Source organism: Loxodonta africana, chromosome 2 (assembly GCF_030014295.1).
Source record: "Loxodonta africana isolate mLoxAfr1 chromosome 2, mLoxAfr1.hap2, whole genome shotgun sequence".
Lineage (NCBI taxonomy): Eukaryota > Metazoa > Chordata > Mammalia > Proboscidea > Elephantidae > Loxodonta > Loxodonta africana.
The window spans coordinates 111,929,201-112,001,289 of record NC_087343.1 but is presented as its reverse complement, the minus strand read 5'-3'; positions in this window follow the sequence as shown (position 1 = coordinate 112,001,289).

Here is a 72,089-nt window from a genome sequence, read left to right as displayed (position 1 = left end):
GCAATGTCATTCCTCTTCAAGCTGTCACTGTCAAGTAGACCATATGATTGCTGGTGTTTGAATACTGGTAGAATATCTTCCAGCATCACATCAACACACAAGGCCAACAGTACAACAAACTGACAGACACGTTGGGTGGGGAATAGACTACGGTAAATAATCTATGTTCCTTTTAGACCTTAAATATCAAAGAATAAGATGCCTGTCATACACAATAAAGGCCACACTAAATGGATGGTGAATTTGAAGGTTGTTTTAAATTGCAAAGTCTTAATATTATTATAGTCTTGGGGAGACACCATCGGTCATGTAAAAGACCATACCATTGTCAGTTCAAAAAAGTAGGAACAAACACCTGTGTGGATAAATGTTTAAAATTTTTTTTTTGCTCCATCCCAGCAACAATACAGACCCCAAAAGTGTTCTGAATCCCTTCTTCTGCAATAGAATCTATAAAAATTTATTTTTCTGAGAATTCAGCATGTAACAAAATTTTATTTCATCTTTTTTAGCTACCTTTGCCCTCCCAACTTTCTCATAAAGTGTGTGGATCCAGCATCATGTGGGAATTCCTCGGTGGTGCAATTGTTAAGCACTTGGCTACTAACCAGAAGGTTGAAGATTTGAGTCCTCCCAAAGTTACCTCAGAAGAAAGGCCTGGCAATCTTCCTCCAAAAAAATCGCTATTGAAAGCTCTAGGAAGCACAGTTTTACTCTGATACACATGTGGTCATCATGAGTCAGAATCAACTCAATGGCAACTGGTTAGGTATCATGCATGTGTATCTTTTGTACTCACACCATTATCATGTGCTCCAATCATATTGAAGGTTATTGTAATTATATATATATATATATTTGTGTGTGTGACATTTGGGAAAGTACAGGCCAATAGCAGCAGAGTTGGAGCACAGAGCCTTGAGCAATCAGAGGTTTTCACCTATATCTCCAACACTGTATCTGAATTGAGGGCTTGACTCATCACTTGCTGTATTGGTCCTGAGCTTTTCTTGATTACGCTAATCAATTGCAAAGCTCTGGAAGCAGACACAGCAGGTCTTTGAAGCCAACCCTGTTTCTGTTAAAGAAAAAAAAATAGCTTTATAAATTCAACGAGAACTTAACTTTCCATAAAAAAAAAAAAATATAGATATCACTTATCTACTAGTCAGTTGCTAGTCCTTAAGAAATGCAGGGAAATGGAGATGTCCTTAGCATAAATTCTTCTCTTTCACAAAACAGAGCTAGCATACAGCTAGCAAAAACCAATCAGGCAACTGTGGTTTCTGAAATGAGAGTAGTTAAATTACATTGAAATAGCAACATATTTTTGATGAGATATGTATCTTCATTGGATGGATAAGTAAAAATTAGGCTTATTGTGATCTAGCCTACATAAAATTCTATCCGTAAGACAGAAGGACATACTTGAATTTCATCAGAATCTTTTGTTTATTTGTTTTTTTAAGTTACTATATTTTTATAGGAAAAAAAACTCAAATTTTCTTTTTTTTTTCTTTTAGTGTGTAGATGGTCAGAAGATAACCCAAAGCTGTTATTCTTGTGGAATACCAGTAAATCGGTCCTCACAGATGAAACAAAGAATCTGACCATCAAATATCATGTTAGCACAACTGGACTAAACAAAAAGCAAAGAAGTTCCTGAATAAACTGAATACTTTGAAGGCCAGTGTAGCAGGGGCGGGAGTTTGGGGACCATGGTTTCAGGGGACATCTAAGTCAATCAGCATAATAAAATCTATTATGAAAACTTTCTGCATCCCACTTTGGAGAGTGGCGTCTGGCATTTTAAATGCTAGCAAGTGGCCATCTAAGATGCATCAATTGGTCTCAACCCACCTGGACCAAAGGAGAATGAAGAATACCAAAGACACAGGGTAATTATGAGCCCAGGAGACAGAAAGGGCCACATAAACCAGAGACTACACCAGCCTGAGACCAGAAGAGCTAGATGGTGCCTGGCTACAACCGATGACTGCCCTGACAGGGAACACAGCAAAGGACCCCTGAGGGAGCAGGAGAGCAGTGGGATGCAGACCCCAAATTCTTGTAAAAAGACCAGACTTTATGGTCTGACTGAGACTAGAAAGACCCTGGAGGTCATGGTCCTCAGACCTTCAGTTAGCCGGAGACAGGAACCATTCCTAAAGCTAACCCTTCAGACAGGGATTGGGCTAGACTATGGGATAGTCAATGATACTGGTGAAGAATGAGCTTCCTGGATCAAGTAGGCACATGAGACTATGTTGGCATCTCCTGTCTGAAGAGGAGATGAGAGGTTAGAGAGGGTCAGAAGCTGGCTGAATGGACATGAGAAGAAATAGAGGAGGGAAGGAGTATGCTGTCTCATTAGGGGGAGAGCAATTAGGAGCATATAGCAAGGTGTTTATAAATTTTTGTATGAGAGTCCGACTTAATGTATAATGTAAACTTTCACTTAAAGCACAATGAAAATTAAAAAAAAAAAAAGATGACGCAGTAGTACTGAAGGTTAAGCTGGGGCAGTCTGGCTCCTGAGCCTGTATGTGTAACCACCACCCATTAACGTCGCCGACCAGCCAAAAGCGACTCCAAGCGCTCCAACCACTGCTTCCTGCTTTCCTGTTCTTTCCTTTCTCTTCCTACAATAAACAAGAATTTTTTTTGTTTCTTTTTTTTTAAAAAAAAAGATCATGTTAGATCACTTGAATGAGTAGAGGGTATTCTGCAAGTGTCAAAAACGAGCAAAGACGTGATGGTTTCATTTTGTAAGCCTATGAGGTATAAATAGTTTTTCAGACGACCTTCAGTTATATGGGGATGACATCTGCCCTTGGAAAAGTGAAATACCCTATTTTGACCCAGTTTAAACTAGTATTTCTCATTGTAGTTAGTATTTATTTTCATATTTCATCATTATCAATCACCAGTTTTTTCTGGAGTAAAATGATCCCGTTTGACTGTCTCTCTCTTTTTTTTCTCTTTATGGCACACACTCACACGTGTAGTGCTACTTAAACAAAGATTTACACTGAAATGTGCAGAGTTAACCTTAATGGAAACACTGAAAACATTTAAGAGTTTTCAAGAACACATGTTGGCCTTAATATACTCAGTAAAATGTCAGAAACAGAAAAACCTTACATCTCTCCATTTACTCATTCCTATTCGTTTTTTTTTTCTAACTCATACACAGAGAAAAAAAAAATAAACCACTCTAAACTGAACACATATGCGATATATTTGTTTTCTTATGCTGACGGCCAATCATAACCAAGAGCTTGGTTATATCGCTTAATGTATTACATATCTGGCAATGCTGCGGATTTCACAATGAGCTTTTGGTCTAACAGTTAATTTTATTTTCAGATTCAGTCATATGGCTTTCCTGTAGGAATAGGTTCTATCACAGGAGCAAATTATTCAAATCTAATTTAGCGGACTCAATAATTCTCCTCAGTTTTATCTACGGGATTTTGTATTCCTTTCCCTATACCTAGTGGGTATGTAACAATTCAATTACCAAAGTTCTTCATCCAGAAAGTACAGTTGATTTCTGGTAATGCTTATTCTGTTTGATTTCTTTTTTTCTCCTAGTTGAACACAAACCAGTTGGTAATGAGTGAGTTAAAAATCTTAAAATAAGCTTGGCACTGTGTGTGTGTAAGTTAAAAAAAGAAAATATATATATACTTTAATAAAATACACACTAAAAAAACACACACACACTAGAAAGAGAAAATAAGTTTAGCAGCAACATTTCTTGTCGTGAGGGCATTTTTCATCTATGCATACAAAATAAAACAAGCTCAGTGCAGCCGAACAAAACAGGAGTGAGAAAGATAATATAAACTGAAAGATGAAAAGGCAGAGGGTGGGTGTAAAGAGGCACAATGAAAGCACACAGTCATCTGACAATAGCTCCAAATAATCTCAGAAGGAAAAACCCCGATTAGTAGATCAAGTGGATTAAGAAACAAGTTTTGAAATAAAAGAGCAATAGCATAAACAACTTCAAGGAAGATTAAAAGAGTGAGGTGATAAAAATACGCAAAAGTCTTTGGAGATTATTAGGAATTTCAGGGAATTTGCTAAAGATAATTCAAAAACGGTTGCCGCAGTACATCAACAGGGAACTGCCAGAAATTCAAGCCTGATTCAGGAAAGGATATAGAACAAGGGATATCTTTGCTGATGTCAGATGGATCATGGGTGAAAGCAGAGAATACCAGAAGGATGTTTACTTATGTTTTATTGATTATGCAAAGGCATTCAACTCTGTGGATCATAACAAATTATGGATAACATTGTGAACAATGGGAATCCAGAACACTTAATTGTGCTCATGCGCAACCTGTACATAGACTGAGAGGCAGTGATTGGAACAAGGGTATAACTTCGTGGTTTAAAATCAGGAAAGGTGTGCTTCACGGTTGTATCCTTTCACCACACTTATTCAATCTGTATGCTAAACATATAATACCGGAAACTGGACTATGTGTAGAAGAATGAGGCATCAGGATTGGAGAAAGGCTCATTAACAACCTGCAATATGCAGATGACATAACCTTGCTTGCTGAAAGCAAAGAAGACTTGAAGTACTTACTGATGAAAATCAAAGACTACAGCCTTGAATATAGTTTACACATCAACATAAAGAAAATAAAAATCCTCATGACTGGACCAATAAGCAACATCATGATAAATGCAGAAAAGATTGAAGTTGTCGAGGGTTTCATTTTAATTAGATCCTCATTCAAAGCCCATGGAAGCAACAGTCAAGAAATCAAATAAGATACTGCATTGGGCAAATCTGCTGCAAGAGGCCTCTTTAAAGTATGAAAAAGTAAAGCTGTTATTTTGAGGACTAAGGTGCACCTGACCCAAGCCATGATATTTTCAATTGCCTCATATACATGAAAAAGCTGAACAATGAATAAGGAAAACTGAAGAAGAATTGATGCCTTTGAATTACGATGTGGGCAAAGAATATTGAAGATACCACGCACTGCCTGAAGAACAAACAAATCTTTCTTAGTATAATTACAGCCAGGATAGGACACTTTGTCTCACGTATTTTGGGCATGTTATCAGGAGGAAGCAGTCCCTGGAGAAGGGCATCATGCTTGGTAGTATAGAAGGTCATTGAAAAAGAGGAAGACTCTCAAAGAGGTAGATTGACACAATGGCTGCAGCAATAGGCTCAAACATAGCAACGATTGTGAGGATGGCGCAGGAGGTGGCAGTGTATAATTCTGTTGTACATGGAGTCACTATAAGTCAGAAATAACTCAATGGCACCTAACAGCAACAACAACAACAATGATGAAACTCTCATAAGAGGAAAAACTTTGCATAGTCTTTCATTAAATATAATCACTATCAAAATATGTCTTCATGTATATTATTAGATTCTTTTTATTTTTGTTTTTTCTGATCTGTTTTTGGGTTAACCTTTCCTCCATTTCTCGAAATAATCTTTCTATATTTGATGAAATATGGTAGCACAATAGTTAAGCACTCAGCTGCCAACCAGAATGTTAGCTGTTCGAACTTGACCAGCCACTCTGGGAGAGAAAAGACCTGGAGATCTGCTCCCAAAAAGGTTGTAGCCCAGGAAACCCTGTGAGGAAGTTGTATTCTGCATTATGTGGTCACTTGTCATCAGAATGGACTTGAAGGCACACAACAGCAGCATATGTTTTCAACTTATAGCAATCCCATGTAACAGAGTAGAACTGTCCCAGGTTTTCTGCGCTGCCCTCATGATACAGGGTTAAAGAGTTCAGCTGCTAACTGAAAGGTAGGCACTTGGAATCCACCAGCTGCTCCACAGAAGAAAGATATGGCACTCTGCTTCCATAAAGAGTACAGCCTTGGAAACCCTGTAGGACAGTTCTACTCTGTCCTATATAGTTGCTATGGGTCAGAATCAACTCGACAGCAGTGGGAATGGGAACAAATCACCAGCTCTTACTCCTGTGCAGCCAGTGGGTGGGTTGGGTTAGGTCAGCAGCTGAGAACTTAACCATTGTACCACCAGGGCTCTTTATATACATACATATAAAATATAAACAAGGGGAATAAAATTTCTAATAAAGAGAAAATAGACTTAATGTTAGAACTCCACAAAACGTTTTGGTAACCTGAAACAGTCTAACAATTGATTTAAAAATGAATTCTCATAAATCTTTCAGAAATATTAGTAATATTGACAAATTGACTAGAGATCAGCAATTATCTCATTAAATTATTCAATACAAGAAGTAAATTCAGACAAATCAAAAAAGATATATATCTGCAGAGGAAACCTGAGCAAAATCATTTGTCAATATTGATTAAATGAATAAGACAATGAGTTTATACTTTAAATGTTACAAATAACCACAGACCCTCTTAAAGGTTTCCTTTATCAATCTGCAAATTATATAATACAAACACACACAATTAACACTTTTGGAAATTTCTATCCTATTTTTTTTTTTTTAACCCTTGTGCTCTATAAAGGGTATTAATAGTAGATTTCTTTACAAAGAACATTATGGACTTAGATTTTTGGAAGTATATCTCCAGGCCTTTCTTACTAGTCTTAGTCTAAAAGCTCTGTAGAAACCAGTCCACCATGGGTCACCCTGTTGGTATTTGAAATACCAGTGGCATAGCTCTCAGCGTCATAACACCACAAAAGCCACCGCAGTATGTCAAACTGACAGACAGGTAGTGGGGTCAAAACATAGGGATAGGCAATCCCCAGAAAAACAAATATTTGGTAAACTAATCATCATCGCCTGTAATCAATGATGTGAAAATTAAAATAATAATGTGATATTACATTTCACACAGGCAATTAGTAAAAATAATTACAAATGATTGTACCTGGTTTTGGCACTAGTGGAGGCAAGTGGTGAGTTGTATGTTATTTAAAGGGGAGGGTACCATGGCGGCATATATCAAATTCAAAAATGAGCATGTTTGTGAATGATTACTGTGTTTTTATGTGTAAAAATGTGGTTCTTTCCTAGAAATATATCTGTTGGAAGTAACCATTGTGTACACAGCCATGTGGAAAACAAGTATATTCAAGCATAATTGGTTAATTGCAAAAATGTGGACAAACCTAAATGTTCAACAATGAAGCAACTGTAAATAAAATTATATTGCATCTTTATGATGGAAAGCCATGAAGTAATTAAAAAGACCAAGATAAATCATGTGAAAAGAACTCCAAAGAAAAAAAATAATCAAGTAGTTGCAAACATAATAGAATGTACACATGAATTTTTTTTTTCCATTGTTACATAGGCAGAAGGAAATAGAATTTGCTGCTGAGACCCTAAAAGTAAGCTTTTTTTGAAAAATTCTATATACTTCTGGGTTTGGGGATAATTTATAAAGATAAAATATTTGTGTATTATTCATGTAATTAAAAAACAATTCCAGTATGAAATGTTTATGGGTCCTCTACTTGTCTCAAGGAGTATGATACTCTGTTGTAAACATCCAATATTGGCTGTTTGAATTTTTATACTTTGTAAAGTTTCAATTAAATTAAATATTCCCCCAAAATATAAAAATTCCCACTAATTTAGAAAGAAGAGCATGTTTACATCCATAAACTTTGCACTTATTGTTTATAGAATCATAAAAATCTATTGAAATCTGAACCTCAGTTTTCCCTATTCCAAATCCTATCTGCGCTGCTTGACTTTTTGTTTTTTATAATCATGTGTGCCCTAACTCAACTTGTGGAGCTAAAATCAAACACAAAGTAATTCTATAAAACTCACTTTGCAAAGAGCATTGCATCTTATTTATTAATAGATTGTTTTAGCTGCCTTCAAGTCCCTTCCAACTCATAATGACCCTGTGTAAAACAGAACAAAACGCTACCCAGTTCTTCGTCATTCTCACAATTGCTCCTAGGTTTTTTTTTTTGAGCCTATTGTTGCAACCACTGTGTCAATTCATCTCCTTGAGGGTCTTCCTCTTTTTTGCTGACTTTACCAAGTATGATGTCCTTCGCCAGGGACTGGTCCCTCCTGATTACATGCCCAAAGTACATGAGACAAAGTGCACCATCCTCCTTCTAAGGAGCATTCTGGCTGTACTTCTTCTAAGGCAAATGTGTTCGTTTTTCCATGGTATACTAAATATTGTTCACCAACACCATAATTGAACCATAATTCAAAGGCATCAATTCTTTTTCAGTCTCCCTTACACATCGTATTCATTTACAACTTTCATATGCATTTGAGACAATTGAAAATACCATGGCTTAGGTCAGGCACACCTTAGTCCTCAAAGCGACATCTTTCTTTTTAACATTTGAAAGAGGTCCTTTGCAGCAGATTTCCCCAGTGCATTACATTGCTTGATTTCTTTTTCTTTCTAATATTCTTATTTTGTTTTCCATTTTAGTCATGTTATACGTATGTTTTCACAGCACGAGTTAATTTCTCATTCAAAAATTTATACACATGTTGTCTTGCAACATTGGTTGCAATCCCCACAATGTGATAGTACACTACCCCTTTCCGCTGTAGGTTCCCTGTCCCTTTCTGACTTCTCGTCCTGCTTCTGGACTGACCATTTGGTCTCATATGCTTGGTTGAACTAAGAAGCACATTCCTCATGCATGTTATTTCTTGTTCATAGGCCTGTCTAATCTTTGTCTGAAAATTGGACTTCAGGAATGGTTTCAGTTCTAGGTTAGCAGAGTGTCTGGGGGTCACAGTTTCAGGGATTCCTCCAGTCTCTGTCAGACCAATAAGTCTAGTCTTTTTAAGGGAATTTTAATTCTGTTCTATATTTTTCTCCTACTCTGTCCAGGACTCTCTGTTGTGATTCCTGTCAGGGCAGTGGTTGTTGGTAGCCGGGCACTATTTATTTCTTCTGGTCTCAGGCTGGTGGAGTTTCTGGTTCATGTGGCTCTTTAGTCTTCTGGGCTAGTATTTCCTCGTGTCTTTGGTTTTCTTCATTCTCCTTTGCTCCAGGTTAGATGGGACCAATAGATGTATCTTAGATGGCTGCTCAAAGGCTTTTAAGACTCTGGGCTCTACTCACAGAATTGGAAGGTTGAACATTTTCTTTATAAACTTTATTATGCTAATTGACCTGCATGTCCCTCGAGACTATGGTCCCCAGGCCTTAGCCCCAGCTATTCGGTCCCTCAAAGTGTTCAGATGTGTCTAGGAAACTTCTATGCTTTTGCTTTGGTGCAGTTGTGCTGATTTGCCTTATAATGTGTGTCCTCCTTCCCTTCACTGATGTTGACACTTGTCTACTATCCAGTTAGTGATTTCCCCTTCCCCTCCTTCCTCACCCTCTTAACCATCAAAGAATGCTTTTGTGTATGTCTTTTCTTAAGTTCTTGTATCAGTGGTCTCATACAATATTTGTCCTTTTGTGACTGACTTATTTCACTCAGCATAATGTCCTCCAGATTCATCCATGTTGTGAAATGTTTTCCTGAATCATCAATGTTCTTTATAGTCATATAGTATTCCATCGTGTACATATACCATAATTTGTTTATCCATTCATCTGTTGATGGGCATTTAGGCTGTTTCCATCTTTTTGTTATTGTGAACAGTGCTGCAATGAACATGGGCGTCTATTCCTGTAAACAGCTCTTATTTCTCTAGGGTATATTCCTAGGACTGATTGCTGGATCATACAGTGTTTCTATTTCTAGATTTTTAAGGAAACCCCAAACTGTTTTCCAAAGTGGTTGCGCCATTTTACGTCCCCACCAGCAATGCATAAGAGTTTCAACCTCCCCACAACCTCTCCAACATTTATTTATTTTTTGTTTGTTTTTTCGATTAGTGCCAGTATTGTCAGGGTGAGATGGTATCTCAATGTAGTTTTGATTTGCATTTCTCTAACGGCTAATGAAGGTGAACATTTCCTCATGTGTCTGTTAGACACCTGAATGTCTTCATTAGCGAAGTGTCTGTTCATACCTTTTGCCTGTTTTTTTAATTAGGTTATTTGTCTTTTTGTTGTTGAGGAGTTGCAGTATCTTATAGATTTTAGAGATTAGACCCTTATCAGATATGTCATAGCCAAAATTTTTTTCCCAGTCTGTAGGTTATCTTTTAACTCTTTTGGTGAAGTCTTTTGATGAGCGTGTTTGATTTTTAGGACCTCCTAGTTATCTAGTTTCTCTTCTGGCATTTGTACATTGCTAGTTATGGTTTGCATTTCATTTACGTCATGTATTAAGGCCCCTAGAGTTATCCCTATTTTTTTTTTTTTTGCCATGTTTGATTTCTTGACTGCTGCTTCCATGAGTGTTGATTGTGAATGCAAGTAAAATGAAATCCTTGACAACTTCAATCTTTTCTCCATTTTTCATGATGTTTATGGATCCATTTGTGAGGATTTTTGTTTTCTTTATATAGAAGTGTAATCCATACTGAAGGCTGTGGTCTTTGATCTTCATCAGTAAGTGCTTCAAGTTCTCTTCTCTTTGAGCAAGCAAGCTTGCGTGATCTGCATATTGCAGGTTGTTAATGAGTGTTCCTCCAATCCTGATGCCATGTAGTTCTTTGTCATATAGTCCAGTTTCTCTGATTATTTGCTCATCATACAGACTGAATAAGTGTGGTAAAATGATACAACCCTGACACACTTTCTCTGATTTTTAAACCACGTAGTATTGCATTGTTCTGTTTGAAAAACTGTTGTTTGGTCTATGAACAGGTTCCGCATAAGCACAATTAATTGTTCTGGAATTCTCCTTCTTTGCAGAGTTATTCATAATTTGTTATGTTCCAGGCAACTGAATGCCTCTGCATAGTCAATATAACACAAGTAAATATCTTTATGGTATTCTCCACTCTCAGCCATGATCCATCTGACATCAACAATGATATCCTTCCCATGTCCTTTTCCGAATCTAGCTTCAAATCTGGCAGCTCCCTATCCATGTACTGCTGCATTCTTTTTTGAATTATCTTCAGCAAAATTTTACTTGTATGTGATATCAATGATAACTGTCCAATAATTTCCACATTCTGTTTGATCACCTTTGTTTGGAATGGGCACAGATACGGATCTGTTCCAGCCAGCTGGCCAGGTAACTGTCTTCCAAATTTTCTCGTGTAGATGAGTGATTGGTTCCAGCGTTGCATCCATTTGTTAAAATATCTAAATTGGTATTTCGTCAATTCCTATAGCCTTGTTTTGCACCAATCCCTTTAGTACAGCTTAGGCTTCTTCCTTCAGTACTGTTATGGACTGAATTGTGTCCCCCCAAAATGTGTGTCAATTTAGCTAGGCCATGATTCCCAGTGTTGTATAGTTGTCTTCCATTATGCAATCTGATATAATTGTGCTATATGTTGTAAATCCTAACCTCTATGATGTTAATGAGGCAGGATTAGTGGCAGTTATGTTAATAAGGCAGGACACAATCTACAGGATTATGTTGTATCTTGAACCAATACATTTTGAGATATAAAAGAGAGAAGGGAGCAGAGAAGAGAAAGACCTCATTACCACTAAGTAACAAGAGCCAGGAGGAGAGCAGGTCCTTTGACCAGAGGAAAATTGATGACAAAGACCTTCCCCCAGTGCCAACAGAGAGAGAAAGCTTTCCCTTGGAGCTGGCATCCTGAATTCAGACTTTTAGCTTCCTTAACCATGGGAGAAGAAATTTTTCTTTGTTAATGCCATCCACTTGTGGTATTTCTGTTATAGCAGCACTAGATTAATTACTGAGACAAATACCATCAGTTCTTGATCACATGCTACCCCCTGAAATGGCTGAACTTTGACCAAATCTTTTTGGTGCCGTGACTTTGTGTATTCCTTCCATCTTCTTTTGATGCTTCCTATGCTTTCAATATTTTGCTCATACCTTTCAGCTCAGTAATGAGGCCACTCCTGAGGGTTATCCTTCAGTCAAAGATTGAACAGTCCCATGGAACAAAACAAAACTAAAGGCGTGCGCCAGCCCTGGGGCAGGGACTGGAAGGTAGGAGGGAACAGGACAGCTGGTAATAGGGAATCCAGGGTTGAGAAGAGAAAGTGTTGACATGTCGTAGGGTTGTTAGCGAATGTCATACAACAATGTGTATACTGTTTGATCAGAAACTGGTTTGTTCTATAAACCTTCATCTAAAGTTCAATTAAAAAAAAAATTTTTTTTGCCCATAGTGTCCTTCAATACTGCAACTGTAGTCCTGAATTTTTTTTTTCAGTTTTCATCTGGAGAAATGCTAAACATGATGGTTTTTTAACTCCAGGTCTTTGCACATTTCATTATAATACTTTGTATTTTCGAGCTGCCACGAGTGTTAAAAAAAAAAAAAAGTCCTTGTTGCCATCAAGTCAATGCCCACTCATAGGGACACTATAGGACAGAGTAGAACTGTTCTGTAGGATTTCCGGGGAGGGGGGCGGTTGGTGAATTTGAACTGCTGATCTTTTCGGTAGCAACCATAGCTATTAACTACTGTGCCACCAGGACTCTGCTCATGTGTATAGTCACCCTTTATGTTGTTGAAAAAAGGTATTTGCCGTGAATAGGTAGTTGGTCCTACAAAATTCTATCAATCTATCTCTGGCATTGTTTCAATCACCAAGACCATATTTTCCAACTACTGATCCTTCTTTGTTTCCAGCTTTGGCATTCCAATCACCAGTAATTATCAATTGGTTAATTGATTGCACATTTAACCAATTTCAGAGGACTGCTGAAGTTGATAAAAATCTTCAATTTGTTCATCTCTGGCATTAGTGGTTGGTGCATAAATTTGAATAATAGTTGTAATAACTGGTTTTTGTAGTCATATGAATATTATCCTGTCACTGATAGCATTGTATTTCAGTATAGATCTTGAAATGTTTCTTGTGAAGATAAATGTAATGCCATTCCTCTTCATTTTGTCATTCCTGGCATAGTAGACCATATGATTGTCTGATTCAAAATAGCCAATACTAGTCTGTTACAGCTCACAAATGCCTAGAATATTGCTCTTTATGCGTTCCATTTCACTTTTGTTGACTTCCAATTTTCTTAGATTCATACTTCGTACAGCCCATGATTCGATTATTAATGGATGTTTGCAGCTATTTCTTCTTATTTTGAGTTGTGCCACATCAGCAAATGCAGGTGCCAAAGGCTTTATTCCATTCAAGTCATTAAGGTCGGCTCTACTTTGAGGAGGCAGCTCTTCCTCACTTGTATTTTGATTGTCTTCCTACCTGAGGGGCTCATCTTCCAGCACTGTGCCAGACAATATTCCGCTGCTATTCATATGGTTTTCACTGGTCAATTTTTTTAGAAGTAGATTGCCAAATCCTTCTTCCTGGTCTGTCTTGGTCTGGAAACTCTGCTGAAACCTTTCCACCAGGGGTGGCCCTGCTGGTATTTGAAATATTGATAGTACAGCTTCCAACAGCGCAGCAACACACAAGCCACCGCAGTAGGACAAAATGACAGAAGAGTGATATGGTGCACTGAATTTTATGTTTTAATAGATTGTTGTTAAGTGCTGTCGAATCAGTTCTGATTCATAGTGATCCTCTGTACAACATAATGAAACACTGCCAGGTCTGTATCTGCCCTGTTTGAGTTCTCACTTCTATAATCATGTGTATTGTAATTCAATTTCTGAAGCTATTATCAAATAAAAAGGGATTCTATAAAACTCGCTTTGCAAACTGTACTGCATTTTATATATTAATAAATTACTAAACACAATTAGATGTAGATATTTCATTAAATTGTGATTATTGGAGAAAGTAATTATCAACCTTGTGTTTTTTTGTTTTGAGGTCTTTTTTTTTTTTTAACATAATTTACTTTAAGTTATACTAGAATCCATAAACCAAACTGAAGATTTGGCTACTTAATCTTTTACTTGTCAAAAATAATAATATCAGCACAAGTTTTCTTTTATAAAATGAAAAAAAAAGTTGTCATTGTTTCAGAAATATTGAATTTTTCCTGTATTGCTATAATCAAAATAGGCTTTGTAAAATTAAAAAAGGAAAAAAATTGAAAATTTTTACTTATAAAAGGTTCAAAGTTGGTTAACAGCTTGTAATTATTATATAGATGTCTAGAGACAAGGTGATTATAATAAGAAGAAACTACATTTTTTGTGTTGTTTTAGAAAAATCTATTAAAATCACCTATAAAATTAAGAAAATATGTCTGGCTTAAAACTGCTTAGGTTAAAGATCATACATTAAATAATTAAAATAGATGATAGGTAGATAGATCGACAGCTAGAAAGATAGATGCATACAATAAAAAATATATACAAGTTCATAAATTATATTAAATTCAACAAAAATAAATTATTTTTTTTCCAACATTTACCCTGCACTTTTTATTTTTTTAAATAAAATAACCTGAATGTTAAGCAACTCCATGGCTTGGAAGTTAATGTGTAAGAATTGTTCAGATAGTTGAATATGAAATATTTACTTCAGAAGATGACTATTAGCATGCAAAGGGGAAAAAAAAGAGGAGAAGAGAAAGGGAAGACATAGTAAGGAAATGATTTGGATTGAAGGTTATAACAGCTGTACAAATAGAGAGAACGGTGCAACCAACAGTTCACATCCTTCTGATGGATCATTGAAGATGCTCTATGTAAATAGTTTTGACTTTCAAGCTCCTATAGAAGAAATAATGCAATTTTTAAAAAACGCAAGCAAGAAGCTATAAAGTATGAAAACTCTTGTAGTCCCTTTTCCTCCAGCAGATATAGGCCACTGATCAGCTAATTCATATTAACAAAAAAAAAAAAACCTCAGTACTAATGACTAAGAAAATGACAAGGAACTGCAACCCTTGATGGAAAACTGAGTAAAGGTTGCCAGGGCAATATACCCTGTTGGATTATGGGTGATGTGCAAATGACAGCACAATAGCCAGGACTGTAGCCTCCATGCTAAATCAAGTCTACAAATGGAGAAATTTCTCTCACCTTAAAATTTTTTAATAAAATAAAGTAACAAAAGTTAATGACCTGCCAGATGTTCACCACAGGGAGTTTGCTTCACGGAAATTGAAGGAGGAACTTAATTTTAAATTTATAGGAACATTTTCACCATTTTTCCTTGTTTGTCCCAGGTTACATTTCAGCATTATTGACCAATGCCAGAAGTGCCACAATGGGACTCTTTCAGTGCTATTCATCTCTGCATTAGAACAAGATGTGGTTAACTTTCCCTTTATTTTTTTCCTCACAAGGGCACCACTAGAAGGAGCAATAAAAAGATCTTGAAACTGACTGACAGCTACTCCAACAACTTTTGATCAGCTCAACATAAAATGAATCATATGAATCAATGAAAGTGTCTTGAAGCATAGTCAGATACTCAAGCCTGTGTTATTCTGCAAAACAAGGCACTTTGTTTTTTCAGCTCTCATATTTAGGGCATATGTGTGGGTTTTTCACTCCTCAAGCATTATTGAAAATGAAACAAAATTGGAACATTGCACTTGGGTGGCTTCTTGGGTGGGTAATCAACTTTTTCAATGTAGTTTTAGGTTAAGGAGTTGGGGGCCTACATATGTTTGCCCTGGGAGAAGATGAAACCAAGGAGAATAAAGAGGAAAGAAAGGAGGAGAGTTAACAATTCAAGGGAAATAAAAGCAATCAACTATGCCTGAAATTATGGTTCCATAATTGTTAATTATTTAAGGGGCATGTTTAAACCAAGCACTCCTCTATATGTGGAATTCTATACAAAGGCTAAACTCAGGCCCTACTTGCTTCATGAGTGGTAGCAACTTTGCAGTATAAATAAAAATCACATAAAAACTTCTTAAATTTCTGGACTCACAGACTCAGTTCTCACAGAACTTGCATTTTGGAAGGTATCTCAGGAGATTTACTTCATAAAGTGCGTGATCCACAACTTGCAAAACATTGGTTTAGACTTTTATGGGGAAAAAAAACTGAAGATCATTTTACTTAACTAATTAGGAGTAACTCTTCCTTGATATCAACAAAAACAAAGCTTGGAATAAAGAAATACATGCATTATAAAAAGAATTTTATAGGTAACTTAAAGAGAAAACAGAAACTTACTAGATATTTGTTAAATATATGACCAAGAGAATAAATTTGAAGACAGTTGTACCCAACACTTGCTTCCTGAAAGCTTAACGTTTATAAACTGGCATAAGCAATCCCTACTTGGAACTGATTAACTTTCTGCATAATTTTCACTTTAAAACCAATTCTTGTGTTACCTTAACCAAAATAAGCAAAAGAAATACATTATTAGGCAGTACATACAGCATTGCTTATGTTTCTCTGTTGGAAGAGATTGCTCTAGTAGACATTCACTCATGTTCAATGGTAATGAAAGCAACAAAATGTTCACCTTCTATTATTGAAGGAAAACATACAAACAGAATGAAAAATACATAATTTACCTAACCGATCTTTCACTTTCTGGGCAGTGTTTCCCAAAGTTCAGTGATTTATATAATATTATCATAATTTTGACCATATCTCTGTGAGGCATATCAATATATCATAGTAGAAAATAATGTAGATATTTACTGTAGTCACTACCTAACTTAGACTAATTCCAGTTATCACATGAAATCTCTGGTTTATTTTCTTAACTGTACTTCCCTAACTTACATTAAATAAAAAAATTATGAGCTATTAAAGCTACCGCCTAAGATTATCTCATGTTCCAGCAGTGGTTTATATGCTGCATTTTGAGAAACACTACTCAGAGTCCAATTCCTACAAGCACACAGTTCCTCAAATAATCTATCACTCACCTCCAAGTCTTTCCATGTTTAGAAAATTCTTAAAATGTTTGAAATACTTCAACCTTAAAGAACATTTAAGCATAGAATTTAAGCTTTTGCTACCTCTTCCCCAAAGGTCTTTGACAAAAACATTATGTAAGTGGTGACTAAATGCCTCTGTTCTCGTCTGCTCCTCACCTCCAAAATTAAAGCTATATTGAAGAGGAAATTCCCAGGCAGAAGACAGCAGACAATACGAGTAACTATGTCATTTAAGAAAAAAAAATACATATGTTTGAATTTATGAAGATAATTCAGACTAAAATGTGGTGGACATCATTCCTAAATTATTGAAGTAATCATTTCTATCCATGCATTTGCCCAGTGGTAAGCCCTTGGCTGCTTCCTGAAAGGCTGGCAGTTCGAACTCACCTGCTGTTCCTTGGGAGAAGGATGTGGCAGTTTACTTCCTTAAAGATTTATAGCCTAGGAAGCCCTATGGGGCAGTTCTGTTCTGCCCTACGGTGTCACTATGAGTCATAATTGGCTCAGTGGCAGTGCTTTTGGTTTGGTTTTATCCATGTTTTTGCCTAAGGAGTATTGTTCTCAGGGTGATGGTCATATTTTCTAGCTTCATTAAAAGTCTACCTGTCCTGAAATTTTATGGTAGGTTTCACCTAAGTTACTTCTACTCTGTGCTTGATTTGGGGCTTAAAACAAATCAGGTAATTCACTAAAGTATCATAAAGTCTATAAGAAGGCAATATATGTTGCTATTTTATTTCACGGAATAAGAAACACAGGCAAAGGAAGAAAGGATTGACTTCTACCTTCAAAATGATTACCGTTATGTACCCTTTCACTGAAAATAACATCTGAATCTATAGGCATTTGAGGAGGGAAGCTCTAATAAGGTAGCATTTTCTTTTCAATGAATTTATATTTAATTTCAAAATAATAAATCAGGTTCATCAAGAAAATTGAGTAGTATTTATATATCAGCATTTTGCCCATGAAATAGTACAGTGAATTAAAAAAGAGATGCTGACTTTTACCATGATCTACTTGAAACTTTTGCATTACTTTTGATAGTTGTTTTTAGGCTCCATCCAGTCAGTTCCAACTAATAGCAACCCTATGCACAACGGAAGGAAAGACTGCCCGATCCTGCGCAATCCTCACAATTGTTGCTTTGCTTGAGCCCGTTGTTGCAGCCACTGTGTCAATCCATCTTGTTGAGGGTCTTCCTCTTTTTCTCTGACCCTCTACTTTACCAAGCATGATTTCCTTCTCCAGGGACTGATCCCTTCTGATAACAGGTCCCAAGTATGTGAGATGTAGTCTCGTCATCCTTGCTTCTAAGGAGTATTCTGGTTGTACGTCTTACAAGACAGATTTATTCATTCTTTCTGAAGTCCGTAGTATAGTCAATACTCTTCACCAACATCACAATTCAAAGGTGTCAATTCTTCAGTTCTCCTTATTCATTGTCTAGCTTCCACATGCATACGGGGTGACTGAAAACACCATGGCTTGAGTCAGGCACACCTTAGCCTTCAAGATAACATCTTTGCTTTTCAACACTTTAAAGAAGTCTTTTGCAGCCAATTTGCCCAATGCAATGTGTCTTTTGGTTTCTTGAGTGCTGCTTCCATGGGTGTTGATTGTGGATCCAAGTAAAATGACATCCTTGGCAACTTCAATCTTTTCTCTGTTTATCATGATGTTGCTTATTGGTCCAGTTGTGAGGGTTTTTGTTTTCTTTATGTTGAGGTGCAGTCCATACTGAAGGCTGTGGTCTTTGATATTCATCATAAGTTCCCCAAGTCTTCTTCCCTTTCAGCAAGCAAGGTTGTGTCATCTTCATATCGCAGGTTGTTAATGAGTCTTCCTCCAACCCTGATGCCTGGTTCTTCTTCATATAGTCTAGTTTCTTGGATTATTTGCTCAGCATACAGATTGAATAAGTATAGTGAAAGGATACAACCCTTATGCACACCTTTACTGACTTTAAACCATGCAGTATCCCCTTGTTCTATTTGAACAACTGCTTCTTAACTCATGTACAGATTGGTCATGAGCACAATTAATTGTTTCCGAATTCCCTTTCTCCGCAATGTTATCCATAATTTGTTATGATCTACACAGTTGAATGCCTTTGCATAATCAATAAAAAAAGGTAAACATCTTTCTGGTAATCTCTGTTTCAGACGGGATCCATCTAACATCGGCAGTGTTATCCCTGGTTCTATGTCCTCTTCTAAATCCAGCTTGAATCTCTGTCTATTCCCTGTTGAGATACTGCCGCAGCTGCTTTTGAATATTTCCAGCGAATTTTGTTCTCACGTAATATTAATGATACTGTTTGATAATTTCTTCATTTGGTTGGATTACCTTTCTTGGGGATAGGCATAAATATGGATCTCTTCCAGTCGGTTGGCCAGGTAGCTGTCTTCCAAATTTCTTGGCATAGATGAGTGAGGACTTCCAGCACTGCATCCATTTGTTGAAACATCTCAATGTGTATTCTGTCAATTCCCAGAGCCTGGTTTTTCGTTAATGCCTTCAGTGCAGCTTAGACTTCTTCTTTCAGTACCATCAATTCCTGATCATATACTACCTCTTGAAATGGTTGAACATCAACCAATTCTTTTTGATATGGTGTCTTGGTATATTCCTTCCATCTTCTTTTGATGCTTCTTGCATCATTTAATATTTTCCCCCTAGAATCCTTCACTATTGCACCTCGAGGCTTAATTTTTTTCTTCAGTTCTTTTAGCTTGAGAAATGTTTAGCATGTTCTTCCCTTTTGGTTTCCCATCTCCAGGTCTTTGCAAATGTCATCATAATACCTTACTTGTCTTCTCAAGCCAACCATCAAATCTTTTGTTCAGCTCTTTTACGTCATCATTTTTTCCTTTTGCTCTAGCTACTGGACATTCAAGAGCAAGTTTCAGAGTCTCTTCTGACATCCGTTTTGATCTTTTCTTTCTCTCTTTTTAATGACCTTTGCCTTCTTCATGTATGATGTCTTTGATGTCATTCCAAAACTCGCCTGGTCTTTGGTCATTACTGTCAAATCTACGTGTCAAATCTACACTTGAGATGGTGAAATACACTCAAGCAACCATTTTTGAAGCACTTATCTTGTGACAGACACTTGCTAAATAGTTTACACACAATATCTCGCTTAGTCATTGCAATAACCCTATGAAGTAAATATTATTATTCCCTCATTTTACCATTTTGTAGATAACAAAGCTAAATTTTAGAGAAATTAGGAAAAACACCAGAGCTTCTTGGCTAGTTAATATTGGAGCTAAACCTCAAAATAGGTCTGCCTTGTTCCAAGGCCTGAAGTTTTGACCATTAAGTTGTGTATACATTGTTTTGTGTGTATATCCTCCAGGAATGGAGGCAGAATCTAAAGCTGCCTGCTCCAAACCTGGCATCCCTTGAAAATTTTGAGCTCTATCTACCTATCACTTAAAATCTTGTGTATGCTGCATTTATTCAATAAAAATTGTTTATTTTAATAATAAAATTTTAGTATCCCTTCCTCCCAAAAACTGGAGTGATATTTCATACTTCCCATGAAGAAATGACATTTATCCTTTGGCTTCATGTGCCTCTGTGACACCTCTACAGTTTGAGAAGCTTAGATAAATGATGTGTTAGGGTTACAAAAACATATACAATATGAGAAAACAAGATTTTAAGTAAAAAAAACGAGAAACTTAAAACAGAGGAAAATAGAAGAACAAAAATATTTGATGAATGAAGTTAGTATCTTAATGCCTTATCAACTGTGGCTTTGGAAACCTTTTTTTGTTTGTTTGTTTATATGTGTATATATAATATTTTTAAATTGCACACATCTTAAATATAGAATAGCTCCAATCATCTTAACAAAACATTCTACTGTACTTATTTTTTCTTCCTCACGTCTGTGGACCACTGAATGAGTCTAGGGGATAGTGCAGATATAAGGCATCTATTTAAACCTCATGCTCCCAATATGGGGCTAGAAGAAAAGAAACACAAGTCCTTAAGGATATGAGTAATCTGTGAATATGCCAAGCAGTTACATGAGCATTTGGCTGAGGCTTGCTAAAAACGCAAAGGAGAACCTATGTACACGATACATTAAATTTTAAGTCAGTAAGGGGTGGTTTGAAAATGTAAAAAGAAATGCACTTTGCATAATATAAAAGTTCTTGAAGAATCTGCCTCAGCAGATTGTACCACTTCAGCAATATTTCTTGAACAACTAAAAGTGATTCAAAAGAAATGTTACTTCCTAGAGAGAGAGTTTGTGTGTTTAGTGCTTTCTTTTCAAAGGGATGGAAAAAATTTATGCAGATTTTTAACTCGGATCGATCTAGTTTTTTTTGCAGGTGGATTTTTGATAGAATTTTTATTTATTGAGGTTTCATTTTTTTAAATATGTTACATGCAATTCTTTTTTTTCTTCAGTTCTCTTGTTCTTGTTAACTATAGATTTTGATACGCAGTACTTTTCAGGATTGTAATATCCGTAATTGGCAGGTGCACAAAACAAATGCCAGGATGACATGGCATTGCTTAGTAGATGTGGAACATGGATTTGGATTCAAGATGTTTAGAAAGCAATCGATTACATGATTCACAGCATCCATGAGATAATAATAAACCAATGAAAATCAGGACATTCTTTCTCTTCCATACTTGATTTCTCACTCAGGCTTAAGCATCTAAAGTCATATCTGACGTCTCCCTACTTCAGGTCCCATATTTAATAATCAAGTCCTGTAGTTCCACTGTCATGGATCTCGCAAATCAATTTCGTACTTTTTATTCTCATTGCTGCCACCATATTTCAGGCATGCATTACCGCAATCTGTTCTGTCACAATACAGACTTCACACTAATCAATTCTGAAATTGCCATCAGGTTAATATTCATAAGATGCAATTCTGGACATGTCACTCATCTGCTCAAAATTTTTCAACAGCTTCTCAATGCCTAGAGAATAAAGTCTATACTCCTTAGCTTAAAATTCAAAATGCCCACTTGTGTTATCTTTATTAGTGGAGCCCTGGCAGAGCAATGGTTAAGAGCTTAGCTGCTAACTGAAAGGTCAGCAGTTTGAATCCACCAGCCAATCCTTGGAAACCCTATGGGGCAGTTCTACCCTGTCCTATAGGGTTGCTATGAGTTGGAATCAACTCAATAACAACAGGTTTGGTTTTTATTATTACTATTGGTGTATGTTCAGTTTCTTCCTGGGTGGTAGAACACACTGTTTACCTCTGTGTGTGTGAGTGTGTGTGTTTGCATGTATACATACACTTAATATATAAATAGTAATTAGCACAACAATTTACACATAGAAGCATGTATTCTTTCTTTAGGTCCCACCATGAATAGCACACACATCATTTTAAATTCCGTCTTACGTTTAAGAATCATAGGATTATGATTTCATTTATAATTCCCATTAACTATACTAGTAATTATTTCAGAAATATTTCTATTACGGTTTTTCAAAATGAAGTATCAGAGACAGATTCTCAGAATTAGCCATCACCATTTATTCAATGTTGCTAATATGAAACAAAGAAGAAAAGAGATCCTATTACTTATCTGCGGAGCATAAACTCCTTGAGGTCAGAGATGTAAACCCATCTCTGGTCCTCCTCAACCTATCTTTACTTCCTTCTCCAATGTCTCCGTGAACTTGTGAGTTCAATAAATGAGTTCCCTGACTTCTGAATGTCTAGCTATGGACAAATCAGATAAGAGAAAAAAATGCTAAATGACATTTTCAAGGTCCATATTTGTCTGAACTAATTCTTTTCTTTTGCTTTGAGTTAGATTATACTGCCACATTAACAGTCTGCCTATTCCGGGGTTGTTTGTCAATACTGCCTCTCTGTGCACAGAGAATGATTACAGGTGAATCTCCACATAGGTGATTTAGATGAGAGATCACTTATTAGACCACTTGTGTTCAATTCAGAGCCAAAAATACCATTGGGGCCCCATAAATGTTAAATAGCACTAAGAATAATAACTAACCTCTTCTTAGTACATGTGCTCCTGAATACACACACTTGAATTTTTTCCAATTACAATTCAAGAACATTTCAGGTTCCTTTATTCAGGACCATTATTCAGGCTCTTCTGGAAATGTTTTATTCAAGTCGCACATCTCTTCTCAACAATCTTTTATTTAGAATTCAGCTCTCTAATAATGAGTGGAAAATGAGACCTGAAAGCAAAAAACACCATTTTCTTAAATGATGAATGCTACAGGCACAGATTGTCTTAATCTGAAGAAAAAAAAAAAAAAACCCTGAAACATTTCTCTAAACTGTTAAAATGCTCGAGCTTTGAAAGCAAAGGGAAAAGGCAAATAGATTTTTTTTTAATAGTCATGATCAGTTCTGTGACATTATGGTATAATAACACAAGTAATATCAAAAATTGGGCTAAAAGCATTTTAGCTGCATTCTCTGGGCAAATGTGTAACCTGACTAGATGTGCATTGTGGAATGTCCATGGTGTAAGTAAAAAGTAAAAAATACTTTGTTTCTGTGGTGTGGGTTGTGGTTATTACTGCTGCTGTTGATAGCACAGGAAAAGGCCTGATACCTCTCGCCTGTAGTTCACTCTCCTACTCATGCCTGACGACAGTTGGACAGCCTCTTAAGTATTGTAATAGAACAAAGCAAGAAAGCTTGGAAAGTAAATCAGCCCTGTTTATCCCCACCTCTGAGAGTTGTGGCAACTAACTGTGAGACTTCCTCGTGTTTCGCTCTGGAGTGGGCTCTTTTGCTTTGACTCCTTCTGAAACACAAATTCAGCACATATCCTCTAGGTCATTTTTGGAACAACAATAACAAAGAGACAGTTCTGGAGCTTCTGGGCACTGGAAGTTCAGAGAGCTTTGAGGGTCCAGCTGAGGCAACACGGAGCTAACAGCTGACTGACTGCTCGCTAATGGAGCAGTGGCAGGACAGCCTTGTCACAGATGCAATGTCAAACAAGTCCCTCAGTGGGGAAATTGGCCAACTCAGCGATGACTAACCCAGGAAAAAGTGGTGCATTTAGACCCTGGTGGCATAGTGGTTAAGAGCTACGACTGCTAACCAAAAGGTCAGCAGTTTGAATCCACCAGGTGCTCCGTGGAAACTCTGTGGGGCAGTTTTACTCTGTTCTGTTATGCCTGCTATGAGTCGGAATGGATTCGACGGCAATGTTTTTTTTTTTTCTTTTTAAGTGACCACCATGACAAGAGCTGTTAAATATTAAACAGGTGTGTGCTATTCGTGATTTCATTTGGATCCCCCAGCTTAGTGGTTCCAGTAGAACTAATGACTGAGACAGATAAAGTGGCATATTTCCTGCACGGATTAAGATTCTGTATGTAAGCCAAAATAAAGTGCTGCACACCTGCCACATTTGGGAAAACAGAGTCATAATTCCTAAGATGCTTATCTAAACTTTCTGGTCTTAAATTCTCAATTGGATCAGCTTTGAAAGATTTCAGATATCTGTAGGTTAGAGAAAATCACGAAAACTTCTGTGGGGATATATTAGGCCCATATCTCTTACCTACACTAATTTCAAAATTACATTTGCTGTGACTCCTGCCTGTGTGATCTGATAAGATCCCTGGCATATATTAATTACTGGGAAATAAAACAAAAAGAAAAAAAATGACCTAGCATGAATAAAACATGTTTAAAAAAAAATTCCTAAATTCAAATGCTCTAATACTTGAGTTAGATCAATTAATATATATATATATATATATATACATACATACACACACATACATTAACTTGATTTGGCAGGTAAAATAAAAACTTGACTTGAAAAATATTTTGCACTTCCCCCTCAGGATTTCAAACTACTTTATAAACATTCTCTCTTCTTTCTTTCTTTCTTAATTCTATGTGGGAAATGCTGTAATTGAGCCATTTCTGAAAGTATCTTCTCAGCTCAGCAACTCAGAAAACTTTTGCTCAAAATTCATAATTTTCTGCTATACATTATAGAGTATAAAATGATAAATAAGACACTGGTGACTAGCATCAAAAACTTGCTCTAACAGTATAAATGACATGTCCAGAAAAACATAAAGTACATTAAGAATTAAATGCCATTGCCATCGAGTCGATTCTGACTCATAGCGACCTTATAGGACAGAGTAGAACTGCCTCATAGGGTTTCCAAGGAGCACCTGGTAGATTTGAACTACAGACCTTTTGGTTAGCAGCCAAACTCTTAACCACTACGTCACCAGGGTTTACAAAATGCCATAAGAGAGACACAAAATAAATGGTGGAGTGGAAAAATAATTATGTTTGCACAAATCAAAGGTATTATTGAGATACATCTTGGACAACTGAGAGCATTTCAACAGAGGTAGAAGAAAAGGGCTTTTCAGAAGAAAAATATCTTAAGTAATATTTAAATCAACATAATAAAATTATCTTTGTAGATTAATTAGGGGCTCAGTTTGCCTAGAGCAAAGGGTACATGGAGAGCAAGCAGTTGATTAAAATGCAAAGGACAAGGGAAATTGTAGCTGTATTAATGAGTATGAAATTTATTCTGTAAACCATGGAGCATTATTAACATTTTTTCTTCTCTTATTTATTTTTATTTATTTCATTTGATAAATGATATATAACTATGTAACATTAGAAAATATGATAAAAATTGCACGTCTCATCATTACTAACATTTTAGAGTGTGTCATTTAAAAGAAGCCTTTATATACTTGCGATTATATGAACTTCATGTTAAGTAACCGTCTCTTTTTAATTTCCTAGGTAAAAAAAGTCCTTCTATAACACACTTGCTTTCATATCTTTCTTTTAATAACTGCATAAAATTTCATTTTCTGACTGTACCCTGATTCGTGTAACCATTTCTATATTGTTAAACATTTAGGTGGATTGTTTTACATTTTATTATTACAAATAAGGACAATAAAAACAAATATTTATTAATTACCTACCAGGGGCCATACACTGTTCTAGATACTTTGTAGAAAACTGAATAAACCAGACTAAGTCTCCACTTCTGTGGAACGTAACATTTGGAATTTACCATAACATCTTTCTACATGCATTTTTAACAGTGATTCACTTGTATTCTGGAATAAATTTCTGTATGAGGAATTTCAATACCAAAAGAATTAAAGGTTTTTAAGACCATGGATGCAGACCCTCAAACTGAGTATAAGAGTGTATTTCTTGCCACACCTCTGCTGACACAGAGTATGGCCAACTTTTTGGTCTTCATTTGTTTGTATAATTTTATATTTTTCTTTACTACTGAATTTGAGTATTTTCATCTTTATTGTTGTCATTATTGTGTGTGTGTGTAAAATGCCTATTAATTACCTTTTACCTAACGAATTTTCATTTTTATTTCTTATTTATTTATGATGCTTAATTATAAATTAAGAAAATGCTCTGTCGGACACATATTCTGTAAGCTTCCCCAATTGTCATTTGTAACTTTTACTTTTTGTGATGACTTTTTCTAGAGTAGTTTATGATGGTTTTGCCTTTTGGTGTTGAGTTTAAAAATAGCTTGCTAATGAGAAGAGTTAAATAATTTACCTGTATTTTCTTCTAGTACTGTAGAATAATTTTTGCATTTAAATCATCAACCAGTTTATACTGTGCGATGTAGTAGTCCAATTCGCTTTTTCTAATATGTGAGCTTTGCATTTCCATACTATTAATTAATTAATCCATCATTTTCCCTCAGTAATTTGCTCTCAAATGTTAAATTCTTCTCTACAAAGACATTCTTTCTCAAAGATATCAGGTGCAATCTTTAAAAATAGTCTAGTAAAACCATTTTCTCTATACGCATCCCCAAATCCTTCAGCAAGTCATGACTAGAATTTAGATAGTAAGCGCTTATTTCTAAGTAACAGTAAGAAAATTCTAAGCCTCACCACTATTCTATCCCTAAAAGCTGAAGTTCCCAAAAGCCAGTATTTCATTTTTATTTTTAAACCTCATACTTTCTAATATCCATAACATTTCATTTTCTTATTCTATTACATTAGCCAAATCTTTTACTTGATAGTAGCTAGAAAAAAGAGGCAGTAGCTGGTTACAGACAAGGCTTCTATCAGTCATTTAAAATTTGTGTTATTTGGAAAAACACTGGGACTTAACCAACCCTTCCAGGTCCCCACTAATTAGTAGGGGTCTAATATACCTGACTCGTATTCCTAGCAGAATCAAAGCACTAACAGTGGTACAAGCAAATGGCACACTAATTGAAAGTGAAAGAATTTCCTGATAAAAATGATACTGTTAAGACCAGGTTGAGGAAGTAGAGGCAAAGACAATTGTTGTTGTTAGTTGCCATGGAAACAATTCCAACTCATAGCAATCCCATGCTTGCAGAGTAAATCTACTCCTTAATGTCATCAAGGCTGTGACCTTTTGTAAGCACATGGCCAGGCCTGTCTTCCTAGGTGCCTCTGGGTGGGTTCAAATCGCCAAACTTTCAGTTAGTTGTTGAGCAGTTAACCCTTTGCAGCACCCAGGGATTTAGCTCACAATTTTCTTTTTTTTGGTAAAATCCAAATGTATTAAGGTCTGCAGTGTAACAAATTGCTCTTGTGTGGCCTTTCTCACCATGGTCTTGGAACTCTCACCCAGTTGATAGGGTGGAATTGTGTTTTAGGGTAATTGTGGCCCACCAAAGGGATTGGTTAGTTTTGCCATCCTGCTGGGTTTGAAATGAGCCACCCCAGAGGCAGGAAAGAGAGAATCCCACTGTCACCAAGGAAGAACAAACAGCCAGGAGACAGCATTTCCTTTGGACCCAGGATCCCTGGGATGACAAGCTCCTGGACCCAGGAGAGGGACAGGGAGCTGTAACCCTAAAGATAGCAAGAAGCAGCAGCAGAGACCTGGCAACAGGAGACTGCACAGTGGGCTTCCTAGCCTGTGGAGAGAGAAAGCTGAGTGCCGTTGGGCAGAAGCCTAGGGTCAGAGGGAAGCATGCCTGCGAGCACAGCTGGGAAGAGGCTGTTCTGATGAAAGAACTGTATCCTTGAGTGTTCCTGAGCCTGAATTGTAACCTGTTACTTCCCTAATAAACACCAGAATCATGAGTACTGTCTATGAGTTCTGTGTGGCCATGCAATGAATTCTCGAACCAAACAGAGAAGTGCAGAGTGCTGTGGCAGGAAGTCAGTATCAGAATTGATAAAGATGGCGAAGGGAGGAGGCATGCCTGACTGCAGCCTCATAGGAACCAGCCTTGGGGTGTTGATCTTGATTTTCCCCTCACCTTGTGAAGTTAGAGGAGGTTAGACATCAGCCCCACATCATTTTTATAGGCCTTTTTCTTTTCTCCCCAGGTTTTATGTATACAAAATACAGATTTTCTAATTTGACTAAACCATGTATAATGATGTAGAAAGAACTGATAAGGCTGTTTTTAAGTTGCTGAATCCAATCCAGAAGTCATACTGCAGCAGGGGAACATATCAGAGTTACCTGGACGATTCCCAAACTAAATGCACCCCCCATCCACTCACCTCATACTAATGGAGATTTGATATGGCTCCCATTCCCGGTTAAATCCACTGCAAAGTGAGCCATTCCTTTAATTGAAAGTGAGTTAACTTCCTTGGATGTGTTGAGAATCACTTTTATATTAAGAGGTTTGGAATCACTTTTACATCAGCTAATGATTTAATCGTTCAATAAACATTCTTGAGCAAGTACTGCCTACTGAAGACCTTCTTGTTGTTGCTGTTAGGTGCTGTCGAGTCAGTTCCGACTCATAGCAACTCCATGCACAACAGAGCGAAACACTGTCTGGCGCTGCGTCATTCTTACAATCGTTGTTATGCTTGAGCTCATTGTTGCAGCAACTGTGTCAATCCACCTCGTTGAGGGTCTTCCTCTTTTCTGCTGACCCTGTACTCTGCCAAGCATGATGTCCTTCTCCAGGGACTGATCCCTCCTAACAACATGTCCAGAGTATGTAAGACACAATCTCGCCATCCTTGCTTCCAAGGAGCATTCTGGCTGCACTTATTCCAAGACAGATTTGTTCATTCTTTTGCAGTCCATGTCAACTTCAATATTCTTTGCCAACACCACAATTCAAAGGCGTCAACTCTTCTTCGGTCTTCCTTATTCATTGTCCAGCTTTCACATGCATATGATGTGATTGAAAATACCATGGCTTGGGTCAGGCGCACCTTAGTCTTCAGGGTGACATCTTTGCTCTTCAACACTTTAAAGAGGTCCTTTGCAGCAGATTTACCCAATGCAATGCGTCTTTTGATTTCCTGACTGCTGCTTCCATGGCTGTTGATTGTGGATCCAAGTAAACTGAAATCCTTGACAACTTCAATCTTTTCTCTGTTTATCATGATGTTGCTCATTGGTCCAGTTGTGAGGATTTTTGTTTTCTTTACGTTGAGGTGTAATCCATACTGAAGACTGTGGTCTTTGATCTCCATTAGTAAGTACTTCAAGTCCTTTTCACTTTCAGCAAGCAAGGTTGTGTCATCTGCATAATGCAGGTTGTTAATGAGTCTTCCTCCAATCCTGATGCCCCGTTCTTCTTCAAATAGTCCACCTTCTCAGATTATTCAGCATATAGATTAAATAGGTATGGTGAAAGAATACAACCCTGACACACTCCTTTCCTGACTTTAAACCAATCAGTACCCCCTTTTTCTGTCCAAACAACTGCCTCTTGATCTATGTAAAGTTTCCTCATGAGCACAATTAAGTGTTCTGGAATTCCCGTTCTTCGCAGTGTTACCCATAGTTTGTTATGATCCGCACAGTTGAATGCCTTTGCATAGTCAGTAAAACACAGCTAAACATCCTTCTGGTATTCTCTGCTTTCAGCCAGGATCCATCTGACATCAGCAGTGGTATCCCTGGTTCCACATCCTCTTCTGAAACTGGCCTGAATTTCTGCCAGTTCCCTGTTGATATACTGCTGCAGCTGTCTTTGAATGATCTTCAGTAAAATTTTGCTTGCATGTGATATTAATGATATTGTTTTATAATTTCCACATTCAGTTGGATCACCTTTCTTGGGAATAGGCATAAATATGGATCTCTTCCAGTCAGTTGGCCAGGAAGCTGTCTTCCATATTTCTTGGCATAGACGAGTGAGCACCTCCAGCGCTGCATCTGTTTGTTGAAACATCTCAATTGATATTCCATCAATTCCTGGAGCCTTGTTTTTTGCCAATGCCTTCAGAGCAGCTTAGACTTCTTCCTGCAGTACCATCGGTTCCTGATCATATGCCACCTCTTGAAATGATTGAATATCGACTAATTCTTTTTGGTATAATGACTCTGTGTATTCCTTCCATCTTCTTTTGATGCTTCCTGAATCATTTAATATTTTCCCCGTGGAATCCTTCACTATTGTAATTTGAGGCTTGAATTTTTTCTTCAGTTTTTCAGCTTGAGAAACGCTAAGCTTGTTCTTCCCTTTTGGTTTTCCATCTCCAGCTCTATGCACATGTCATTATAATGCTTTACTTTGTCTTCTTGAGACACCCTTTGAAATCTTCTGTTCAGCTCTTTTACTTCATCAATTTTTTCCTTTTGCTTTAGCTGCTCGACTTTCAAGAGCAAGTTTCAGAGTCTCGTCTGACATCCATCTTGATCTTTTCTTTCTTTCCTGTCTTTTCAATGACCTCTTGCATTCTTCATGGATGATGTCCTTGATGTCATTCCACAGCTCTTCTGGTCTTTGGTCACTAGTGTTCCATGCGTCAAATCTGTTCTTCAGATGATCTCTAAATTCAAGGTGGGATATACTCAAGGTCATATTTTGGCTCTCGTAGACTTGCTCTGATTTTCTTCAGTTTCAGCTTGAACTTGCATATGAGCAATTGATGGTCTATTCCGCAGTCAGCCCTGGCCTTGTTCTGACTGATGATATTGAGCTTTTCCATCATCTCTTTCCATAGATGTAGTCAATTTGGTTTCTGTGTGTTCCATCTGGCAAGGTCCATGTGTATAATCGCAGTTTATGTTGGTGAAAGAAGGTATTTGCAATGAAGAAGTCGTTGGTCTTGCAAAATTCTATCATTTGATCTCCTGCATTGTTTCCATCAGTAAGGCCATATTTTCCATCTATCGATCCTTCTTCGTTTCCAACTTTCGCATTTCAATTGCCAGTAATTATCAATGCCCCCACGTGTCTGTCAGTTTGTCGTACTGTGGGGCTTGTGTGTTGCTGTGATGCTGGAAGCTATGCCACCAATATGCAGATACCAGCAGGGTCACCCATGGAGGACAGGTTTCAGCTGAGCTTCCAGACTAAGACAGACTAGGAAGAAGGACCTGGCAGTCTACTTCTGAAAAGCATTAGCCAGTGAAAACCTTATGAATAGCAGCAGAACATTGTCTGATATAGTACTGGAAGATGAGCCCCCCAGGTAGGAAGGCAGTCAGAAGATGACTGGGGAAGAGCTGCCGCCTCAAAGAAGAGTCGACCTTAATGACGTGGATGGAGTAAAGCTTTCGGGACCTTCATTTGCTGATGTGGCGTGACTCAAAATGAGAAGAAACAGCTGCAAACATCCATTAATAATCGGAACCTGGAATGTACGAAGTATGAATCTAGGAAAATTGGAAATCGTCAGAAATGAAATGGAATGCATAAACATCGATATCCTAGGCATTAGTGAACTGAAACGGACTGGTATTGGCCATTTTGAATTGAACAATCACATAGTTTACTATGCTGGGAATGACAACCCAAAGAGGAATGGTGTTGCATTCATTGTCAAAAAGAACATTTCAAGATCTATCCTGAAGTACAATGCTGTCAGTGATAGGATAATATCCATATGTCTACAAGGAAAACCAGTTAATACGACTATTATTCAAATTTACGCACAAAGCACTAAGGCCAAAGATGAAGAAACAGAAGATTTCTGCTGCAGTCTGAAACTGATTGAACATGCAATCAAGATGCATTGACAATTACTGGCAGTTGGAATTACTGAGGACTTAGCTGCTAGGAATACAACAATGAGGAAGTTAGTATTAAATGAACTGGCAAGTTCAGCATGGCAAGACATATAAAACAGAGCATTAAGGGACTATGCTGAAAGGATACCTAATCCAGGCTCAGAGAGTTAGGGAAGGATGTCTACTGGGATTATTACCTATGTTGAAGCCTAAAGAACAAAATGGAGTTTGGCAAAAGGTGGAAAGAGAAATTCTCTGGCAGAGGCAAAACCTGCATAAACACCCAAAATCAAAAACTGCATAGTGTGAGAATAACTAAAAAGGAAATTCAACATGACCGGGGTGTAGAACTGAAGCAAGAAAGGAGAAAGAAGAGACAGAAAGGAGTACAGAGATAAAAGGTGAGGCTACAAATTACATGGAGGTCTAAGGGACTACTAAACCATGAAAAAGTGTTTGAATTCTACCAGGAGACCAAAAAAAAAAAAAAACCAAACCCATTGCCGTTGAGTCAATTCCACCTCATAGCGATCCTATAGGACAGGGTAGAACTGCCCCATAGAGTTTCCAAGGAGCGCCTGGTAAATTCCAACTGCTAACATTTTGGTTAGCAACTGTAGCTCTTAACCACTGGGCCACTAGGGTTTTCTGTACCCGGAGAGCAAGAGTGAAAAAAAAGATGAACATTTTAAGCAGGAGAGTGAAATGAATTAATTACTCCTTAGAAAGAAAAATCTGACTATAATGTGAAAAACTTACCAGAGGAAGACAAGTCTAGAGTCATGGAATTAAGTTCAGATTCAAGATTATTTTGTGTTTACTCTAAATGAAAATTCAAGTCCGTTTTAAACAACCAGAACTCTCTTGCTAACCATTGATTACTCAGTGAATTATCTAGTTAAAACACAGTGTCTTAATTGTTATACTTAATAATTGCACTGTTTATAATTTGTTTACTAGCTGAGGTTTAACACTCAGAGAATTGATTAAATTGGGTAACTCCTCTCTTGGATGGAAGCAGTAACCTTCAATGGAATGCTAACTACTTCTGAGAATTATGTTTAATTCAGACTTTCATTGCCATAGGCAGAAGTAATTGATTTTAGGCTGGGTGAACTGGTTCTTAATACATATGCCCATGGGGAGAATGTCATTTTAATAAGGTGCTTCTATAAGCCACATGCTATTTAAAACAGAAGATTTTCCTTTGTCTTCGTAAGCGAAAACTAAAAGAGACCTTGTTTGCCCTTAAGTTCACGGTAAACAACTGTGAAGCAATGTAATACTGAGTCGGCAGTCTGCAAAGTATCCCTTTGCCAATTCAGTTGTCTGCATTTTTTTTTTAACTATAGTCTTCTTAGAAAAACACATCTCTGTTTAATCTTTGTGAGCATCACTAATTAATATCCTTAAATCTACTAGTACTGGCCGTTCAGCAGTAAGTCTCTTGATTTCACAATTTATTGTTTTGTTCTGCTACCACTGCTCTACATCCAATACAAAAGTATTCAAATAATTGCATCTTCATCTAAGTGGAAGCTTTGATGGCTCAGTGGTGACTGAGGCAAAAAACTAATTCAAATGCTTATACCCCACTGGGGTATAAGCATTTGAGAATGCTCAAGATTATTAACTGAGTATGGAAAAAAAATGTTAAATTTCTATTTATGCATATATGCCATTTTTTAAAATGTGTAATTTTCAGTGTGTATTCTAATTCACACAATACATGGTACATTATTTTAATTTATTTATAAACAAATGCTTATATATTTGGTTCTAAACTACCCATTTAACAATGTTAATATTCTACAAATTTGTCATCTATTGTTTGTTCTTACTGTGTGACATCTAGTTTGTTGTTGCCGTGTGCCATTGAGTTGATTCAGACTCAGAGTAACCCCATGGGACAGAGTAGAGCTACCCCATAGGGTTTCCTAGGCTGTAATCTTTACAGGGTCACTATGAGTCAAAATCAACTCGACAACAATGGGTTTTTTGGGTAATCTTTACAGGAGAAGATCACCAGGTCTTTTCTCCCACGGAACAGATGGTGGGTTCATCCTTCAATCTCTTGGTTAGCAGCTGAAAACTTAACTGTTATACCACCTGGGCTCTTTGAAACCCTAAATTCAGCCTTCTTCAGAAGCTCTTAGAAAATTAAATATTTATTTCAAAAAATAAACCACTGATGGTAATTTGGTTTGTTTTATGTGGTACACAGACAAACTTTTTTTAAAAAGTAATAAACATGCACTTATTTTAATGTCAGTTGGAATAATAGAATTATCACATAAACTCTATGGTTTCTTAAATATTACACCAATAACATTCTATTATGGCCAACATTTAAGTAAAAATAAACAAAACATTGTCAAAAAAGTGTATTTGAAGTGTGTGTGTGTGTGCGTGCACGTGTGTGTATATAGAGGCTGAGAAAGAGAGAAAACACAAGTACAGGTGGTACTCAAATAAGGCAAAAATTACAAAGATGGCTCTCTTCAGCTAAGTTTAAGAATGAGCAAAAATGACAAAAAACTAGAGTAAGTTGTGATCTTTTTAGCTCACTACCAACCAATAAACAATGTAAAGGTGATCAAACACACAAACAATTTAAAGTAGCTTCCCATGCTGACCTAGGTCCTTACCTGTTGTTGTTAAGTGATGTCAAGTCAGTTCTGACTTATAGTTACCTTATGTACAACAGAACAAAACAGTACCCATTTCTGCAACATCCTCACAATCGTTGCTATGTTTCAGTCCATTGTTGTAGCCTCTGTGTCAGTCCATCTCTTTGAGGGTCATCTTCATTTTCCCTTACCCTGTATTTTACCAAGCATGATGGATGTCCTTATCCAGGGACTACTACCTCCTGATAACATGTCCAAATTACGTGAGACATAGTCTCGCCATCCTCACTTCTAAAGAGCATTCTGGTTGTACTTCTTCCAAGACAGATTTGTTCATTCTGGTCATCCATGGTATATTCAGTAGTCTTAACCAACACCAAAATTCAAATGCATCCACTCTTCTTTGGTCTTCCCTATTCATTGCCCAGCTTTTGCATGCATATGAAGCAACTGAAAATACCACGGCTTGGGTAAGGCCCACCTTAGTCCTTAAAGTGACTTCTTTGCTTTTTAGCACTTTAAAGAGGTCTTTTGCAGCAGATATGACAGTGCAATATGTCATTTGATTTCTCGGTTGCTGCTTCCATGGACATTGACTGTGGATCCGATGAAAATGAAACCCTTTACAACTTCTATATTTTCTCCATTTATCATGATGTTATGAGGATTTTTGTTTTCTTTATGTTGAGGTGTTATTCATACTGAAGGCTGTAGTCTTTGATCTTCACCAGTAAGTGGTTCAAGTCCTCTTCACTTTCAGCTAGCAAGTTGCAGGCTCTGTGTATTACAAGTTGTTAGTCTTTCTCCTCACCTAGGTGCCCCCAAATATCAGTTTTCATAGCACTTGCTGAGTTGAGAATTTGCCAGATGAGAGGGTCTCAGAACTGTAGGCTTTCTGACCTGTGGAAGGGGCTGGCAAAGAAGCAGTATCAGCACTCAAAGGTTTTACTTCCACCAAATAAGAAATGGTTTCCTGCTCCAATTACATGCTTTCACGTTCCGTGCACATGGCTAAAGATTGGAAACAATATTCTAGCCAAAGAGCCTTGCTAGAATATTTATAGCTATAATTTAAATATGTTTAATAAGTTCAGGTTTTTCTAATCATGTTTTCCAAATCTCCATTACTCCTTGTACCAAATCGCTAAAATCAGGAGATTATAAGAGAACCAAAGACAACACCTCTATCCTAACACGAGGACCAGGAGGTCAAATCAAGCTTCATATGTTATCCAGTGACAAAAGCAACATAAAAAGAACAGTTAATTCCCAGCACGACCGGATGACTTTGTTAACATCTGCAGATTTTTATAGAACGCTTAGTTTAAAGAAATAATAATTTCTGAGGCAATCTAAGTCAGTACCATTAATTCTTGTATTTTTAATTTTTCCTCACCGAATGATTTGTTTTCACGCCCTTCTAATCTTGAAAGTGCACTTTAATAGAGCTACAGAGTGTAGTGTTAAAGAGATGGCACATTTCCATTGTGCAGTAACATAAAATCAATGGAAGCTAATCATACAGGCTTTTTCAATTTCCATCACACATGGCATGCAGCCCTGGTTCTGTAGATAATTCAGTTGTAAACAGTGACTCACTGTTAACAACTCTAGGAAATAGGATTAGCAATTTCTAATTTCAAAGTAAACCTATTTCATTTTTGTCCTGCAAATACAAACAATGTTCAGAGATTTAGCTTTTCAGCTTTCAGAGCTCCCCAGAAACAAAAATATCAGAAGCAAATTTTTCTACTGCACTGATGTCACTAGTGGAAAACTGTGGCTCCCAATAGCTATTTAACACTTCAATACAAAAAAAAAAAAAGGATCAAAATTCAATCAGATGAAACTTAAAATTTGAACCAAAAAGAAAAATGTAATCGAACTTCGTGAAACTAAAAATCTTGGAAGTATTCCATTCTCAATGTAATCAGAAGAAAAAGAAAAAGTTTATTTATTATTAGGGAGCATTATTTCAAACATAAAAGTTTTAGGTAAAATTTTTCGGAATCTGGTATGTCTTAGAACACAGTTAAAGTGAATCAATGATCTTGAAATGTTTGTGAATTATAATATTGTACCATTCTAAAACCTATTTCCTCCTCCGTTATCTGTGAATTCCTTTAGTGGGACATTGGATCGAAGGAAGCCTGTACCCTCATGCTGAGTTACAGACTGTTTTCGGCTCTCTATTCCAAAAAACAGAGGATGATAGATTTTATTCTGTTTTTCAACACAAAAGTATCACTGTGTCAGGCCATAGGGCTCTGTTAATAATACTTATTTCTGGATTTTTTTAAAAATGCCCTTGCTCAAACCCCATGCCCAGAGAATTTTTCTAATTGATCTGGACCAAAGGGTGCAAATCTGTCTTTTTTTAGAAGCTCTCAGATATTTCTAGTGTACAGCTATAGCTGGGAAACACAACGCTAGATTAACCAAGAAAGGGTGACTCCAAAAGTACTCTTAAGGCTATGTAACTGGGATTTGTTGTTGTTAGGTGCCGTCAAGTCGGTTCCGACTCAGCGACCCTATGCACAACAGAACGAAACACTGCCCGGTCCTGCGCATCATTAAAATCGTTGTTATGCTTGAGCTCATTGTTGCAGCAACTGTGTCAATCCACCTCGTTGAGGGCTTCCTATTTTCCACTGACCCTGTACTCTGCCCAGCTTGATGTCCTTCTCCAGGGACTGATCCATCCTGACAACATGTCCAAAGTATGTAAGACGCAGTATTGCCATCCTTGCCTCTAAGGAGCATTCTGGCCGCACTTCTTCCAAGACAGATTTGTTCGTTCTTTTGGCAGTCCATGGTACAATCAATATTCTTCGCCAACACCACAATTCAAAGGCCTCAACTCTTCTTCGGTCTTCCTTATTCATTGTCCAGCTTTCACATGCATATGATGTGATTGAAAATACCATGGCTTGGGTCAGGCGCACCTTAGTCTTCAGGGTGACATCTTTGCTCTTCAACACTTTAAAGAGGTCCTTTGCAGCAGATTTACCCAATGCAATGCGTCTTTTGATTTCCTGACTGCTGCTTCCATGGCTGTTGATTGTGGATCCAAGTAAACTGAAATCCTTGACAACCTCAATCTTTTCTCTGTTTATCATGATGTTGCTCATTGGTCCATTTGTGAGGATTTTTGTTTTCTTTATGTTGAGGTGTAATCCATACTGAAGACCGTGGTCTTTGATCTTCATTAGTAAGTACTTCAAGTCCTCTTCACTTTTAGCAAGCAAGGTTGTGTCATATGCATAATGCAGGTTGTTAGTGAGTCTTCCTCCAATCCTGATGCCTCGTTCTTCTTCAAATAGTCCACCTTCTCAGATTATTTGTTCAGGGTACAGATTAAATAGGTATGGTGAAAGAATACAAACCTGACGCACTCCTTTCCTGACTTTAAACCAATCAGTATCCTCTTGTTCTGTCCGAACAACTGCCTCTTGATCCATGTAAAGTTTCCTCATGAGCACAATTAAGTGTTCTGGAATTTCCGTTCTTCGCAGTGTTATCCATAGTTTCTTATGATCCACACAGTCGAATGCCTTTGCATAGTCCATAAAACACAGGTAAACATCCTTCTGGTATTCTCTGCTTTCAGCTAGGATCCATCTGACATCAGCAATGATATCCCTGGTTCCACATCCTCTTCTGAAACTGGCCTGAATTTCTGCCAGTTCCCTGTCGATACAGTGCTGCAGCCATTTTTGAATGATCTTCAGTAAAATTTTGCTTGCATGTGATATTAATGATATTGTTCTATAATTTCCACATTCAGTTGGATCACCTTTCTTGGGAATAGGCATAAATATGGATCTCTTCCAGTCAGTTGGCCAGGAAGCTGTCTTCCATATTTCTTGGCATAGACGAGTGAGCACCTCCAGCGCTGCATCTGTTTGTTGAAACATCTCAATTGATATTCCATCAATTCCTGGAGCCTTGTTTTTTGCCTGTGCCTTCAGAGCAGCTTGGACTTCTTCCTTCAGTACCATCGGTTCCTGATCATATGCCACCTCTTGAAATGGTTGAATATCGACTAATTCTTTTTGGTATAATGACTCTGTGTATTCCTTCCATCTTCTTTTGATGCTTCCTGAATCATTTAACATTTTCCCCATGGAATCCTTCACTATTGCAACTCGAGGCTTGAATTTTTTCTTCAGTTCTTTCAGCTTGAGAAATGCCGAGCATGTTCTTCCCTTTTGGTTTTCCATCTCCAGCTCTTTGCACATGTCATTATAATACTTTACTTTGTCTTCTCGAGAGGCCCTTTGAAATCTTCAGTTCTTTTACTTCATCAGTTCTTCCTTTTGCTTTAGCTGTTCGATGCTCAAGAGCAAGTTTCAGAGTCTCGTCTGACATTCATCTTGATCTTTTCTTTCTTTCCTATCTTTTCAGTGAGCTCTTGCTCTCTTCATGGATGATGTCCTTGATGTCATTCCACAACTCTTCTGGTCTTTGGTCACTAGTGTTCCATGCGTCAAATCTGTTCTTCAGATGATCTCTAAATTCAAGGTGGGATATACTCAAGGTCATATTTTGGCTCTCGTAGACTTGCTCTGATTTTCTTCAGTTTCAGCTTGAACTTGCATATGAGCAATTGATGGTTTGTTCCTCAGTCGGCCCTGGCCTTGTTCTGAGTGATGATATTGAGCTATTCCATCATCTCTTTCCACAGATGTAGTCAACTGGATTTCTCAGTGTTCCATCTAGTGAGGTCCATGTGTATAGTCGCTGTTTATGTTGGTGAAAGAAGGTATTTGCAATGAAGAAGTCATTGGTCTTGCAAAATTCTATCATTCGATCTCCAGCATTGTTTCTATCACCAAGGCCATATTTTCCAACTACTGGTCCTTCTTCTTTGTTTCCAACTTTTGCATTCCAATCTCCAGTAATTATCAATGCATCTTGATTGCATGTTTGATCAATTTCAGACTGCAGCAGCTGATAAAAGTCTTCTATTTCTTCCTCTTTGGCCCTAGTGGTTGGTGTGTAAATTTGAATAATAGTCATATTAACTGGTATTCCTTGTAGGCGTATGTATATTATCCTATCACTGACAGCGTTGTACTTCAGAATAGGCCCTGATGCTCTTTTTGACGATGAATGCAATACCATCCCTCTTCGAGTTGTCATTCCCAGCATAGTAGACCACAGGATTGTCCAACTCAAAATGGCCAACACCAGTCCATTTCAACTCACCAATGCCTAGGATATCTATGTTTATGTGTTTCATTTCATTTTTGGTGATTTCCAATTTTCCTAGGTTCATACTTTGTACATTCCAGGTTCCGATTATTAATGGATGTTTGCAGCTGTTTCTTCTCATTTTGAGTCGTGCCACATCACAAATGAAGGTCCCGAAAGCTTTACTCCATCCACGTCATTAACGTTGACTCTACTTTGAGGAGGCAGCTCTTCCCAGTCATCTTCTGACTGCCTTCCTACCTGGGAGGCTCATCTTCAAGCACTATATCAGACAATGTTCTGCTGCTATTTGTAAGATTTTCACTGGCTAATGCTTTTCAGAAGTAGACTTCTGGGTCCTTCTTCCTAGTCTGTCTTAGTCTGGAAGCTCAGCTGAAACCTGTCCTCCTTGGGTGACCCTGCTGGTATCTGAATACTGGTGGTATAGCTTCCAGCAGCACAGTAATACACATGCCCCACAGTACGACAAACTGACAGACACGTGGGGGAACTTTGTGGTAGAAAAGAAATTAAAAATGAAAGCTCCATATCTATGGGTTGACAAATTATCTCAACCTTAACGTGCAAATGTGACCGTATTCTCTGTGAAGACTTTTATAAGTTGATCACTATATCCTCAGTACTGTCACTGAAACTTATTAAGCACTATAGTTAATCAATTTATTAATCTTTTCTTCTTCATTAGCTAAAACTAGCAGGTTCCATGTAAGGTTCTGGACACTCAGATAAATATACAGTCTTTGTCCTTAAAGAAGAGCCCTGATGGTGCAGTGATTAAGACCTACAGCTGCTAAGGAAAAGATCGGCAGTCTGAATGTACCAGCCGCTCCTTGGAAACTCTATGGGGCAGCTCTGCTCTGTCCTATAGGGTCGCTGTGAGTCAGAATTGGCTCAACAGCAATTGGTCTGGGCATGAGTCCTCAAAAACCTCACAGTCTGATATAGTAGATAGAAGGTTATCCAACAATTAAAATATACTGATGATACAGCATTTTGTTGTCAGTTCCAACTCATAACAACACTATGCACAACAGAACAAAACACTGCCTAGTCCTGTGCCATCCTCACAGTTGTTGCTGTGCTTGAGCCCATTGTTGCAGCCACTGTGTTAATCCATCTTGTTGAGAGTCTTCCTCTTTTTTGCTGACCCTCTACTTTACCAAGCATTATGTCCTTCTCCAGGGACTGATCCCTCCTGATAACATGTCCACCATCCTTGCTTAATACAATGTAATAAGTGATATATTAGAAGATAAGATCAGGTATGAGGAAGGCACAAAATAATTCATCTATTGTGCATTGTGCTTGAGGGTTGACTGATGAGGGGCATCAAAAAGTCTTTTGAGAGGACTTTATACATGTAGTGATTCTTGACCCAAAGAGAGAGAAGGTTAAGTCATTACAATGAGAGAGGACATTGTGTGCAAAGCCATAAATAACTCTAACACCATGCATTAGGCTATGGTCTGAGCAAAAGCTGCATGACATTGAAAAGATGGGATAAGGCCATCGTATGAACCTTTTTTACACCCTGGATAATTTAATTCTATCTTGGAGGTAATGGAGAACAATTTAAAGATTTTACACAAGACCATGAAGCATCAGATCTTCAAAATATAAAATCTAGAAAAAGAAGTAAAAGAAAGTAAACACAGAAACATCAATTAGAAGCATATTGAAATAATACAGTTGAGAATTATGAGAAACAGGACTAAGGCAGAGTCTGTGTTTATGCAGAGAACAGAATTGATTGAAGGGGCATTTAGGAACTTAGAGATTTAGTGAACAGTAGGAATAAGGAGAGCTGGAAAAATGTAAGATGACTCCCAATCCCTGGCTCATGTAACCAGGGAAAACTGAAATGTCATTTACTAAGGGGGTAAAATACAATAATTTATTTAGGATACAGAAATTATGAGCTAAGTCTTGTAAAATTTATTTGAGGTACCAGCCAACAGGATCTGCCTTATAGCTGGACATATGCTATGAGGCTGATATTGAGGTAACAACAGAAAATCTGGCAGAGTCTATCTCTTCATCATCCAATGTATTTTGAAAAGATAGTAGGGCTTCAGATGAAACCATGGAAAACACAAGAACATAGGATGTGGTGAAGGATATAGGTCCAAAAATGAGACAGAGAGACAGCCCCCCAAAAAGTAGAACAAAAACAAAGAAACCAAGAGAGAGCATTTCAATGGGGAGAGAACAGTCAACTCTACAATCAAATGCTGCTAAGAATTTAACTGTATAAAAACTATAAAGTAACCATTAAATTTTGCAATTGCAAGTTTATTGTCAATATTGATTAAAGTAGTTCCATGGATTTCCAAAGGTGAGATCCTAAAAGCAGTGTCATGAATAAGAAATGGAGGATATTATTTCAAGAAGCGTAGTTGTTAACTAACTGAGTAATATGGTATGATGCCTGGAAGAACGCACAGGATTGAACTGAATTCTGGTTATATTAGCTGTTTTAGGTTACAAAGATATAAATTTTTTTAAAGGAAAGCGTCAGTATAGAAAGAAATGTTGAAGTTCATCAATGATACTTGATTAAGTATCTTGATGCTTGATACATGACAAATGAAGTTCCCTCCAAGGTACTTAATAGATTGTGGTCCTTAAGGAAGTAGGGATAATGTGATACATAGCAAAGAAGGGATTTTTTCTTTTTCTTTTTTTAACAGAAAGAATGGCTACTACTTCTGAGAAGGGAGGAAAGAATGCAAGAGTGGATAAAGATATGTTGCAGACGAAACGTTAGAAAACCAAGAGAATTCTCTTAGTCTGGCCTGTTTTGTGTATGAAGTTCAGGCACAGTCAATTTCTGAGTGTCAAGGATGGGGGCAGGTTAAGAATTTGAGAAGAGTTGTGAAAGTTTAGAATAATATTGAATTTAAGAGAGACTTTGACTAAAAGCTTAAAAGATCTCCAGAAAGATTTAAGGATCCAACAGAAATGAGAAACTATAAATCTCTTTCTAAAACTCCTAGAGTTGGGTGATTTCCTTTAGAAGTGCTCAGCTGCCTGGAAGTAGTAAATGGATAACCCAGGTTAATAGTTGAGCCTTAAAGCCCAGGGACAGAGAAAGATATACAGACAAGTAGCTGAGGCTACTGGAGAAAGAAGGACTGAACTGAGAGTTCATGGATTCAAGACTGGATGCAGGAGAAAATTAAGTTACAATCAACAAATTGAAATTGAAGAATCAAAAAACTAGACGTTATCTTGAATTTAATGCACAGCTATAGAGGAAAAAAAGTGGTGACTGTTGGAAAAGCTATATCCAGTAAGTAGACTACTGCAGTGTAATATTGCATAAGATAGCAATTATTTTATTTTGTATGCTCATCTTCATCACCATGCCTACTACTCAACAAATGTTTGTTGGGCTGAATTTAATCTGAGGTAAATAGAAAAAAGATTTTTAGAAAACATTGGGAGATAAGTCAAATAGTGCAGTTGTAAAGTACTTTCCTCATATAGACAGAGCATGAAGATCTTATATCCAAGCTAGTAAACGACTCAAAGGCAATAGCGTGCACTAAGCCTTCAATTTCAAACTAAAACTCAGAGGATGTGACTCAAATACCATGTTTTGGCCACTAAGATCTCATTTTAAAACAAGATGAGTCATCCTGTTCATGGACTATTTTAAGTAAAGATCGCACTGCATGAAGAGGCTCCCTCTCAGAGCCTTAAGTTAATACAGGGAAAACAGCCAATTATATACAGTCTTTGTCGTTGGCTTTTGTCCATGGAAAAGTAGATCAGTTACCCGAATTTAACTTCAGTCTGTTGAAAAAACTGATCCTACGGATGCATATGTTGACAATCACTTGTTACAGTATCTAGAGTTCTCATTTTAGAGGAAAAAACTCTTTAAAGATCACTTAATTCAAGCACTTCATTACACAGCATGTAGAGGACGACCTGAAAAAGATTAAGTCATGTGTTTCCAAGGTCGTACAGAGAGAGAGTAAGCAGCTGCACTTTAACCACGACCAAACACTTCCACTGCAGTGAAAAATCACTGAAATGTTAAAGAATCTCTTTACCTTATTTATGTAAGTATCCATATCAGGGAAATCACATGAAATGGCCGTGATTTCAATAGCATTGCTTTCCATCTACATTTTACAGGAGTATTGTGTGCTACAAATTCTTCTCGTGCATTCTGTAGCTTAATTGCAAATGAACAACACCAAGTTTGAAAAATAAGCAATAAAAATTTATCTATGTGTGTATGTGCATACATATATATACAGATGCATTACACAAGCGTATACATAAAAACCAACACATACATACAAATATACAAATAGAGAAAGACAGAGACAGAAAAACAGAGGGACAGAGACAAAACAGAAGTGTGACAGAGAGAAGATATATTAATATATATAATTCTGAATATATATAATTTACAAATGGAAGTTTCTCTCCCTGGATAATTAGGAACGAACTATATTCACACACCTACCTCTTTTTTTTTTTTTCCTAATCTCTGACATGTTTGACTAAAATGGTAATTAGCTACATACTCCGTTTTGGCTGAGACATAGTCTATATCATGTGTAGTGGAGTTCTGGTCTCAAGAGAGAAATAGATAATCAGGAGAATATTCTTCAATGTCTCTTCTCTGTAAAGATTTACTGAGTTGTCTCTAATGTGCTCTGACAGCTCCTGCATTAAAATTAAAGGAAAGTAGACATAGATATTGACAAGCTAAAAAAAATTTTAAAAACCCTCTTTTTTCATTTGTATTCTGCTAAAATAAATCAGGTCCATATCTTTTAATATTTTATTAGAATTGTTCATTTCTGAAGGTCAGGAGCAAAAGGACTTTTCAAAGTTTAAAAAAGATCCAGGAAAGGTGGCAGCTAATTGATAGTCTCCAGACACCAACAAAGGTCTGAGCTAGAAGCTTAAAAGCCATATTAATGCCCTTGCTTAAGTTCTTAAAATTACTTATTTTGGGTGTGTCCTGTATTAAAGCTATTCACTTGCAAACCAAAGACATACATTCTAGCTAACTTTAAAAAAGTAACTTGTTAGAATATCATAGAGTTACTAAATGGGTGGAATTGTGAAGAACCAGGATTAGAAACAGAACAAGAATCAACACTGGAACTTCTTTTCTGAAAGAGGAAAACTGTTGGAATAAATGATCTCCAGCTATTTCTTTCATCCTGTTTCATTCCACTTGTAATCCAAAACCCCAGAAGACAGGACCTATTGGCTAAGCCCAGGTTTACCACATATTCCTTGACTATACCTAAGTACTGAGAGAAAGGATTCAGGGAAGAACATGTGAGGGTTCCTTCAGCTTTTGACAAAGCAAGACGATGTGATTTACTGCACCTTTCCAAAATCTAGACAATATAGTATTCAGAAAATCTGGGGCAAGTTCCTCCCTTAAGCTACAGTGTTTAGGGTTCTGAGCTGCCCATTTATATAAATGTCTACTGGTTACCAGCCACCAGAGTAGTGCCTGTGGTGACCAGCATTTTCTTCTAGAGCCATGGACCAAACTTTACATTTATTGGTCTTGTGAGTCATTATAGAGATAGTAAGTCAGCCAGTCTTGCCTCAAGATAGTGAAATAAGAACCAATTCATAAATGATTTAAAGCATACTTCATACTTTTTTTTTTCATACTAGCATATGTATCCTGAAAATGATTTCTGACTGCATGAACACCTGAGAGAAATTTGCATTTGATGGTTCTGATCTGACAACCATAATCGTTAAAACTTAATAACATGTAATGTTGCAGAAGTTTCACAGGTCTGCATTCATAAGGTACTATCTGTCTGAAGAAAAATCAAACTACCAGAAGCAGATTCAAAAAGTTTCAATAGAATATGATGACTTACAAAATAATGCCTAAGTCTAAATTCCACTTACACAGCCCCATCACATTTCATATTTCCTGGCTTAGTAATTATCATAATACAAAAAAAACTTACATCATATATGCATTTTCTTCACAGGTATTGTGTTGTTTGCAAAATATATTCTTAGATTATATGGTGAAAAAGAATGAACCTGTTTTAATAATTCTAACAATTGTAAAAGCATTTTATTCATCAACAGAGATGACATTTTAGCAAAATTTTAAAATATTTTGAATAAAGTTATGAAGCACGTAAATAGCCCTGGTGTCACAACTCTTAAGCACTCAGCTGCTAATCAAAAGACTGGTGTTTCAAACCCATCCAGCACCCCTGTGGGAGAAAGACCTGGTGATCTGCTACCATAAATATTATAGCCTAGAAAACCCTTATGGGGCAGTTCTACTCTGTCACATGGGGTCTCTGTGATTTGGAATCAACTCGAATACACCTAAAAACAACAGCATAAAGCATATGTCTCACAAAGGTAATTGAGTTTTTAATCCAAACTATTTCATGAGATTACCAATACTTTAATAGAGCATATTCATAATTAAAATCAAAGATAATCCTTAAGGAACACGGGATTGGATCTGGACCATTTCCTTACAGCTTCTAAATATATGCAATATCTGGTTCCAAAAAAATTATTTCAAAGCAGATTCTTTGTCTCTCTTTGATATTAAACTTTGGAGCTGGAAAAAAAGAAAAAAATGTCATCTTGAAAATTACCTCTTTTCCTTTTTTTGACAGAGCCACCAATCTGCAGGCTTCTAATGAAAAGCATCACTGTATTGCTGGTGTTGTTAGGTGCCTTCTAGTTGTTTCCAAATCATAATGACCCTGTGTACATCAGAACAAAACACTGCCGGTTTCTGCAGCATCCTCACAATTGTTGCTTTGTGTGAGCCCATTGTTGCCACCATTGTGTCAGTCCATGTTATCCAGGGTCTTCCTCATTTTAGCTGACCCTTTCCCTTACCAAGCATGATGTCTTTCCTTCTCCAGGAGTTGGTCGCTCCTGATAACATGTTCAAAGTACATGAGACTAAGTTTATTCATCCTTGCTTTGGGGGAGCACTCTGGCTGTATTTCTTCCCAGACAGACTTGTTCATTCTTCTGGCTGCCCATCGAATATTCAATATTCTTCTCCAACATCACAATTCAAAGGCATCAATTCTTCTTAGGTGTTCTTTATTCATTGCTCAGTGTTCTCATGCACATGAAGTGATTGAAAATGCCATGGCTTGGGTCAGGATACCTTAGCCCTAAAAATAACATCTTTGATTTACAACACCTTAAAGAGATCTTTTGCAGCAGATTTGCTCAATGCAATATGTCATCTGATTTCTTGACTGCTGTTTCCATGGGCGTTGATTGTGGATCCAATTAAAATGAATCCTTGAAATGTCAATCATTTCTCCCTTTATCATGATGTTGGTTATTGGCCCAGTTGTGAGGATTTTTGTTTTCTTTATGTTGAGGTGTAATCCATACTGAAGGCTGTAGTCTTTGCTCTTTATTAGTAAGTGCTTTGAATCATTTTTGCTTTCACCAAGTGAGGTTGTGTTATCTGCATATCACAGGTTGTTAACGAGTCTTCCTCCAATCCTGATGCTGCATTTTTCTTTATGTAGTCCAGCTTCTTGAATAATTTGCTTAGCATACAGATTGAGTAAGTATGGTGAAAGGATACATGTCTGATGCACAGCTTTCCTGAATTTAAACCACACAGTCTCCCCTTGTTCTGTGCCAATGACTGCCTCTTGGTCTATGTGCCTTCAATGCCATTGACTCTTGATCATATGCTTTCTCCTGATACGGTTGAATGTCGACCAATTATTTTTGGTACATGACTCTGTGTATTTCTTCCATCTTCTTTTGAAGCTTTCTGCACCATTCAATATTTTGCCATAGAATCCTTCAAAATTGCAATTCTAGGCTTGAATTCTTCAGTTATTTCAGTTTGAGAAATGCCAAGCGTGTTCTTCTCTTTTTGTTTTCTAACTCCAGGTCTTTGTATATTTCATTTAATACTTTAGTACTTTAATTTGTAGACTCAAGGTCATGTTTTAGCTCTCATGGACTTGCTTTAATTTTCTTTAGCTTGAACTTGAATTTGCATATGAGCAATTGATGGCCTGTTCTGCAGTTGGCCCCTGGTTTTCTTATGAATGATGATATTAAGATTTTCCATCATCTCTTTCTACATATGTGGTCAATTTGATTCCTGCATTTTCTTTCTGGTGAAGTACACATGTATAGTTTGAAAAAAGGTATTAGCAATGAATAAGTAGTTGGTCTTGCAAGATTCTATCATGTAATCTCCAACATTATTTTTATCACCAAGGCCATGTTTTCCAGCTACCAGTCCTTCTTTGTTTCCAGCTTTCACATTCCAGTCACAATAATTATCAATGCAACTTGATTGCATATTTGATCAATTTCAGACTGCAGAAGTTGGTAAAAATCTTAAATTTCCTCATCTTTAGCAATAGAGATTGGTTCATAAATCTGGGTAATGGTTGTATTAACTGGTTTTCCTTGTAGATGTACGGATATTATTCTGTCACTGACAGCGTTGAACTTCAGGATAGGTCCTGAAACATTCTTTTTAATGATGAATGTGACACTATTCCTCTTCAATTTATATACCCAGCATAGTAGTCCATATGATTGTTCCATTCAAAATGGCCAATACCTGTCTGTTTCAGCTCACTAATGCCTAGGATATTGATATTTATGTGTTCCATTTCATTTTTTGTAACTTCCAATTTTCCTAGATCTGTACTTTGTACATTCCACATTCCAATTATTAATGGATATTTGCAGCTGGTTTTCTCATTTTGAGTAGTGCAACATCAGCAAATGCAGGTCCTGAAAGCTTTATTCCATTCAAGTCATTAAGATCAACTGTACTATCAGGAGGCAGCTCTTCCACAGTGTATATTGAGTACCTTCCAACCTGAGGCACTCATCTTCTGGCTCTATACCAGACAATGTTCCTCTGCTATTCATAAAGTTTTCATTGGCCAATTTTTTCAGAATTAGACCACCAGGTCCTTCTTTCTAGTCTGTCTTTGTCTGGAAGGTCCACTGAAACCTGTCCACCATGGGTGACCCTAATGCTATTTGAAATACCGGAGGTACAGCTTCCATAATTATAGCAACACGTAAGCCACCACAGTATGATAAACTGACAGACGTGTGGTGGCATCACTGTATATTGGGTTTCAAATACCTTTAGTAACAGCCCTTTTCTTCCTTCCTCAGTATTGTTGTTGTTGCTAGGTACTGTCAAGTTGATTTTGACTCACAGCACCCCTATGCACAACAGAATGAAACACTGATGGGTCTTGTGTCATCCTCACAATCTTTGTTATGCTTGAGCCCATTGTTGCAGCCCTGTGTCAATCCATCTTGTCAAGGGTCTTCCTCTCTTTCTCTGACCCTCTATTTTACCAAGCATAATGTCCTTCTCTAGGGACTGGTCCCCTCTGATAACATATTCAAAATACGTGAGACAAAATTTCAGATCCTCGATTCTCAGGAGCATTCTGGCTGTACTTCTTCCAAGACAGATTTGTTCATTCCTCAGTATTACCATAGGTCTTCTCTGAGGGAAAATAGGATTAGAGCCAGAATATATTAAATAATTGCATGAAGAAATATGAAGAAATTCCTACAGATTGGAAAAGGAGAAGATTTTATGAAGTAATACCTTAAAAATAGTAGATGTATTTATGTAGAGCCAATCTTATATATATTCTATTTTGTTAGCAAAACATACACACATAGAATCATACATAAACTTTTAGAATTAGGAATAACTCTGAAGATCAACTAAACTGGTGTTTCCTAAAACTCAGTAAGATTATATATACTATTATTATATAGGCATACTATTTATGTATCAGAAAATTTATAACTAGAATATCAAACCCCTGATTTCACAGATGTTTTAATTAAAGAGCTAAAGTTTTATTGTTGTTATTGTTTGATTTGGTTTGGTTTGAGTTTTGGTTTTGTTTTTCCTATTTTATTTTATGTTTTTAAAAGCTATTTTAGAATGTTAATACTTGTTGGATATAGGTAAAATCATGTGCATGTTCATTATACCACTCTTGGAACTTTGAAAACTGATATAGTATTGGTTACTTAATTCCTCTATACTTTTTGGCTACATTGATTTTTCCTACCTTTTCTACCCATCTAATTCTAATCATCCTTTAAGTTTGCATATCATTTCCTCAGGTAGGAGATTTACCCAGACACAGCCAGGCTCTCTCTGGGCTATAATTGTCCTATATGTTGTAACCTCTACAATGACATTTGTTGCATTGCTTTATAATTATTTGTTGTCCGGTTTGTCTCTTCCACTACCCAGGGTACTGAGCTACAGATGTGCCACAGAACCACATGGAGAGAGTTTAAAGGTACGGAATAATTCCCCACTCCAGGCTTGCTAAATTAGACTTGGTAGGGGGATAAGAATCTATATTTTTCAGAAGTCCCAAGATGAGTCCAATGTTCATTTAAAGTTAAGAGTAACTGCACTGTACTATGAGCTCCTCAATGGCAGATATATGGTCTTAACTTACTGTTGTTGGTCTAAACACCATTGTAGGCACAGAGCAATATTTCGGGAAGCATATTAATGTACCAGTAAATATTAATCAATGATGATTGAAGGCAGCAGCACATGGAGAAGTACAGACTGAGCTGGAAGCATTGGGCAAGCTTCAATTGACAATCCACGGAGGCATGTATAAACCTGACATTTACATAAGCTTTGGCTGAAGAGACAAGAATATTCTGGAGTATGATCTGTTTGGGCAGTATAAGTGCATCATGCTTCAGACATGAATTTATAATAACCAACCAACCAGTTGTAGTCAAGTTGATTCCGACTTATGGCAATGCCAGGTATGCCAGAATAGAACTGTACTCCATTGGTTTTTCAATGGCTGTGATCTTTCAGAAATAGATCTCCATGTCTTTCTTCTGAGGCTGCTGTGGGTATATTTGAACTGCAAGCTTTTCGGTTAACAACTGAGAGCTGATTCATTTGTGCCACCCAGGCACTCCTAGATCTGAGAAATAAGAGAAAATACATTCTTCCGTGCGGATCAGAGCTCCTGATTAAATCATGACCTAAGAACAAAAGCTTCTCATGCTCCAAGATAACTGCGAATTTTCTATTAATAAAAACGTTGCATTTAAATATTTTCAATATTTAAATAACCCTTATTTTCAAGTGGTTGTGAAATACTTCCATGAGATTTTTAAAGTAGCCCTAACTTTAAAGGAGTAGAAGTGGTTGTAATCATCTCTGTATCCCCAATGCCTGGCAAATAACAGGCATATGATAAATATTTTTAATAAATCAATGAATTAATGATATTAGATCTACTCTTCCCTAGAGCGAGGTAAAGTAAATGTAGATTTGTCTTCCAATGTTATAAAATGCTTTTTTTTTTCCTTTTTTTCACTCAAAAACCTGGATTTAAAGGAATCCAGAGTAGCATATCTTCAAGTTCAGAAAGCTGCAATCAACCACAGAAGTAAGACTTGGGAGTTTCACTTGATTCTCCTCCTTGCCTTCTGAATCCTGAGTTGGAGTGCCCTTGAACATAATCCAAAGGAAAGTGAAAGAGAATGGAGAGGGATGTGAATTTTCTATTCTGCAAACTATCAATAGTTATAAAGGTAAAGAAAATCACAAGACCAACCAGAAATGGGAACTGTATATTTGAAAAGTTAGAGAACAACATTCTCTTCTACTATTGATGTACTTGTAAAATGTGGAATTAGGTTTCCTATCATCCAAGACCCAGAAAAATGAAAAAATTATTTTCTAAATTAGCCGCAACTGAGAAAAAAAATCTCATGACAGATATTGTAGAACTTCTGACCTGGTGCCATCTTTATTTTTGCTGGGTACAAGACCATTAACAGAGAAATAAACCTTGACTAGCATGTCATACAGAGGTCTCAATGCTTTTAACGTTGCTGTTAATAGCCAGGGAAATTCAGAGCCTTTTACTCATTCTCTCATTGTTTGCACCTGATGTCAACTTAGTCAGAATGATTTGTTTAAAATATGCAATTCAGTAGGCACCTCAAGAAGTAATGGGGAATGTATAAACCTGACCTGCCTAATTTCAAGTGAAATACAGGAGAGAAATGCATATGAATGTAAAAGGACTGTAAATCAAAAGCGATTTCATTTTCTAAGGTAGTATAAAAGCCGAATCTGTTTGAAACCATATTTCACCTGTCATAATCTCTTAGATATACCACTGACCTTCCTTGGAAGTTTCTGTCACATAGAAGGAAATGGATCAGGAGGAACAACATTAAATCACGTGGCATCACTGAGAGCCAGGTACTTGAAAGTAATTTAGCTCATTTGAGTAACTTCTTAACCACAGCTCACACTTCCCTAGATACAGATTCTTTGTGTTATACATGTACATACATGCATATAAAATGCATTCACTTTGTAGTCTCTACAGGGAGAATCATTTTGTATTCCAACCCAGTGCCTACAAATTTTTTTTAATCAACGTTCAGTTGGATATTCCAGTGTTTTCAAGGAACAGCCAAAAGTTTCTGTGTTGTAATTCCCGAAGTTACTTTGCCTGATTAACTTCAGAATGTATATTTTCTCTCTGTATTTTACATTTATTATTAATAAATAGCAGTGAGCGAACATGATTGCTTGACTGCCTACCACTCCAAAATGAATTATTCTATGAAAATGTGACTTTCAGTGTTAAGCTTGAGGTGGAAAATGGGCTTGAATATAAAATCATGCTATTCACCAGTGCATATGGTGCTTGAGATCAAAACAATCCTTTTTGGAATGAGGGTTGGAGAATAACCTGCCTTTGCAACTTATGGGAACATTTAAACTGGAAGGAAATAAATGATGTTAATTAAACTCCATTAGCAACTTGCTACTGGATTTTCAGTGATGAGCTAGGTTGTTTCTCTGGACAATAATTATCATTATTCCCCCCAAAAAAGCATAAAAAGATTAATCTGTTACTTACAAAAGCTTATAATAAGTCAGTATTTCTCATGCCGGTGGATGAAGGAGGATGATGAGGTATGAGGTCTAGGGATCCATTCTCAGAACTTCAGATAACTTATCTAGGAATTGCACTATAAATGAGTGACTCCATGTTCTACCCCCAACCCTTTCTTTTAATGAATAGCTCCTGATCTCAGAGAGTTTATTATGAAAATATAGAGAAGAAAACCATTCATTTTACAGTTGAGGAATAATGGATTCCTTAAAGAGCTTACTCTACCTACAAGGAAAAAAAAATTAAGAATCACTTATATTATCTATTACAAAGAAGGATATTATGAAGTCCTTGGCTCCATTTATAACTCCACCGAAAATTTTCTGGGTGAATCACTCTGTACCTCAATTTTTCACTGTAAGATTTTCAAGTAAGGTGATTGAAAACTGAAACTATATGTTCTGCTTACAGAAAATGCAGAGCTTCTACCAAAAAAACACGTACTAAAGCATGATTCCAAATTATATGGATAATTAATAAATGGACCATCAATAAGTGTTATTTTAAAATCCCATTTTTGTGGACAAGCCTCTGTCTGTAATACATGATAAGTAGTAATTTTTTAAAAATAATGTATAGCTCTTAACTTTACAAATGTTTCAATGTGAATGGCCAAAGTCAAGTTTTCAATGGTTTTATTTATATTTTCAGAGTTGTTTCTAAACTAACCACAAAAAAATTATAGCAACTTTATATCTGTCTCCCACACTGAATAAATGGAAGCCTACCACAATGGGCTGGGTCATATTTAAGGAATCTTAGTATAATATGGCATAGTTTCTTTAGAAAGATAATTCTAGGCAGGTAGTCTCTTTTTTCACGGTTTCGAAAAGATAAATAAAATATATTGATAAATTCTAAAAATAAACAGAGCAGGATATGAGGATGGATTGATATTTTAGATAAGAAAGCCACCTCACTGAATTTAACCCTCCTCCTTTGTTTTCTGTCTCAGAGAATGGCACCAACACACACTCATTGCCAACTAAAGACAATAGTTGACTCTTGATATGTGACTGTTCTATATCCATAATAACTCTCCAATTCATTGACTTTCCAACTACTATCACTATAGGTAAACCTGACATTACCTCTTGCCATAATAATTACAACAGATCTCCCTACCTTCAGTCTGGAACAGCTTGAATCCAGTTTTCATAGTGTAGTCAGAAAGATCTTACTAAATCATAATCTTTAGGGCTGTTCAATTTCTACATGGGTAAAACCCACACTAGCTATTTTTCTCTCCAGCTCCTTCTCTACCACCATCATCACATTTTGTCCTGAAGCCATATACTGAATTACTGACAATCTCATGAACTCTTCATACTCTTTTTTTGTCTCTACATGTGCTATTTCCTTTCTTTGGGATGCTTTTCTCTTCCTTTCCCCCTCATTTCCTTCTTCCCTTGCTTTTTCATTCTTACCTAGGTATATTCTACTAAGTTTTCAGTTTAGGCATCACATTTTTCAGAAAATCATCCCTGAGACCTCCTGGAAATGAGTCCTAGGGATTCCCATAGCACACTGTGTATATTCATATCAGAAACCTTACAAAACTATGTTGAAAACTCAATCACTTATGTGGCACAAGGGCACTTTATGATACTAACCTACATTTTCTTCTCCCTCTCTAATTGTTACTTAAGTTGTTGTTGTTGTTGTTGTTGTTGGGTACCATTGAGTTGGTACTGATTCATAGCAACCTTATGTACAACAGAACGAAACACTGCCTGGTCCTGTGCCATCCTTACAATCATTGTTATGCTTGAGCCCATTGTTGCAGCCACTATGTCAATCCACCTCATTGAGGGTCTTCCTCTTTTCCACTGATGTCCTTCTCCGGGGACTGATCCCTCCTGAGAACATGTCCAAAGCATGTAAAACACAGTCTCGCCATCCTTGCTTCTAAGGAACATTCTGGTTGTACTTCCTCCAGGACAGATTTGTTCGTTCTTTTGGCAGTCCACGGTATATTCAATATTCTTCACCAATACCATAATTCAAAGGCGTCAATTCTTCTTTGGTCTTCCTTATTCATTGTCCAGTTTTCACATGCATCTGATGCTATGGAAAAAACCATGGCTTGGGTCAAGTGCACCTTAGTCTTCAAGGTGACATCTTTGTTTTTCAACCCTTTAAAGAGGTCCTTTGCAGCAGATACGCTCAATGCAATGCATCTTTTGATTTCTCGACTACTTCTTCCATGGGTGTTGATTGTGGATCCAAGTAAAATGAAGTTAAGTAAGTAGCTGGTCCTAAAAATGGTGCTTCAAGGAGAGATACATCAGAGTAGAAAAGAAAAATAGTCCATGAATCCTCCTGTGACCAGAGAATGGAGAAGATATTCAGGTGCATGCAAAATGGCGTGGCTGAAAATACGAAGGTAAATGGACATCCCTGCAATTAGAAGGAAACCGCTTTGTTGTGGTGGTAGGAAAAGAGTTGAAGATAGAGGTTTGTGAGTCTTAAAGCACAAGGAAATTGGTCTTAACTCTCAAGGCAGAGCTCAGGAAGGCAAAATGTCTTTGTGGTGCATCTATGCAGATGGGTCCATGGGCAGTTTATAAAGATTTCTGAGGTCCAAAAGTAACATATGAGAAGTAAAAAGTCTCTGGTCCTGAAGTAGCCAAGCAGACCTGGGTTTTAGGCGACTCAGTGGTATTCTGGGTACATTAGGGACTAAGAAGCAGATGCTAGCCTCAACTTTATGCCTTGTCACTACATAAGATTCCAGATTTTTGGCACAGCCAGGGTGAAAAGATTTACCAAAAAGACCAAGGCTAAGTGAGGAAGACATGACCAGATGCCTACTCAGTACCATCTGCTCCTCCACCTTATTAGCAAGAACCTATTTTGTTCAGGGTGGCAATGTGCCTAACAGAAAGAGGTTTGTTTCCCATCCTCCCTCACATCTAAGAGTGGCCAATCAGATGTAAGCTTAAGTTCTTGGAGAGGCTTCCTAGAAAACTTTTGAAAATGTGGCCAACTCATTTGCATACAGCTTTTTGTCCTTTCCCTTTCTTATCTTCCTGCCTGAAATTTAATCAGTAAAGTCAAAGCCTGTCTTTGTCACTGTAATATCCACAACAAAGTCCATACTGTACAGTGATCATTTATAAAAACTATTATTCAATGAGTTAATAAATGCATGGGAGAGCATTATTTTCCATTTAAGTGCAAATTATTCTTTTTGAGCTAGAAGTTTCCAAAAGCATTTTAAATAAAAGAACAGTATTTAAGTCATATGTTCCTTAAAAGACACACATGTAATTCATTTCAGTAAATTTTCACAGATCCTAGTGTTATTTTGTATAATTATCCTCTAAGTCACCAAAAATGATAAATTACAATTTTTTTGAAAAACTATTTCCAACTCGGCTGCTAGCCAAAAAGTCAGCATTTCAAATCCACGAGCTGCTCCTTTGAAACCATATGGGGTACTTCTACTGTGTCCTATAGGGTCGCTGTGAGTCAGAACTGACTCAACGGCAATGGGTTTGGTTTGCATCCTTTGAAATTGTGCGACTTTGCTGGTTTTTCTCCTAAAACTAGGGCATAAAATATAATACGCTGGCCTAGGCAAGAAGGAAATGGAAGGCATAAACATCAATTTCCTAGGCATTAGCGAGCTGAAACGGACTGGCATTGGCCATTTTGAATCAGACAATCACACAGTTTACTATGCAGGGAATAACAAATTGAAGAGGGATGGAGTTGCATTCATCATCAAAAAGAATATTTCAAGATCTATCCTGAAGTAAAATGCTATTGGTGATAGAAAAATATCCATACACCTAAAAGGAAGACTAGTTAATATGACTATCATTCAAATTTACACACCAACCACTAAGGCCAAAATAAAGAAATTGAAGATTATTACCAACTTCTGCAGTCTAAAATTGATCAAACATGCAATCAGTATGCACTGATAATTACTGGTGATTGGAATGTGAAAGTTAGAAAAAAAGAATTGGTAGCCGAAAAACATGACCTTGGTGATAGAAACAATGCCAGAGATTACATGAAAAATTTTACAAGTACAATCACTTCTTCATTGCAAATACTTTTTTTCAACAACACAAAGGGTGACTATAAATGTAGACCTTACCAGATGGACTACCCAGGGATCAAATCAACTGCATCTGTAGAAAGAGACAATGGAAAAGCCCAATATCATCAGTCAGAACAAGGCCAGGGGCTGACTGCTGAACAGACCATCAATTGCTCATACACAAGTTCAACGTGAATTTGAGAAAATTAGAACAAGCCCACGAGACCCAAAGTACGAAATTAAGTACATCCCACCTGAATTTACAGACCATCTCAAGAATAGATTGCACACATTGAACACCAATGACTGAAGATGAGTCAAGTTGTAGAAGGATATCAAGGCCATTGTACATAAAGAAAACAAGAGTTCATTAAAAAAACAAGAAAGAAAGACCAAAATGGATGCCAGAAAAGACTCTGAAACTTACTCTTGAAAGTCAACTAGCTAAAGTAAAAAGGAAGAAATGAAAGTAAAAAAGTAAAAAAGCTGAACAGAAGGTTTCAAAGGGCTTCTCGAGAAGACAAGGTAAAGTATTATAACGACATGTGCAAAGGCCAGGAGTTACAAAACCAAAAGGGAAGAAAACCCTCGGCATTTCTCAGGCTAAAAGAACTGAAGAAACAATTCAAGACTCTAGTTGCAATAGGTTAGGATTCTATGGGCAAAACACTGAATTACTCAGGAAGCATCAAAAGAAGATGGAAGGAATACACAGTCACTCTACCAAAAAGAAATGACCAATGTTCAATCATTTCAGGATGTAGCATATGATCAGTAACCAATGGTACTGAAGGACGAAGTCCAAGTTGAACTGAAGACAATGGTGAAAAACAGTGCTTTGGGAATTGACGGAATACCAATTGACATGTTTCAACAAACAGATTCAGCCCTGGAAGTGTTCCTTTGTCTATGCCAAGAAATTTGGAAGACAGCTAGATGGCCAACTGCCTGGAAGAGATCCATATTTATGCCTATTCCCAAGAAAGGTGATCCAACCGAAGGTGAAAATTATTGAATAATGTTAATATCACACACAAGTAAAATTTTGTTGAAGATCATTCAAAAGCAGTTGCAGCAGTACATTCCCAAGAAACTGCCAGAAATACAAGCCAGATTCAGCAGAGGACATGGAACCAGGGATATTATTGCTGATATCAGATCAATCCTGGCTGGAAGCAGGTAATATCAGGAAGATGTTTACCTGTATTTTATTGACTATGTGAAGGCATTTGACTGTGCGGATCATAACAAATTATGGATAACATTGTGAAGAATGGGAATTCCAGAACACTTAACTGTGCTCATGAGGATCCTGTACATAGATAAAGAGGCAGTCATTCAAACAGAACAAGGGAATACTGCATGGTTTAAAGTCAGGAAAGGTGTGTGTCAGGGTTACATGCTTTCACCACACTTTTTGATCCGTATGCTGAGCAAATAATCCAAGAAGCTGGACTATGTGAAGAAGAACATGGCATCAGGATTGGAGGAACAGCCTGCATTATGCAGATGACACAACCTTGCTTGCTGAAAGTGAAGAGGACTTGAAGCATTTACTGATGAAGATCAAAAACTACAGCCTTCATTATGGATTATACCTCAACATAAAGAAAAAAAAATCCTCACAACTGGACCAATAAGCATCATCATGATAAACGAAGAAAATATTGATGCTGCGAAGAATTTCATTTTACTTGGATCCACAATCAACACCCATGAAAGCAGCAGTCATGAAATCAAACAACACATTGTATTGGGCAAATCTGCAAAAGACTTCTTTAAAATGTTGAAAAGCAAAGATATCACTTTAAGGACTTAGGTGTCCCTGACACAATATATGGTATTTTCAATCACATCATATGCATGTGAAAGCTGGACAATGAATAAGGAAAACTGAAGAAGAATTGTTGCATTTGAATTATGGTGTTGGTGAAAAATATTGAACACAACATGGACTAGCAAAAGAACAAACAAACCTGACTTGGAAGAAGTACAGCCAGAATGATCCTTAGAAGCAAGGGTGGCGAGATTTCATCTCACATATCTTGGACATGTTATCAGGAGGGACCAGTCCCTGGAGAAGGACATCATGCTTGGTAAAGTAGAGGGTCAGAGAAGGAGAGGAAGACCCTCAGTGAGATGGACCGACACAATGGCTGCAACAATGGGTTCAAGCATAACAAAGACCATGAGGATGGCATAGAACTGTGCTGTGTTTCATTCTGTTATATACAGGGTCACTATGAGTCAGAACTGACTCAATGGCACCTAACAAAAACAGCAATGCAAGAATAATAAACAACCCCCAAATCTCAGAGATTTACCACAGTGAATATTTATTTCTCATTCAGACTACATCTACTACTGTTACAGGTGGTTCTCCAAGGAACTTCTTCTCACAGGGTTGACTCAGTATTCTGGGTTGCTTCAATCTTTGGCATATTCATGTCAACACATGCCCGTATGGTCACAATGATAGGAAAAAAGAGTACTTAAAAACCTCACATTAGCTAGCAAATGCTCTGACATGAGTTTAACCCATGTCCTTGACACTCATAGCACATTGCTAAAACTAGTCACAAAGATCTGCTCAATTGTATGACGGAAAGGAAGCTCATGTCATGCCCCTGAAAAGAAAAGAGAACAGGACATGATGAAAATTTGCAATCTCTACCTCACATAGGCAATTTTTACAAGGAATATACTCATATTAAGACTGTGATTGTTCAGTGGTACTGCCAAGTGTACAAAAGTAAAATGCTTGCCACTTACAATGTCTTCTTTTTTTTTTTCTTTTTTTCCTTTTACTCTGAAAACTTTCAGTAGGTGAACTTATCGTACTTTGTAAATGTATTCAATGTCTCAATCAAGGGCTAAAGTTGCCTCCTGGTTTTTCCCAAAAAGGTTTCTGGAGAATGTCTTTATTATCTTAAATAATAGTATTGTTTTCGTCTTCTGGTGTGCCTTTCAACTTTCTTAGTGAATCCACCTGTCATTTTCTGATCAACAGCTGCATTGGTTCATTTGGTTTAGAGTGCCCTTTAATCCATTTTCTCTACCCTTCAGGACCTCAGATCTCATAGTACAAAGGCCGTTATCCTTCGCACACTTTTTCTTCCGACCTGTGGGGTTTATTTTACTTTTTTTAATAGCCCTTCAGTTTAAATGCTTCTATTATTAGGACTCTAATATTTTCTTTATGTTTGAAATATTCAAATCAACAGTTTTTGAATATTTGCCAGTCTAAAGCAACCTCTTCAACATTAAAAAAAAAAAAAATTTGCCGTCAAGTCGATTCCGACTCATAGTGACCCTATAGAACACAGTAGAACTGCCCCATAGGTTTTCCAAGGAGTGCCTGGGGGATTTGAACTGCCAACCTTTGGTTAGCAGCTATAGCACTTAACCACTATACTATCAGGGTTTCCTCTTCAACATTATGTGTAAGGAAAACAAAAGTGACAGAACCTAAACCAATAATTCAATGGACTGTTGGTAAATCATGGCCATTGGAATCAGAAGTATGGCTCCCACTCTGTCAATTTCAAAGATGTGTGTCATGGATTGAGTTGTATCCCTCGAAAATATCTGTCAGCTTAGCTGGGCCATGATTCTCAGTATTGTGTGATTGTCCACCACTTTATGTGATTTTCCTATATGTTGTAAATTCTATCACTATGATGTAGTAAAATGCATTAGTGGCAGTTATATTGATGAGGTCTGCAAGATTAGGTAGTGTCTTAAGCCAATCTCTTTTGAAATATAAAAGAGAGAAGTGAGCAGAGAGACATGAGGGCCTCATACCGCCAAGAAAGCAGTGCCGGGAGCAGAGCGCATTCTTTGGACCTGAGGTTCCTGCCCTGAGATGCTCCTAGACCAAGGAAAGATTGACGACAAGGGCCTTCCTCCTGAGCCAACAAACAGAGAAAACCTTCCCTTGGAACCGATGCCCTGAATTTGGACTTGTAGCCTACTAGACAGTGAGAGAATAAACTTCTCTTTGTTAAAGCCACCCACTTGTGGTATTTCTATTATGGCAGCACTAGGTGACTAAGAGAGTGTGACTCCCCTGAGAAATGATTCCTAGGCAAGTCATTCAACCTCCCTGAGCATCACTGTCCTTATCTGTATGGGTGAAATGACATAATGCTTGTAAAGAACCTGGTATATTTCAGGAATTAAAAAATAATTGTTTGCCAACAACTTCTTTTTGACTAAATTGTAAAGTTGATGTAGATTTGAGGTCTGAACTATATCAGTGGGCAATAAAAATATGCAAAGTTTCTGGAACATTTATTCTGGCCTATTCATTTTCATGCGATTCACTATGATCACTATAGAGAAAGCTGAATTATTCAAATAAAGGGAGTTCTAAGAAGAGAATCAACATTCTAACCCTCTCTTGGCTAATCTGATTAAATTGGACTCATGTAAAGGAAAGGGGACCTGAAACACACTGTTGCTAAGGTGGTAATCACATGATTTAGAAAACTGATTTTTAAAGGACAAAGCTAATAACAACTAAAGATAATTTTAACCAGCTTTACAAGTTAAGTTATTGAGAAAAATCTCAATTAAATGCCTGCAATATTAATGACAGTAATAATAACTTTCTCTAGAATGACATTTACTATACTCCCAATAAAATAGCACTGCTTTATCAGCCTTGATGCATTTTGAAGAAGCACTATATAGTAATAATAATAATGTGACTGGAACAAAGGATTATACATGCGAATGAGAATTTAGGCCTTTCAGTCCTTTTGAAAGGTAAAATGAATAAGGACTGACAGCTTTCATCAAAATGACTGAAAAGGATTTCTGAGATAAACTATCAAAAAAAAAAAAAAGCTATCTAGAGCTAACTAAAATGGCTCATATGGGCAGGGAGTAAGTGTGTGTAAGACAAGCATGGCCAGGAGGAATTTATTCAAGTGAATTGTCAAAATGTTCAAAGGGTGTTTTACCTCAGAATCAATCTCATACTTAAAAATGGAAAGTAAATCCAAAGGATTTAACTCAATAAATGGTTCAAGGAACAAATCTGACCTCTCCAAATTTGTGAAAACTTAGAGAAGGATGCATGTGAAACAAAATAGAAAGTTTTCCTATGGAAAAATAAAAGAGATAAATTTCCCCCATACGTAATTAAATCTACCTAAGAAATGCGTTTTTTTTCTTTTTCAAGAAATGCAATAATGAGTATATTTTATGTTACTACCCACACACACAGGCACATATGTAGTTACACTAAAATCCCCACTGTGATAATATCCATTAGTAAGTATTTCTTGAAGCATAACTCCGACATATCTCTAAGACTACATTTACAGATATAAAAATAATTATCCTGGTAACATCTCTATCTGATAATATTTTTAAGCTGTTATAAGTCATCACATGCGTGTCTCTAAACATTTCTGTACCCACATTTATGAACGTAGAAATTATATTGTTAACATCTATGCCTGGTAAATATCCCTATGTCATTTTCTAATCTAAAGATATATATATGTATAAAATAAATGAGACAACACCAATGTGAGCCTTTCTGAATTTATTACATCTTGGTCATCAAAGTTACCTCTCCCAGAAAGAAGACTTCATTCAGGGAGTGGTGACAAGGTGTGATTGTGCACGTTGTTAGGCTTAAATCGAATCATTTTTGACACAGTTCAAATCCTTGGAAACCTATCTATAGTCAATCCAAACAAATAAACACTCAAATAAGAAAAGTAGAATGAAGTCCTGCTGTCACACATTTTACTTAATAGTTGCTTTCCTGATATATCTGAGAGGAGTGTTTGAAAGGACAGTGTGTATTTTCCTGCGATGTCAAAATGTCAATTCAAAATCCATCTGTTTTAGCAGAAAAATAATACTTTGTCATAAATGCGAACTAACGGGCAGCATTCTACCCGGCACCCAGAGGAGATTGTGAAAATCCTCTATTGTCCCAACACAGTGTTATTCATTATTTATAAGGCCTTATAGAAAAAAAAAGTTTAAAAAAAAATAGTTGTCTGACATTCATATGGCTTGCTTAGGAGAAATATCCCTTTTTTCAATAGTGCTTAAAACAGACATGGGCAGCCAGAGCCCGGCTTATTTACCTTGATATTGAATAGTTTTCCTGAAGATTGTCATTTTAAAGAAAAGATGCTAAATATTGATAAGGTTTGGTTGGCTCCACAGCTTCCACACTACGAAGCATAGAGAAAACCAGGAATGAAATGAAACTTTTCTCCCACTGTGCTGTAAATACATTTCATTCAAACCTGGTGTGAACACCCCTCAAATCTACAGGCCAGAGAATTTTAACACTGGAAGCATATCAAAGCTAAGATTGCCAAATTAGTACCAATTTAGTGGAATTTAAAGTTGTGTAATCTTGTATAAGGGAATACAAGCTGAGACTCTTTTATTTATCTAGCGACATTTATAGCTGTCTCATTGGTCTTTATTGCTTCACTGTGGCAGGTACAGAAAACATCCTTTCAAAGTATCATGTGGCTTTCTGGCTAACATGGAGGGCAGGGAGCTACGGGAGCCAATTGTTCTGGTGCGTATTCTTTCAAAAACCCACAAAACTTAATGAGCTAGCCAAACAGGCCAATTTTCTTAAAATAAATAGAGTTTGTGAGGTTTAGCCATAATGTTTTATCTGTAGTGTGACAAAAGTATGAAAGATGATTCTCCTAAGAACAGGTCTTACAAACAAAAATAAACATAATATATATAAAAAAAAAAAAGGCTGGGGCAGTAGGGGATGGGGTGATGATTTCTGAAACTGGACAATATTCTTGAATTTATTTTGAGTATCTTTGAGCTTTGGAGAAAATTTCCTCCCATATCCTCCTCAAGGCATAACAAACCATTTCTATAATTCAGCATCTTTGGGAACGTCAAATCCATGAGACTAACTTTATGAGCAAAATGGGAATATTGGGTCATATCATTTATTCATTCACTTGCTCACTTCCCAAGATTAACGAGCTCTATGTGTTATGCCTGTGCTAGAAAATTGGGCTACATCAGATAATTAGGCATACATAGTATCTGGACCACTGAGGTCTACAGACTATGAGAGAAGATGGACATTACCCACCCCAATAAATAAATAAATTTCAATTACTATAAATTCTGTGAAGTAGTAGTACAGGGTGATACAGAAGACATTAGCAGGGAGACTTGACCTCATCTACAGTTTCAGGGGAGAGTCCAGGCAGAAAGAACAAACTCTGAAAATGCCCTGCAGTGGGAAAGAACAGATCATGTCTGAGAAACCAACAAAGTATTTGTAGCTGGAGAAAAAGAGTCACAAAGCAAACAGCAAGATGAGGCTGCATTCTAGCAAGAAGCCAGATCCAGTCAATCTCTCAGCCGTGTTAAGGATTTGGGGGTTTAAAGAGAAATGTTCAAAGGTTGTAAGAATGGGAGTGACATGACTTGATTGGCTTCCTCTTCTAAATTGTATAAAAAAAAAAAGTATAGGAAGGTTTTTTTTGTTTGTTTGTTTTTCCTATTTAAAATTGAAACAAACAAGGCTGGCATTATTGTTATCATCAACTTACTATAAACAAACAAAAAAAAAATTGCCGCCTAGTCAATTCCGATTCATGGTGACCCCATGTATTACAGAGTGAAACTGAGCTCCATTGAGTGTTCTTAGTTGTAATCTTCAAGGAAGATGATCACCAGGTCTTTCTTCTGTGGCACAACTGGGTGACTTTGAGTTGTCATCTTTTCAGTTAGCAGTCAAGCACAAAATGTTTATGCCACCCAGGGACCTTCATCTTACTCTAGAGATTATGAATTTATAATGGTATAGAATTCAGGTTTGTGAATTGTAACTGTATTAACACATTATTGAACTCAATTGGGCTCATTAGGCTCCATCTCCACTGATGGATGACAGAATAGCTCACTCGTTGCAATTCAGGATAAAAAGAGTGGCTTTTGTTTTAAATCTTGATCCCCTTTTAGAAATCACTCAGTCAATTTAGATCTCTTCTCAGAATTCTTCCCCCATCTGCACGCCCATCCCGCTTCCCCTTCCTTTCTTACTAGAGGTAGTCTATGTTTGCAAATGCCATTTTTATTGTTGGCCACCCAGTCCAGGACTCTTCTCTGTCCATGATGTGTGTAACTTATCTAATCTCCTGTATAAGGTGCTGAAATTTTCTGCTGATGGCCTCAATCCTGTCATGATCTCTTCATCTTGATCCTGGCTTCTCTTTTGTGAGATATTCTTCCCCACATTTAAGAGGACAGGACTTTGAGAGAGTAACATCAGGCCTAGTGTCAGAGGCATTTCCCTCAGCCACTGTTACTCTATCCCTCCAATAGCGTACTAGACACAGGTCTTCCCAAAGCAGTCTGAACTCTCACTGACTATATTCTGGGATGCAGGGCACAGGTCTCTTCCACAACCAGAATTCCCTAAACATACCTGAGTATTTATTTACTCCTCAAACCCATTCCCTACCCCACCACATAGACCACGGTTCCAGGTGGCCTTTGAGTCCTTGTTATATTCCCTCTGATCTTCTTCTAACCACTGATCGAACCTGACTCTTTGAGTGGGCACACTGCTTTCATGTCATTCATAGTCTTTCCTAGTCTATGGTTTATTGTATAAACTCAGTGCTCTGAGTCCCCCAAGCTTTGCTGTTGATATTCAGAGATTATCTTTTGGAGCTCAAACAAAACAAAAAAAGCTATTCTCCCTGAATAAATCCTATCCAATTCAACTAAAAAGAGCTTTGAGTTTCAGACTATTGACTGTAATAGATTGACAAAAGCATACCTGGGAGCTCAGGAACCAAGAATTTGACTCTTTGTTCCCTTTAGATTATTTTGTGTGCTCCCATCAATGGGGCAACATGCCTCAGCCTCCCAGGCTAGTTTTGTTGGTAGAAGGTTCCAGAACGTAAAGAAAAAAGAACTTTGTGAAAGGAAAACTACATCCGGTGTTCTTTTGAAAATTTAACCCAATGCCTAATAATGTGTGGAAACTGAGGCACTAAGGATTGTTCATTCAAAAAAAGATTACAGGATGGAAGAGCTGAGATCAAAAGCACAGCCTCCTGTGTTAATTTCCAAAGGGACAGAAATAAAACATTTCAGCTTTTGTTTTGAGAATGAGGCTTTCCTTCTGACGTGCTTATCCTTTTAAATTTACATCAACAACAAAATTGGCTCTATTATTGACATAGGTCAGGAAATCTGAAAGAATTCTTACACAGAATAAGAAGTATCCTGAAATACAGAATTTGCCCTCTGGCAGATACACAGAAGGTAATTAAAATGTCTTTCCTCATAGTTACAGAATTTATAGGAACCAGATTTCGGTAATAACCAAGGTACATCTTTCCCTAGATTTAAGGCATTTCCACTTAAAATAAAGTAATACCAACATGTTGTCTAAGCCTTTCCTACTCAAATTGTGGTTCACGAAATAAAAGCCTAGGAATCAACTGGGAGCTTGTTGTAAATGCAAAATTTCAGTCCCAACCCAGAACTAGTGAATCAGAATCTGCATTTTAACAGGATGGATTCCCAAGTTATTTGTCTGCACAAAATTGAGAAGCATTTATCCAAAGGATTTCTCTGTTTGGTTTGTCTTCTATCAGGAAGAATGGGACATTTTATTAAAGATAGATATAGCTAATGTGGTAATTAAAAGCTCCTTTCAGGAAAAAAAAAAGATAATTATGATTTTCCTAGCTTTCACTGCTGTTATATGTAGAATTGGCAATGGATATTGAATATACCATGGACTGCCAGAAAAACAAAAAAATCAGGCTTAGAAGAAATATAACCAGAGTACTCCTTAGAAGCGAGGATGACAAGGCTTTGTCATGCTTACTCTGGATATATCATCAGGAAAGACCAATCACTAGAAGAGGATAATATGTTTGGTAGAGGATCACCAAAAAATGAGGGAACCCTCAGTGAGATGGATTGACACATTACCCTCAACAATAAATTCAAACGTTTCCAAGATCATGGAGCTGGCACAGGACCGGGCAATGTTTTGTTCTGTTATATGTAAGGTTGACATGAGTAGGAGCTGACTCAAGGACAACTGGGTGAGTAACAATAACAACATAACAAGGTACAGCACTTACTTTTTAAAGAGCCAAGCACAGCATATGAGTGAGGTCAAACTACCCGACAGTTAATCTATTCTGACCCATGCTGATCTGAATTATATCAAGTCCCGTGACAAGACAGTTTAGAATCTCACTTCATGGAATTGGATTACACGTTAGCACTCACTATATCTGCTCTAAATTACACTACTAAGGCCTGGAATCAAGCTGAGATCTTTAAATATTTACCAAAAGAAATCCTCAGTTTCGCTTGTATGTGTGTTTGTGTGTGTGTATTTGTACACGTGCATACACATGTATTGTGTGTTTGTGGTCATAAAGCTATCACAAAACTGGACAGAATAAAGTGATGAAAGGAAAAGAGTTAAATCAAGTGTTGTTTTCAAGGCTTTTAAAAAGTTTATTGGAAAAACTCACAAATTAAAATCATATATTGATGAATAAGACATATTTGAACATAATCATCAAACAGCTGAAACGATGTATGGCATGTTTTTCAGTAGTCCCCATAAAACCACTACTGACATCACTTCCCATTATGAACACTCCCTTATGCACAATGCATGACCATGTCTCTAGAGCCAAAGTAAAACTCAAAGCTGAGCAATCATTCAGTAATTTCTAGTGCCAGGTATGGTCTTGGTCCTAGTGAATGCTTATAAATGTTTATTGATGATGATGTCTTATAAAGTAGCCACTATTTGCTATGAATTGCCCAGATTGCTTTTGAAATTGTGCATGTTCTCTAAATAACTCTGTGCTTCATTTTAATTCTTCAATCCTGTCATTTTCATCTGTCTTGAATAAGTTCTTCCAAACTGCCCAGAAATACCAGATTTTGAAGGCTTAATGCACCATTCCTTTTTTGGCCTTCTAGTTTTATGCATAAAAATAGTAGAATAGTGATGAATTGTGAAGAATAAGCCTCAAAATTCATTCTAAATTATTTCTCAGGCAGAAGGAATGACTTGTCCAAGCCATCCGTAATCTCCTTGCTCTTGTGGCCTATGGCACATAATGGTAAGGCAGCTGTTTGGGCTGGAAACATTATAGAAGGGAGTCCCACACCACTGTATTGATTTAGAAAGAATTACAATAATATCTGCAGGCTATTGATGGTTTACTGTGCATCAGGTACTGTGTTAGGTGCTTTATGTTCCTGTTCACCTGCCCTGTTTATAGCTGCAAATGTTATCTCATTTAATCTTAACAACATATGAGGTAGATGCTGTTATTGTCATTATTCACATTTTATAGATGAAGAAATTAGGGATCAAAGCCAAACATCTAGCAACTTTTTGTAACCAGTATTCAAATCCAAGCTGTCCTGTTCCAAAACCCATCTCTACGTTTTTCATTACCATGAAATTCGCCTAATATAATTCCTTGACCTAAGCTCCTCCACCCAAACTTGAATAACACTGATTAGGTGACTGTAATCAACATTTACATTCTTAAAACAGAAACCTACAAGGCATATATACTTCAAAATAGAGGCTTAAAATTGAGCTGTCTGTGAAATCCACGAGGTGACACATACCTGGTACAAAATATATAATGTAAGTTAAATGAGAATTACTTGTACAATTCTCATTGGATAATGTCTAATCTCAAAGACACTGATGCAAATAGCCAAATATACATGAAAGTAAGAATCTGTATTTTTTAAATAGGACACACATGTACATTCCAATTTGTATCTATATATATATTCCACCATTATTAAGACACACAACAAAAGGACCATTTGTGTTTAAGAAAATCCTTGGGATTCACTGAATTCAGAAGCCCACTGCAAGAATTTGTTCATTCCATGTGCATGGACATCATTACAGGCTGAAAAGCTTATTAACTATCATCAAGAAAGTCCTTTTTGGGTTATCTTCCTTAGCCTACTTCCAAGGGAAATCATTTTTAGGTTTCTTCAGGGCAATGGTTATCAACCAAGTGCTCAGGCTCATCTTCGAATGTTCTGAACCAAATTTACTCTAATAATGATAACTGCTCTTTCAGAATCCTGATCTTTTTAACTGCTGAACATCTTTTCATCTATTTCCATTTCCCTTAGGTAGAGTGCAGGCTAAGAAACCATCAGACCCATTTTTCAATACTATATATCATCAGAAACAATTTTGATAATCATATTATTAGTGTGTGTAACCTCATCCTTCAGAACTCTGCTAAGAGCTTCCTAAATGTCCTGCTCCTGTTCACCTGCCCTATTTATAGCTGCAAATGTCAAAAATTCTAAATGAAGTGTGGGAGCCTTGATTGATAAAGAGAGGTGGCTCTCTTTCATACCAAGTAAAAAAACAGTTAATGAAAACCCTAGCACCTGCTTTAAAATGGCTCTTCAAGATCCTTTGAAATTGTTCTTTAGTTAATTCAGGTGACGCACATTTTGTATCTTAGTTCAGGAATAATTTTTTACTGCATGATTATTTGGGAGAGAATATTAGATTTATTACCTTTGCTAATGAATACTTAGATAAAAGTGGTAGTCTCAAGATAAGTATTCTCATGAGGTGAACTTTGATTACCATATATTAATTTTTCATTTCAGTTCAGAATTACATAGAGTGAACCCAGTTGCTTTTACGTACAGAAAATGAGACTCCTCCAAAGTACACTCTGCAGTAATTCTCAACTGTCCTCTGTCACTTTTGTAATGTCACATACCAGTAGAACCAAAATTTATCAGCATGGAAGTAATCTCAAGTGTTTAAAGGAACAGTGGCTGAGCCTAAAAGAAAAAGTAGTAACCCTCAGTTCTTTAAAATATGTCTGTTAGCCCTGTTTTAATGGAGTGGGGTTTTAATGGAGTGAGGGGAGAATGAGTTTAAGAATAGTCGCACAGGTGGTTGATATGTTCCTTTCCCGTATATACTACATTCTATTTCCCCATCCAGATCCCCACTACTTGAAAAAGAGAAGAAATAATAAAATCTCATCAAACAGAAAACATCACTTTATTTATTTTAATAAATTTGGAGTTATTCTAAAAGACAAGTTTTCCCACAGGTACGAAGAAAGATAAATATGATATAAAAACTTTCCTCTAGGTTATGTACTTATTTGTTTACATATAAGATAATTTAATACCACCAGGTTTAAAAGAGAGAATGTTTCATGTGCAAAACATGCTTTGGAATCTATAAAATTAATTGTGTCCATGTAAGTTTTCATTTTAATGGTAGATGAAAGGATCACCAAATCTGGGTTTTACTTTGAGTTGATTATCCTTTATCATTTTAAACAGATGAGACTCAAAGAGGAACTGGCAGATTATAACAGATAAATAGCATATAATAAAATTTTCATAAAATGATTTCTCACACAAATATTCTTATTTCAAAAGGACATGGCAAGTCTTATGGACTCCCAGTCATGTTTAACATCACCCCAAATAAGAAAAGCAAAACAGTTGAAGTCAAAATGCATTAGCCCATTACTTCTAATTTAAAAACATAGATATCCAGAAGAAATAGTATATTAACATCAATGTGAACTCTAGCACATACCCACGGCTTAGGCCAATTCTAGTTCTGCTTAAAAAAATTAGTAAATAATAATTCACCAAAAAGAGAAAAAGGATCCATCTTTAATGGAAGAACAGATGATTAATCAATCATTATAAATAATCCCTCAAATACATAATTTCTTCAACTTATTGACAGTTCTGATGTACCCAGTAAGTCAAAACAATTAAAGCCAATTGCTTCACACACATACACACACACACACACAAACACACACACACGGAAAGAAAAAAAACGATAGCAGTGCCAGAAAGAATAGCAACTCTTTTAGTTAAAATACTCATTTCGACACAAATCACATTAAAAAATAATTCCTAGGCACCACTACAAATTCCAGTCCATATTTAGGCAAAAGCTGCCATTACAAACATTCATCCAATATATATATTTATTGAGAACTTATTATATCTCAACAAGTTTTCTAGATACTTTGGCTATAACAATGAACAAAACCAAGTGTGGTTAATGAGGGTAGGATGGGATGGGATGGGATGGGATGGGATGGGATGGGATGGGATGGGATGGGATGGGATGGGATGGGATGGGATGGGATGGAATGAAATAGGGTAGGATTGGATGGAAATGGGATAGGATGTATAAATATGCATACATAATATTGAGTCATGCTTTGAAGAAATGTTGAAAAATTACTTTCAAAAATTAAAAAGGATAGGGAGTAAAGAGAAATGACGGGGAGAGAAGCCAATTTTAGGTCTGAGCAGAGTGGTCAGAAAAGTTTTCTTTGAGGTGAAATTTGGGTTGAGATATGGAAAAATTTTAAAACTGAGTGTTTAAGCCGAGTCAAGAAAAAACATTAGGGAAGGGTATTTCAGACAGAAGGAAGAGCAAGTAAAGAGGTCTAGAAAAGAAATAGTGCTTATTGTTTTTGAGGAACAACAAGAAAGCTGTATGGTCACAGCAAAGGTTATAAGTAGAAAATAGTGAGGGAAGTGAGATATCTAAGGATTGGATTATCAAGGACCTTTTATGTCATACTAAGGATTTTGTGATTTATTCTCATTGTGATGGGAGGCCACTGGCATTTCTGATAAAATATGACTAACATTTTTAAAATATCACTCAGTTTGTAGTAAGTAGAGTAATCTAAGGAGGGTATGAATTGAAGCCAAGTGCTGGATTAAGGCATACAAGGACTGGAAACACTGATCATCTGTGGTGCTCCCTCCTCTGCTTTCTCACACATTCGAATGTGTGATATGAGAGTTATATACATACATGTATAAATACATATGTGTATAAAAAATTATTATTTTTTATTTTTATATATATTTATACATGTATATATATATATATATACACATATATGTGCATGTGTCTTAGCTATCCCTGATGTAACTTCTTTTTAAATGAAACTGTGATATTAGCAAAAACCCTGGTGGCGTAGTGGTTAAGTGCTACGGCTGCTAACCAAAAAGTTGCCAGTTTGAATCCACCAGGCACTCCTTGGAAACTCTACGGGACAGTTCTACTATGTCCTGTAAGGTCACTATGAGTCAGAATCGACCCAACAGCAGTGCTTTTTTTTTTTTTTTTTGGTGATATTAGCAACTGAATGCAAAAGTGGCCATATGCCATTTTAGCGGAATGAGATGTACCTGATTTTAAAATTGTTGGTGGTTGCTGGGTACCAAAATTTTTACTATACACCACATTTTCTATAAAAAGAGTATTCCACATATTCTACAACAACAACAGCAAAAAATGAGTCAGTGAACTTAGCTGTTTCAACAATCAATGTAAAATTCTTTTGATCTCTCACAATGAAAAATTGACTCTCACCA